The sequence below is a fragment of the Pipistrellus kuhlii genome, unplaced genomic scaffold (genome assembly GCF_014108245.1).
Source record: "Pipistrellus kuhlii isolate mPipKuh1 unplaced genomic scaffold, mPipKuh1.p scaffold_m20_p_7, whole genome shotgun sequence".
NCBI lineage: Eukaryota > Metazoa > Chordata > Mammalia > Chiroptera > Vespertilionidae > Pipistrellus > Pipistrellus kuhlii.
In genome coordinates this window covers 76388900-76460988 of record NW_023425573.1, presented here as the reverse complement: position 1 = coordinate 76460988, position 72089 = coordinate 76388900, and the positions used below count along the sequence as shown (strand labels likewise).

The following is a 72089-nucleotide window of genomic DNA, read 5'->3' as shown; positions in this document are numbered from 1 at the left end:
TGTGTTTTTTTCAAAGAAGACTTCTGAAGCCAGTCAATGCCCAACACTTCATTCTTCCCCTTTCTACAGCCCTCCACTATATCCTTTGCTATCCTGTCCAGACTTGCCATCTTCCTCCTTTTCCTTTCCCTTTTGTCTACTCTCTATCTCCTCCACTACAGCTCCCTATTATCCTAGAGAAAAGTGAAATAGAAATGTAAGCAAAAATAATCCAGGAATTCTAACAACTCCCTTCATAGAGAAGCCTGTCCCAGGCCTGGGGAACCAGCAACTGTATGTTTGTTCGGACTAGAACAGAATTAAGAAATTTAATTAAAGATGTTTCTGACCCTCTCCAAGATTCCAATGGGTTTGCAAAAAAATTTAATTTAACTGTTATAAGATATGATCCTTGTTGGGAGCCTGCAGAGTTGAGGCAAGCAACTCAGTCTTAAGGAAATAGAATTAAGTTCCTTCTAGCAGAAGTCATTCGGTGCCCTGAGGGCTTGGCCAGAAGATAAGATTAACCTGGGATTTAGCATCTCCTGTCTTCCTGCCTCTTACCCTTCCTGATCCTCCCCCCTAGATAGCCCAGCCTTGGAATATTGCACCTTGGAATGTCACACCGCCTCTGGCAATTAGTCAATCCTGTGTTGCCATACCAAAGACCCCCCTGCATAAGCGGCCCTGCCCCCCTTTGTCTCTGCTGTATAAATACAGCCATTTCAGAGAATAAAACTGAGGCTTGATCAGAACCTTGTCTTGCCTCCATTCTTTCGAGTTCCTTGTTTGATTCATTCTCTTAGGTGGTTCCTGCGTGCCCCCTGTTGTTGTCCCGCGGGTTGGGACAGATCCTCGCTATTCAGACCTATTCTAATTAAAACACCTACTGGCTTCTGAAAGCAAGGCAACAGAATGGCTGAATGAGGATCGCTGGCATATTCTTCTGGGGGTTTTAAAACAGAGAGAGACAGTCCGGGAAAATGCAGGTTTACCAAGCCATACCTGAGGATTTCCCCCAGAAAATGGACTGGATCAAAATCCAGCAACACAAAAGGAAGCATGACAAATTGGTGGTGCTTGATTTCTTAAAACGTTTTGAAAAACAACTTTTAAACAATACTCAGGTCTGTCTCCAGAGAGTTTTAAGGATCGTCAAAATGGTCCCATGCTAAATTTGGCATTTTTTGGAAGAACTAGATGAACTTTGATCAAACAATGTAAATTAAACTGGCAGACTATGCATACTGATAAACTAGGTATTCTGGCTGATCAACTATCTAAAATTATTCAAAGGAAAGAAAAAGATAAAGCTGCCAAAATTATGAAATTACAGCTCCAATAATTGAGCAATCAAGTCAGATACACCCAAAGCTTTCTTAGACGAAGGGAAAGAATTGTCTATTTTTACTGTAAAAAGCCAGGTCAACATAAGAAAACTAAAATGTGCCGAGGCCGGTTTTGCTCAGTGGATAGAGCGTTGGTCTGCGGACTGAAGGGTCCCAGGTTCGATTCCAGTCAAGGGCATGTACATTGGTTGCGGGCACTACCCCCGGTGGGGGGAGTGCAGGAGGCAGCTGGTCGATGTTTCTCTCATCAATGTTTCTAGCTCTCTAGCTCTCTCCTTTCCTCTCTGTAAAAATTCAATAAAATATTGTTTTTTAAAAAAACTAAAATGGGGTTTAGAAAGAAAAACAAAACAAAAGCAAGCATAGGGCTGCTCTGAGGACTGTAAGAGGGCATTTTCCCTTCTCCTTCTAATGCTTTAGAAGACATTGAAATTACAATAAAGGGGGAAATTAATAAGGCCCTTGTAGGTATTGTGGCTACTTTATGTGTTCATAACCCTACCCAATGTAGTTGCCCTCTCCCCAGAATAAAGGTTATCTAACCAATCAATAACTTTTAAAACCAGATCCTGCCCCCTTCAAAGTAGGGGGTATCATAGGACAACATATATTTTTACTAGTCAAATCAGCCCCAATTCACCTGATTTTCTTGAAATCCATGATACACATATCCTTTTCCAAGGAAGGTGAAATGTATTTAGAACAAAATGAATCAAATACTGAACCAATGGGGAAAATAATTATTTTAAAGGAACCTCCACAAAAGGACATGAATGATCTTGAAACTTAACGTTTTTTCAGGATGTTGCAATGCAGCTTTGGGACCTTTCTAGTACAGATATTGGCAAGATCAAGTCAGTCACTTCTATTAAAATAACTATGGATAATACTTTGTCTCTACCTAATACTTACCAATATCCTCTAAGACCTGATGCACTAGCTGGAATTAAGCCCATTATAGGAGATTACTTAAAAGGGAGACTTATCATGTTCTGTACACGGTCCTGTAATTTTCCTATCCATTCATAAAGAAACCCAATAGGAAAGGGTGGAGATTTGTATGGTATCTCAGAGCTATAAATAAGATGGTTATTCCTAGATATGTTGGGGTTCCAGACCCACATACCTTATTTTCAGCCATGTTTTTCAGTAATAGATTTATGCAGTGCCTTTTTCAGCATTCCAGTAGAAAAGACAGTCAATATCTCTTTGTCTTCACTTGGAAAGATTACCAATTTGTTTGGAATATAATACCCCAGGAATGTACAGAGAGTTCCACCTATTTCTCCCAGATGTTAAACCCTGATTTAAATAATGTTAAATCTAATCCAATATGTGGATGATTTGCTTTTCTACCCTAGGACATTACTAGAATCCCCCCCTTGAGCCGCCCCCCCCCCAAAAAAAAACACCTACAATTTACTTACTACAATAGCTAGCTATATAAGGACATAAAGTCTCAAAGGATAAGTATCAATTTTGCTTACCTCTAGTAAAACACCTTGGCCATTTCATATCTAAAGATTGGCTACTGATTAACTATGGAGGAACCCTATCTTCTCTTCTAAAAACAAGAAATCAGCTTAGAGGATTCCCAGGTTTGACTGGATATTGTCGCAGTTGGGTTCCAAATTTTTCATTGTCAGATCAGCCTAATCCAATTCAATGGAACACTGAATGGGAGCAAGCTTTAGAAGCTCTAAAGAAAGTATTATCTAAAGCTCTGGGTTATCCTAATTATAAAATTCCCTTCTTCCTTTTCTCACATGAAAGTAAAAGAAATGCTTTAGGAGTTCCAACTCAGAAATATGAAAATCTTCATAGACCTATAGGATACTATAGTCAGCAGCTACACTCGGTAACAAAAGGGCTCCCTCCCTGTATGAGGGCCATCTCTGTTGCACCCATGTTATGTAAACAAACAGAAGGGATAGTATGAGCTCTCCTTTAACTATCCATGTTCTTCATTATGTTGACTCTTTACTGAACTCTCATCACATTAAACATTTCTCTTTCAGTTGATGGGCTTCTTATGAAGAACCCTGCTCTCTGAACCTAATATTACTTTACCTCAGTGTAATCATCTTAACCAGCAACTTTGTTCTCCTCTTTACAGAATGAAGACACCCACAATTGTGTTTCACTTACTGACCATCTTCTTATTCCTAGGAATAATCACAGGAAGCTCCTATTGATAATGCTGATTATCTGGAAGATAAGCAGGGACTTTATTGCTGGATATGCAAAAGCTTCCATGAACATAATTTCAAGTTCTTATCTGCCTGAAATAAGATCTGCCCAGCTAAATAAGCTAAACTAATTGCTCTAACTTGGGTTTATCAAATGGCCAAAGATAAATATTTATACTGATAGTCAATATGCATTTGGTGTAATGATATGGAAGCAACAAGACTTCTTAACTTCCTCAGGAAAGCTCATAAAAAAAAAAAATAAATAAAAAAGGAAAACTTGTTGCGTAATGATTAGATGCCAAGCAGCAACCAAAACAATTGGCAATTACCAGATCTCTGAGACACACTAAAACTACCACCATGGAAACAAAAAGAAATCATCTCACCAGCACTGCAGCTATTCAGGCAGCATTAAACAGTCAAGTTATTGAGACCCAAGAATGTTCTTTGCTTCCTATAACTCAATAAGAGAATATCTTTTACAGTTCCAACAGACAACTGTGAAGGAAGTAAGGAGAAATGACAACAAAAAGAAAAAACCTTTGACACAGATATGGACCCAATCAGAAACTTATCTTACCTAAAGGGGCCCAACTCCCTATACTTCAACATGTACATGAGTTGACACAGTGAGGTCCTGAAAAAATGATTGCATGGCATAAAAAATATTACTGGAAACCTCCTACTGTAGCTCATAAAGTATACAGCTGATGTTCTATCTGTCCAAAAATAACCCAGAAAAACCACTTCATGAATCCCAAGGACATTTCCCTCTTTCTTTAGGCCCATTTGAGGTATGGCAATTGGATTTTATCCAATGACAACATTTCAAAGATATAAATATATACTAGTTATTATTTGTATGTTTTCTTACTAGTTTGAGACATTCCCTTGCAGGAGAGCAACAGCCATAATAGTGAGTAAATTGTTGATAGAAAATTTTAATTGCAATTGGGGAGATCCCTTTGAGTACATAGCGACCAAGGGGCCAATTTTACTGGGCAAACAATAAAATCCATCTGTAACATTTGTCCTATTCTACAGCATTTTCATTGTGCTTATCACCCCCCAGTCCTCTGGATTGGTGGCATGTATCAACTGTACAATCAAAATTCAACTAGCCAAGCCCTAGAGGGCTTGCTCAGTTGGTTGGAGCATCATCCTGTGTATCAAAGAGGCTAAGGTTTGATTCCTGATCGAACACATACCTAGATTGTGGGTTCAATCCCTGGTTGGGGTGCATAAGGGAAGCAACTGATCAATGTTTCTCTCTCACATCAATGTTTCTCTCTCACAACAATGTTTCTCTCTCTCTCTCTCTCTCTCTCTCCCTCTCTCTCTCTCTCTCTCTCTCTCTCTCTCTCTCTCTCTCTCTCTCTCTCTCCTCTCTCTCTTTCTCTCTCCCTATCTCCCCTGGACAAAAGCTCTTCTTAGAGTGACCCTCAACCTGAGATCTATTCTTTTTTATGAAATAGTCACTGGCTGCCCTATGCATCTGCATGAAGGGCCAAATGAACTGACTTTGTTAAAAGGAGACATTCTAAACTATTGTTAAGGGATTATTACCAGTTTAAAGAGATTAATAAAAATTAGTAGCGCCAAAACCGATTTGGCTCAATGGATAGAGCGGTGGCCTGCAGACTGAGGGGTCCCAGGTTCCATTCCAGTCAGGGAAATGTGCCTTGGTTGTGGGCACATCCCCAGTAGGGGGAGTGCAAGAGATAGCTGATCAATGATTCTCTCTCATCAATGTTTCTAACTCTCTATATTCCTCTCTGTAAAAATCAATAAAATATATTTTAAAAAATTAGTAGCTCATTCATTTCACAGCACAATTCCAGGAGATTAAGATTTCAAAGACTGTGGTTTACAACCAGGAGATTTGGTTTATTGGGAAAGACATTAATAAAATACTTTCTCCAACCTCATTGGAGGGGACCTTACAGGTATTATTAACTAACCCATGTGCAGCCAAACTCATGTATCCACATTTCTCATTTTTTAAAAAGGCACTTACCTGCAAATGGAAACTACTCCTATCTCTGACACTCACTTGCAAAAACATTTTGTTGACATCAAAGGCAGACAGCTATCTAAAGGCTTGTATGCTCACAAATTAATGTTGAAAAATGTTAAATTTGTTTTTTAAATTTTTCTTTTATATCATCTAATTGTTACTGGTTGTATGCACATAAGATAATTCTTACATTGTTATTATCCTCCTGTGAATCCCAAATGTAAACAATATCTGTCCCCATTATTAGATATGAAAAATTTAACTTAGGTACCTGCATATCTTTCCCATCTACTAGACAATAATATTCTGATTATTGGTTATGATAATGAAATTAATACTTTTGGCCACACATTGGTCCTCTCTTACTATTAATATAAGCTTCAGTAGATTTTTATCCTTTATATCTATTCGAAATGATCCATCTTGGGCAAATACCTCCCAAAGTAGCTCCCTGATAATTCCCCTGGTAGAATTTATATGGATCTAATCTAGATAAACACTATATAGCTATAGAAATCGATAATATAAAGCTAAGAAAAATGCCTGGATGAGATGGGAAGAGCCTTGCAGCAACCTGCCCTGTCTGTCATATCACATATTGTCCTTAGACTCACCAGTCATGCTCTTGTGGCTAGATGTTGATGAAACAATAAAAAAATCATGAGTCCCTTTTTCAGAAATTATCAGATTAGTTGGTAGGTAGATATATCTGTAACTACCCTGTTCTCCTTTCATTCTGATACCTGTGGGAAGGCATATGGAATACTCAAACTCTAGCTCATTTGGGTCACCTCTACTCATCTAAATATGCCATGGAAAATTCAACATTTTTTCATTCAGTATACCCCAATTATTCCCAAGCCATAGCTACCAAATGGCAACAACATTCCTGGTGAATCCAACAGCATTGCCCTCTGGAAAAAATAAAAGGAGACTACTTGGATTATTAGGAGCTGAACTTGGTATTCTGGGGCAAACTGAACTTGCAGCTAATAAAGAACATCATCATTAGAAAAAGACTCTTTATCTAAAATAGGTCACTCAAGAATTTGAAAATGTCAGTATAGATAAACACAGGTACTTGCCATCTTCCATAATCACATCAAAATTACAACTAGCCAAAACCGTTTGGCTCAGTGGTAGAGCATCGGTCTGTGGACTGAAAGGTCCCAGGTTCAATTCCAGTCAAAGGCATGTACCTTGGTTGCAGGCACATCCCCAGTAGGGGGTGTGCAAGAGGTAGCTAATCGATGATTCTCTCTCATCGATGTTTCTGACTCTCTATTCCTCTCTCTTCCTCTCTGTAAAAAATCAATAAAATATATTTAAGGGGGGGGAAATTAAACTAAAATATGGATCAACCATCATTCAGAACCACTTGAAATCTGGCTAAATGAAAATCCTAAAACTAGAGAGGTAAAAAGGAAAGCACATTGAGACTGGTAGAGGAGTGGAGGCTGGTTCAACAACCATGTGTAGCATTTTTTTTTAATCAGGAGGGATATCTTGGCTAATACACAAGGTCACTCTACCAATTCCAGGAGACATAGTAGCCCTACCTAATACATAAAATCAAACACAGGAAAGCAGCAAAAATGATGGACAAAGAAACATATCACAAATGAAAGAACAGAAGAAATCTCCAGAAAAAAAACTAAATGAAACAAACTACTAGATACAGAGTTCAAAACAATGGTTATAAGGTTGCTTTTATTAAAAAAATATTAATTTTTTTATTGATATGATATCACATAATTGTCCTCATCTCCCCTCAAAGATATTAATGATAGCTTCAAGGGACTTTGTGAGACTTTTAAGGATTTTTTTTTAAATATATTTTATTGATTTTTTACAGAGAGGAAGGGAAAGAGATAGAGAGCTAGAAACGTCGATAAGAGAGAAACATCGATCGGCTGCCTCTTGCACACCCCGCACCAGGGATGTGCCCACAACCAAGGTACATGCCCTTGACCAGAATCAAACCCAGGACCTTTCAGTCCACAGACCGACGCTCTACCACTGAGCCAAACTGGCTTCAGCAACTTTTAAGGATCTTAAATGAGAATGTCAAAAACATTAAAAAGAACCAGACAGAAATTAAGCATACACTAATTGAAATAAATAATTTATGAGGATTCAACAGTAAAGTAGAGGATTCCAAGAATCATATTAATGATTTAGAATATGAGGAAGGAAAAAACACCCCATCAGAAGAGCAAAATGAAAAAAGAATCCAAAAATATGAAGATAATTTAAGAAGCCTCTAGGACAACTTCAAGCCTACCAATATTTGCATCATGGGGATATCAGAAGAAGAAGAGAGAGAGCAAGGTATTGAAAACCTATTGAATAAAATAATGACAGAAAACTTCTCCTACTTGGTGAAAGAAATAGACTTACAAGTCCAAGAAGTGCAGAGAGTCCCAAACAAGAGGAACCCAAAAAGGCCCACACCAAGATACATCATAATTAAAATGCTAAGGAAGAATCTTAAAAGCAGCAAGAGAAAAGCAGTTAGCTAACTACAAAGGAGTACCCATACAACTGTCAGCTAATTTCTCAACAGAAACTTTGCAGGCCAGAAAGGATTGGCAAGAAATATTCAAAGTGATGAATAGCAAGGACTTATACCCAAGATTACTCTACCCAGCAAAGCTATCATATAGAATTGAAGGTCAGATAAAGAACTTCACAGACAAGAAAAAGCTACATCAACACCAAACCAATATTACAGAAAATTGAAGGGTATTCTTTAAGAAGAGGAAAAGGAGGAAGAATAAGAAGAAGGAGGAGGAAGAAGAGAAGTAGGAGGAGGAAGAACGAGGAGGGATAAAAAAATATGAACAAATGAATACATTTCTATCAACAACTGAATCTAAAAATCAAAATAAATGAACAAGGAATCTAATGAGCAAAATAAACTGATGAATAAAATAGAACCAAAGGCATGGAAACACAGAACAGACTGATGAATCCCAGAGGGAAGGAGGAAGGAGAGGAGGCAGGAAGAGATGATTAACCAAAGAGCTCATATGCATATATGCATTTCCAATGGACTCAGACAATAGGGTGGTGAAGACCTGAGGCCGGGCAGGAACTGGGTAGAGGGGGACATTAGGGGGAAGTAGAAGGGACATCTGTAATACTCTCAACAATAAAGATTTTTTTTGAGTTTTTTTTTAAATATATTTTATTGATTTTGTACAGAGAGGAAGGGAGAGAGAGAGTTAGAAACATCGATGAGAGAGAGTCATCGATCAACTGCCTCTTGCACACTCCCTACTGGGGATATGCCCACAACCAAGGTACATGCCCCTGACGGGAATCGAACCCGGGACCTTTCAGTCCCCAAGCCAACGCTCTATCCATTGAGCCAAACCGGTTTCGGCAACAATAAAGATTTTTTAAAAGAAATAAATAAAATAAGTCACACAGAGGGAATGTTGTTTCAAATGGAAGGAAAAGAGTGGGAAGCAGCATGGAAAGACAATAAGGCCTTAGCTCAATGGAGAGAACAGACTTGACAGACTATAAAAATCATACACAAACCCACCAATGGGAGTGTGCCTAAGAAAGCAACTATTTCAAACTCATTATTTGAGGCCAGCATTACCTTGATACCAAATCCAGACAAGGATACAGGGGGGGAAATTACAGGGCAGTATCCTTAATAAACATGGATGCAAAGTTCTCAACAAAATATTAGTAAACCTGATTCAACAATACATTAAAAGAACCATACATCATTATCAAGTGGGACTTGCGCTAGGGATGCAAAGATGATTCAACACCCACAAGTCCATTAATGTCATAAAACACATTAACAAAATGAAGTATTAATATAAAAGTCATATCATCTCACTAGATGCAAAAAACACATTTGACAAAATTTATAATCCATTAAAAAAAAAACTGTCAACAAACTGGGTATAGAGAAAATATATCTCAGCATAAGAAAGGCCATATTTTACAAGCCCACAGCTAACATCAGACTCAAAGGTGAAAAGCCGAAAGTGTTTTTTTCTTCTAAAATCAGAAATAAGAGGAAGTTTCTCACTCTTGCCATTTTTATTCAACATACTTTTGGAAGGCCTGGCAAAGCAACTTGGTAATAAAATAAAAAGGTATCAAAATGGGAAGGAAGAAGTAAAACTGTCACTATTTGTAGATGACATGATGTTATATATAGAAAACCCTAAAAACTGCACCAACAGACTGTTAGGGTTAATAAATAAGCAAATTCAGTAAATTTGAAGGGTAAAAAATCAATATACAAAATCTGTCCTGTTTCCATATACTAACAATAAAATATCAGAAAGAGAAATTAAAGAAACAATTCCATTTACAATTATATTTTTTTAAAATATAAAATACCTAGGAATAAATTTAACTGAGTAAATAAAATGGCTGTATACTATAAGACATTAATAAAAGAAATTGAAAAAGATATAAGTAAATGAAATAATATTCTATGCTTATGGATTAAAAGAATTAATATTAAAATGTCCATACTATCTAAAGCATCTACAGATTCAGTATACTACCAAAATATCAATGGAATTTTCCCTTAACTGGGGAAACATATACAAAAAAAAAACAAATATTACTAAAAGCAATGCTTTTGAATTTACTACCTATTTTTTTTCTACTTTTATGGTTTTGGGTCTTACCTTTAAGTCTTTTATTCATTTTGAGTTTATTCTTTTTTTTAATATATTTTACTGATGTTTCACAGAGAGAGATAGAGAGTTAGAAACATTGATGATAGAGAAACATAGATCAGCTGCCTCCTGCACACCCCCTACGGGGGATGTGCCCACAACCAAGGAGCATGCCCCAGACCGGAATTGAACCTGCGATCTTTTAGTCCACAGGCCGACACTCTATCCACTAAGCCAAACCGGTTTTGGCAGTTTATTCTTATATATAGTGTAAGAAAGTTCTCTGTTTTCATTGTTTGCGTATATCTGTTCAGTTTTCCCAAAATTATTTATTAAATAATTATATATTCTTACCTCCTTTGTCATAAATTAATTGACCATGTAGACTGGGTTTATCTCTATTCTGCCCCATTGATCTGTGTGTCTATAACTATAACCTTGTAGTATAGTTTGTTAATAAGTAGCATAATACCTCCAATTTTGTTCTTTCTCCAGATTGCTGTGGCTAGTTAAGGTCTTTTGTGGTTCTGTATAAATTTTAGGATTATTTGTCCTAGTTCTGTGAAAAAATGCCATTGGTATTTTGATAGGGATTGCATTGAATCTGTACATTGGGCATGTTAACAATGTTGATTCTTCCTATTCATGAGAATGTCATATGCTTCCATTTCTTTCTCTGGTGTCTTATAGTTTTCCAAATACAAATCTTTTACCTCCTTGGTGAAATTAATCCTAGGGGTTTTTTTGGTGAAAATATAAATGGATTTATAATCCATTATAAATTTCTCTTAATCGAAAATACTAATTCAAAAATATGTGTTTATTACTATGTTCATCACAGCATTACTTACAATATCCAAGATATGGAAGCAGCCTAAGTGTATGTGATGGGGAGCATAAGACATTTTTTGGGGGGCCAGCAATCTGAACTTGTTCCAGTAACCTGACTTCTACAGCACACTCTTGCTAGCCGATAATTAACTCCATTTGTGAAAGAATGTAGGAGACTAGCAGCTGGACTCTGTACCTAGTAAATCAGGGTCACATTCTTGATAGCCTATAATGAAGTCACTGTTCCTTCCTTAATGATCTGGTCTTGCAAAACCTATTTACCTAAATACTTCCGATTTACAAGGGCCATGTATCAGCTTAACTAGAGGGAGGTCACTGGTGCCATCGAGGATGGACATTAGCTACAATCTAGATTAACTATTCTAAATGGCCTTTGAGGTGGGGCTGGGAGAACCCACTGCAGAAACTTGGTTGTTAGGAAACAAAGAAACTCAGGAATATATAAGGAGAAAATCGCATTGTCTAAGTTGTTCAGGATCTGGATCTTAGGGTCTCCTGAACCAGCAGCACTGCTTTGAATAAAGGCTTACCTGAACCTCAGCTGTCTTCTTCCACACCAATTCCATAACACATGTCGATAGACAAATGGATAAAGAAGATGTGGTACATATATACACATATACAATGGAATGTTACTCATCCATTGGGGGCAACCTGGATGGAACTAGAGGGTATTATGCTAAATGAAATAAATTAGTAGATAAAGACAAATATCATATCCTTTCACTTACATGTGGAATCTAAAAAAAAAAATAGGTGAACAAACAAAACAGAAACAAACTTATAGACACAAATAACAAACTGATGGTTGCCATGTTGAAGGGAGATAGAGGGCTGGTGAAAAAGGTGAGAGGATTAAGAAATATAAACTGGCAGTTACAAAATAGTCACAGGGATGTAAAGTGGGGGAGGCACTCAGGCTTCTTCTTTGCTTTCTCGCTTGAACTGCTCCTTCTGGGGGAAGTCAGATGCCATCTCATAAGGGCATTCAAATGGGCTATGGAGATGCCCACCCATGGCCAAGTTCTCCTGTCCATTGACATGTGAGTGAGCCACCTTGGACAGATCCTCCATCTCCAGTCAAGCCCTCCAACTGCTGCAGCCCCTGCCAACACACAAATCGCCATTCATGAGATAATCTGAGCCTTAACTTCCCAGCTAAGCCTCTCCTAAATTTCTAATATACACAAACTATAAAAAATAGTAATAATAATAACTGCTAGTTAATCTAAGCTCTATATTTCAGGGTAATTAGTCTTTCAGCAATAGATAAGCCATGGCTGCGGACACTCATTTTCACTTGACTGGCTTATTTCACTCAGCACAATGTTCTCCAATTCCATCTGTTTCTAAATCCTAGCTATTGTAAATTGTGCTGCTATGAACATAGAGATGTATATATCCTTTTTAAAAATATATATTTTATTGATTTTTTTACAGAGAGGAAAAAAGAGGGATAGAGAGCTAGAAACGTCGATGAGAGAGAAACATCGACCAGCTGCCTCTTGTACACCCCCTACCAGGGATGTGCCTGCAGCCAAGGTACATGCCCTTGACCAGAATCGAACCTGGGACCCTTCAGTACACAGGCCAACGCTCTATCCACTGAGCTAAACCGGTTTCGGCGATATATTCCTAGGAGTGGGATTATTGGGTCAAATGGGAGTTCCATTTTCAGTTTTTTGAGGAAACTCATACAGTTCTCCACAGTGGTTGCACCAGTTTGCATTCCAACCAGCAGTGCACGAGGGTTCCTTTTTCTCCGCAACCTCACCAACACTTGTCGTTTGTTGATTTGTTGATGTTAGCCATTCTGACAGGTGTGAGATGGTACCGCATTGTTGTTTTGATTTGCATATCTCAGATAACTATGTTTGTCTTTTAAAGTTCCTTTTTCCTTTCATTTTTAGAGGATATTTTCACTGGATATAGAATTCTCCACTTTCAGTATCTTATTTCAACATTTTAAAGATGAGCTTTCACTGTCTTCTGCTTTTGTTTCTTTTGTTCCCATCAATATAATATTGCACGCACACACACCAACTGCTGTTAAGATTTTTTATCTTTGTTTTTTTATCACCTTGAGTATGATTTACATAGGCATTTTTTCTACTTGACATTTGATGAGCTTCTGGGATTTGTAGTTAATATCTTTCATCAATTTTGACATTTTCAGCCATCATCTGTTCAAATTTTTTTTCTCTCTTCTCTACTTCTGATACCCTAATTTCACGTGTTAGATTATTTGACAACTTTTGATAATTCTGTTTGGCACTGGTTGTTGTGGGGGATTTTTGCTTTGTTTTTTACTTTCTTTTTTTTTCTTATTTTTCCATTTATATCATTTATGTACTTTTTATTGGCTTGTTATTTAATTTACTATTTTTTTCAATTATGTCCAGTATAGTATTAAGTCAACCCAATGGATTTTTAATATCAAGGAAAACACTTTTTGGTTATAAAATTTCCATTTTAAATTTTTATTTTTTAATTCCTTTCCATCTTTCATCTATTTTGTTCACCTTTTCTGAACTTCTTTAAAGTATTCATAATAGTTATTTGATATCTTTATCTATTAATTTCAACATCTAGGTCATCTTTGAGTCAACTTCTATTGATATTTACTTTATTGTCATTATTATAGGTCATATTGTTCTGCTTATTTGTGTGTTTGGTTATTTTTCATTGTATGCTGAACATTTTCAATGATACTTGTGGAAATTCTGGATTCTATCATTTATCTCTATATAGTGTTTTATTTTGTCCTGTTAGGCAGTGGAATTCATGGCAATACTGGTCTATATCTAGCTTATTCTTAATCTTTTTCCTTCCAAGGATGTAGACTTTTTGTCATAGATGTGGTCTTCCTGGTTTATATTAAATGTCTAGTAAGTTCATCTGCCTGGACCAAAACTTCAGTTCTCCCCAGAAGACTACAAACTCGGAAAACTCAGTTCAGTTTTAATTCCACATCTGTTACTGCTGCAATGCAACAAATTGCCCTCAGCACTCAGCAACTTTAAAAACATTGCCTTGTGCTCTCTGATTCTGTATGTAAGGAATGCATGAAGGACACAGTGCAATTGACTATGTTAAAACATCTAGGCCTCCACTGGAAAGATTCAAACATTGAGTCGACCTTGACAACTTGAGCTGGAACCATCTGATAGATCCGGTGCCCGGTTTCTGAGGCCTGAATTCCAGGTCTAGATGTTACCTCTCCATATGGCCTGGGGTAGCCAGAATGCTCTGCCAGCCACTCAGGCCTCCAAGCACAAGGATTCTAGTGAACAAGGTTGAAGCTGAATTGTCTCTTGTTGCTCAGCCTCAGATGTACATAACATCTTTTCCCTGCACTTCACTGGTTGAAACAATCACAGCATGCCCAGGGCCAAGGGGAGAGACACGGATTCCATCTTTTGCCAAAACCACAGTTTGGAAGAGCATGTGTGATAGGACAGATTACTGTGACCATCCTGACAGACACAATGCTATTGGATTCTAAGTCTTTTACTAAGTGTGAGCAAATTGGAATAGGCCAAGTTCCTAGGGGATTTGGGGATTTTTTTTCTCTGTAGTTTCCTTCCCTCTGGTGCCCTGCTCCTCAAAGTACAGCAACATAGCAGCCTCAAATTCCAATCTGTGTTCACTGTGTTCAACAAGACTGCAACCTTCTACGTGGCTCTGTTTTTCCTGTACTGTGGCTGGGAAACTGCCCCAGGCAGGACACAGGGCAAATGCAGAGCTCAACTCCTGGACTTGCCTCTAGGCTCACAGCCCAATGTCGTCCTCCGTTCCATATGAAATAGTTGCTCCATTTATAGTTGTTTCCTGTGAAACTTGTGGCAGACAGACTTTAAAGTGGCCCCGGGGACCTCTGCCTCTTGATATTGACACCCTGTGGTCCCCTGCCCTGGAGTACGAGGAGGATCATAACCTGCTTCTGTCCATTCAGAATATGTCAGCGATGATGGACTCACCTGTTACAAGCTGCCTATAGAAAGGGCCATGTGGCAGCTGATTGGGGGTGGTCTCTGGCCAATAGCTGACAAGGCAAAACGGGGGCACTTGTTTCAATAGCAAAGAAACTGAGACCCCAGCCACACCCACCACCTTGACTGCAGCCTTTCAGGGGTCTCAGCTAATGTGTGCCTGGAATCCTGACCAACAAAAACTATGAGATAATAAATGTGTGTGGGTTTAAGCAAAAGAGTTTGTGGTAATATTGTTAATCAGCAAAATATATATATAACAAACAGCAAGTCTGATACATCAAGTTCTTTGTGACAGAACTAGACCCCTTCCTGTTAATCACAGTGAAGGAAACCCCGTGATCTGGGGTCCGGGGAAGGGCGGGAGACAAGCTGCCTTGTGCACATTGTCTGTCAGCCAGGAGAGCCCACCCGGCCTCAAAGCACCCCTTTCTATCTCAGTGCCCGGTCATCCACCCTTAGAGTTTTATTTTTTTAATTGAATATTCTTACATTCAACAGAGTTACATTAACTTTCCTATATCAAAGCCTCTGTGCTTGGCACTAAGGTAATGAAGATGAATTATACATTCTCACCGCTTTTGAGAAAGGCACAATGCTATTAATTTTATGTATGCTATCTCATTTAATATTCACAACAATCCATGAGGTGGGTGCTATTATTTTATGCATTTTTTCGTATTGGGAATTAACACTCAGAAACGTTGCAAACACAGGCATGCATCTTGTGAGTGATAGAGTCAGAATTTGGACCCAGGACTTCTTTTTATTCTGAAGACTTCCACTGCAATAGGCTGAATCACCACCTTGAGGGGGAGACGGACAGGTAAAAACTGCACTTGAACTCAGTGTGACAGACACCCCGATTGGACTCAGGGAATCGATTGGACTCAGGAAAGGCTTCCAGGAGCTGTGGCTTCCTGGGACCAAGAAGAGCAGGCTGAAGAGATGCACGCCCAGGTCAGAGAGGGCAGTGGGACAGCAGGACCAGGCGGCCTGGTACATGTGGGAGGCTATGATCTGCTCAGTGCGGGGGTGGAACTGTGGGAAGGTAGGCACAGAGCCCTATGTTAGAACACAGTGCTAGGATGGGGACTAGATGTGAGGGAATTCCCCTCAAGGCAGGAAGAGCACAGCACAATGCCTTGGACACTGGAGTCCCCTCGGGCCCTGAGGGGGGACAGGGACCCAATGCCTCCTTCTCACTGTGACATCTGGTGTCAGCCATCAGCCATGCCATGGTGGCCTCCCTGTCCCACTGAGAGAAACTGCTCCACCCTCAGCCCTAGTTCAAGAGGTGGTCTACGTAACCATGGCTCTACCCATTGACCTTAGGCCTCTGGCCACAGATGACTGACCCAGGAATGGACACATTCTTTTGTTTTCTCCAAGGTCATGTAATAAGTACACCACACCTACAGACAGATTGGCTGAGGTGCAAAACCATGTCGTTCAAGGCCACAGTGAGCACCACATCTGGTCAAAGCCATGGCAAGTGTAGGTGTGGGAGGGATCTAACAAGTCACACAGAAACAGAAGGATGGGAGTAGAGCTGAGGCCATTAGACCGCAGAAAGTGAGAGAAGGAAAGATTGTTAGGGGAGCTTCCTCATGACTTCCTGGTTCTCACAAGATCTAGTTGTACATCCTTCTCCTTGATTCCACTGTTTCCCTAAGTCCTCACAATACATTACCTTCATCCATGAGTTAGTTTGACTAGGTTTCCATTCGTTGCAACAAATGATCCCTCTTTGATCAGAACTCTGGTTGCCAGTGATGAAAACCCTGCACTAATTGGCTCCACCGTGTGCTCACTCATGTAACCGAGAGGGGCTGCGAGGGGATGACACAGTTGAGTCCAGGATGTGAGCTGTGTCCTTGGTGAGCTCTCTTGCTATCCCTATATTTTAAGCTTCCTCTCTTCCTGCAAATGGGGAGATGAAGTGGGGAGATGATTCTAGCATCCCAGAGTCACATTCTCCCAGTATTGTAGACGCCCTGAGGTAAAAGACAGTCTTTCCATCATTAAGAGAAAAATCCTGGAGAAAGACTCTCATTAGTTAGGTGGAACAGGTTAATATTCCTGCATGCATCACTCAGGCCAGGGAAACTGTGATGCTCTGACTTGCCAAGTATGGGCCATATTATTTCTGTGACCTGAAGGAGATCTGAGGAACAGGTAAATTAACCAAAGGAGTGGGGAAAGGGAAAGCCCTGCTGGGAATCCTACTATATGAAAACCCAGGGTCGTAATGTCCAAAACCACTGAAGGAAGTCAGGCCTATAATCAGTGCTGGATTCAGCACTGGCTACCAAGGGGGCGGATGATCAGGCCTGAAGAGAGGCCCAACGAGAGAGGCAGAGTCTGATCTGCAGCCCATGGTAGTTGTCTATCAGCCGTTGCCTCTCTCTTTCTCTCTCTTTGCCAGCAACCACACCTCTGTTTCTCTCTGGGCCTCCATGAGGGCTGCTGATCAGCCCCACCTCTCTGATCAGGCCTGGAGATAGGCTCGGAGACACTGACTGGCATAGAAACTGACCAATCAGAACCAAATCTGGATGAACTGTGAGGAGCCAATGGCCATCTAGGAGGCAGAGCTTTTCACACTGACTGGCAAAGAAACCAACCAATCAGAACCAAATTGGCCAGCAGGGAAGGACCATTAGGGGCAAGATCATGCCTTCAGACTGGCAGGGAAGGGCAGTTAGGGGCAATCAGGCAGGCAGTCAGAGGCAGTTAGGGGCAATCAGGCTGGCAGGGGAGAGCAGTTAGGGGCAAGATCAGGCCAGTAGGGAAGGGCCATTGGGGGTGAGATCAGGCCAGCAGGGGAGGGGAGTTGGGGGCAACCAGCCCAGCAGGGGAAGGCAGTTGGGGGCAAGATCAGGCCAGCAGGGTAGGGCAAGTTAGGGGTTATCAGGCAGGCAGGCAGAGGGGTTAAGGGCAATCAGGCAGGAGGGCAGAAGCAGTTAGGGGTGATCAGGCAGGCAAACAGGTGAGCAGTTAGAAGCAGCAGTCCCAGATTGTGAGAGAGTCTGCCTCTCCCCGGCTGCCGCTCCCCGGGCGCCTCTCCAGCGGGTGAATTCTGCAGACACTGAGGACTGCAGCTTCCTGATCTTCCCGATCTATTTGCAGCCTCGCGGGTTATGAAGGCTCCGAGGCCATGCGGTGCCCGGAGAGCTCCCCGGTTCCTCCCCCGCGCCCCGGGTCAGCCTGCCCTCCCTCCCAGCCCTGTGCGGGGGAGAGGTCTAGTAAAGGTGAAGCAGGGGCAGCTCCTGCCTCAGGGTACGGACCGGGGGAAACTGAGGCCCAGGGACAGCGAGCACGGTGCAGGAGAGGCGGCGTAAACTGCGCTTCTCTGCGTCCCCCGGAGCGGCGGCCCTGGGCGGCCAGACCGGAGGGGGAGGGGAGGGGTGGGGAGGAGGGAGGGGGGCAGGTACAAGGGAGGGGGCGGGGGCAGGGGGTAGGGGCAGGCCCACCGCCTCCGGGGCACGGCCCGGTGCCCACAGACACACACACACACACACAGACACACACACACACAGAGACACACACACACAGACACACACAGAGACACAGTCACACAGACACACACACACACAGACACACACACACAGACACACACATACACACACAGACACAGTCACACAGACACACACACACACAGTCACACACACACACACAGACACACACAGACACACACACACAGACACACACACACACACAGACACACACACACAGACACACACACACACACAGACACAGACACACACAGACACAGACACACACACACACACACACACACACACACACACACACACACACACGGGCACTGACCGCAGTCAGAGCGCCACTGCCCTCCCCGCACCAGGCCAGCCTCGGACCACGCGGCCCGGCCCCACCAGAGTCCCGGATCACAGGTCGCGGCCACAATAAATGCGGTTTTGAGTGTTGGCGTGTTTACGCAGCAAATAGGGGCAGGTGCCTGGAGTGGGTCACACGGCTCCGCTCCGGCCGGGCGGCGGCTGCCCTGGGGAGGGGCCACAGGTGCACCGGCTCCCGGACCCGCAGCCAAACGCGGGCTCTGCCGCCCTCTGGCGGCGTGGCGCGGCGCTGCACGCGCTCCCTGCCCGCATCCCGCCAGCATCCTGCCCGCCCAGCATCCCGCCAGCATCCTGCCCGCCGCCCGCCCTGCTGCCCGCCCAGCCTCCCGCCCGCATCCTGCCCGCCCTGCTGCCCGCCCAGCCTCCCGCCCGCATCCTGCCCGCCCTGCTGCCCGCCCAGCCTCCCGCCCGCATCCTGCCCGCCCTGCTGCCCGCCCAGCATCCCGCCAGCATCCTGCCCGCAGCCCGCCCTCCTGCCCGCCCAGCCTCCCGCCTGCTGCCAGCAAGGACTGTGTGTGAGGCCGGGGCCTGCGGCTGGATCAATATCAGAGCAGCCAGTCCTGTGCTCGTTAGGCCTGCCGACAGGACTTGAGGGAACAGCGGGAGGCGTTTTCCTCCTCAATTGGGGCTTCGGAGGGGAGCTGGAAAGCAGGCTGGCAGGGGAGGGTCAGCTGCCTGTGTGAGCCTGCCGGGCAGGGCTTGGCACGCGGAAAGCAGCCTTGCCCTCATGGGGGAGACCTCACGAGCCAGATGGGGACAGTCTGGGAACAGGAGTGGGGCTCAGAAGGCTGAGGGAATTTGCCAGTCCCTCCCCTCTACCCACAGGGAATGCCACCCCAAATAAACGCTGGAAAAATACACATAACATCCCCGACTGGTGTTTCTCCGTGGTTAGAGCATCATCCTGTGCACCAGAGTGGCAGGTTCGATTCCTGGTCCGGGCACATACCCAGGTTCCAGGCTCACTCCCCAGTCAGGGTGTGGATAGGAGGCAGCTGATTGATGTTTCTCTCCCTCTCTCCCTCCTTCCCTCTAAGATCAATTTTTTTTAATATATCATATTTTATTGATTTTTTTTTTTTTTTACAGAGAGGAAGAGAGAGGGATAAAGAGTTAGAAACATCGATGAGAGAGAATCATTGATCAGCCGCCTCCTGCACACCCCCCACTGGGGATGTGCCTGCAACCAATGTACATGCCCTTGACCGGAATCGAACCTGGGACCCTTCAGTCCACAGGACGACGCTCTATCCATTGAGCCAAACTGGTCTCAGCTAAGATCAATTTTTAAATAAATGAAACTTTACCATTTTTACCATTTTAGTGGTATTAAGTACAGTCATAATGTTGTAAAACCATCACTACCACCCACCTCCATAACTCTCCATCTTCCCAAGCTAAAGCTCTGTGCTCTTTAAACAGCTGCCCACCCTCACACCCCATCCCCTGGCAGCCCCCATTCTACTTTCTGTCTCTGGATGCGACCACTCTGGTGCCTCCTGTAAGTGGAATCACAGTGTTTGTCCTGTAGTGACCAGATGGAATATCCTCAAAGTTCGTCCATGCTGTACAGGTGTTAAAGTTTCCTCCTTTCAGACATTCTGCTCATCCGTCCTCCTGTCAGCAGGCGCTCCCCGCTGTGACCTCTGTGAAGTGCTGCGAGCAGGATACACAGATCTGTTTGAGTCCCTGTTTTCACTTCTTTCAGATTTTTTTTAAAAAGTACTTTTTCGCCGAAACCGGTTTGGCTCAGTGGATAGAGCGTCAGCCTGCGGACTGAAAGGTCCCAGGTTCGATTCCAGTCAAGGGCATGTACCTTGGTTGCGGGCACATCCTCAGTAGGGGGTGTGCAAGAGGCAGCTGGTCGATGTTTCTCTCATCGATGTTTCTAGCTCTCTATCCCTCTCCATTCCTCTCTGTAAAAAAATCAAAATATATTTTTTTAAAAGAAAATCATATACTTTATTTTTTTTAAAGTGCTTTTTCTCTCTGTTGACTACAAAATTTAGAGATTTAATCTTTCCCAGCTGCCCCTCCAGCTCTAGCCTACACCAAAGGCTGGCAGAAGCCTGAGGCCTCGCTTGTAAGCCTTTGGCCTGGACCCCTCAGGGTAGTGACAATGGCATCTATAGAGCCGTTTCTGCATGTCACTGCTTACAGATGCCTTAATGCCTATGACCCCACGAGGTGGGCACCACCGTCACTTTATAAACGAAGAAAGCGGGGATCGAAATGGGCCTGCGTCTTGCTCGAGTCACCAGCTAGTGAGCAGCTGAGTCAGGAGGCGAAGTCAGGGCTGTGTGGGCCCAACTCCCCGCCCTTCCAGCTGTCCCTTCCTGCTTGGTCCATTCCTAGGCTCGCCCTCGCCACCCTAACCTAACTTTTACGCTGACCTTTTCTCTTCCCTCCGTGAGCAACACTGCAGCATTCCTGGCCCCGGCACACACTGTCCTTCCCGGTAAGCGCCAGCCCCCACCGCAGCCCAGGAGTGCCCACCGCCCGGGGCCCTGCGGACAGCCCTCCCCGCAGAGCCAGCGGCCGAGAGGAGGTCATGACGCTGGCGGTGGCTTCCAGTTCATCTTGTGGAAAGAGCGGAGGCCTCTGCAGACCGGGTGCTGCTTATTCTCACCTCCTGAGAGTCACCTGTGCCAGGAGGCAGAGCCTGTGCGATGACCTGTGGCCCAGGGTCGGGAGGCTCCGGGTCCAGCTCAGGGAGGTGGAAGGGAGAGCCAGCACCGTCCTCCGGACCAGCTGCCAGCACTCCACTCCGCTCTGTCCAGCTTCCCCTGGCCAAACCTGGAGGGCAGGGCCCTCCGAGCCAGTGTTCCCGCTCGTGCGGCCCATCCTGGCCGTGGAGCCCCGCTGGGCCCTGAGGGGGCGCTGCCCAGGGAGTCCTGCAAGAGGCCCCGGTGGGGAGACTGAGACCAGGGCGGGAGGGGGACTCACATCTAGAGGAAGGGCAGCCGCCGCCTGACCGCCCTGCCCTCCCCCTCAGTGGCCGCATGTCACTGAGATTTAATTAGACTGTAATGTGAGCAAGAGCAAATGAGGGCTCTTAATTGAAAATTACACTTCCAGCTCCATCAAGCTCGCAGCCCGAAGCTAGCAGAGCTACACAGACACGGCCAGCGCCCTGCAGAGCGGCCCCCAGTGCCCTCCACCCCTCAGAGCCGCAGGCTGCAGTGGGGACAGGCCCCTCCAGGGGTCACCCCTCCCCAGGGGATGCCTTCGCTGAGACCCCCCAAGTTTTCTCTCCCCTCAGAGGCCCCCGCACACCGGGCCCCCCTCACATCAGTCCCACCTCACACCAGGCCCCCCTCACACCGGACCCCCCTCACACCAGGCCCCCTCATACCAGGCCCCCGCCTCACACCAGGCCCCCGCCTCACACCAGGGCCCCTCAAACTAGGCCCCGCCTCACACCAGGCCCCCGCCTCACACCAGGCCCTGCCTCACACCAGATCCCCTGCCTCACACTGGCCCTCACCTCACACCAGCCCCCCTCACACCAGGCCCCTGCCTCACACCAGGCCCCACCTCACACCAGGCCTCTACCTCACACCAGGGCCCCTCAAACTAGGCCCCGCCTCACACCAGGCCCTGCCTCACACCAGATCCCCTGCCTCACACTGGGACCCCTCACATCAGGGCCTCCCCCCTCACACCAGACCCCCGCCTCACACCAGGCCCCACCTCACACCAGGTACCACCTCACACCAGGCCCCCTCATACCTGGCCCCTTACACCAGGCCCCGCCTCACACCAGATCCCCTGCCTCACACCGGGACCCCTCACATCGGGCCCCCACCTCACACCGGGCCCGCCTCACACTAGGCCTTACTTCACACCAGGCCCCGCCTCACACCAGGCCTCCCTCACACCAGGCCCATCCTCACACCAGATACCACCTCACACCAGGCCCCCTCACACCTGGCTCCCCTCACACCAGGCCCCCCTAACACCAGGCCCCCCTCACACCTGGCCCCCTCACACCAGGCCCCACCTCACACCTGGCCCCTTCACACCAGGCCCCACCTCACACCTGGCCCCCTCACACCAGGTACCACCTCACACCAGGCCCCCCTCACACCAGGCCCCACCTCACACCAGGCCCCGCCTCATACTGGGCCCCCCTCACACCAGGCCCCGCCTCACACCAGCCCCCTGGGAGCAGGAGGACACACACCCCTGGGAACCTCCCCACTCGTCCTGCCGATTCCTCCTCTCGGATGTGAATCTGCCCTCGCCCCAATACCCCTGGTTCCTATTTTTATACCCGTTTCATAGGTGATAAAACAGGCTCAGAAGCTAGACAGCTCGCCTGCCTTAGCCCCGAGCCAGCCAGACCTGTGGAATGGACGTGCTACAGGGTTAATGACTGCATCAGCTCAGTGAATTCCGCCTGCGGTGTGAGGTGAAGCCCATCACCAGGAGCACCAGCATCACGCAGCCATACAGTGGCCTGCCCACAGTCCGGGGAGGGCAGGGCTGTCTCCCAGGGGAGATTGGACAGGGGGTACTGTAGCTGGGACAGCCCCTACAGCTCCCGGTGGCCGGTGAGGAGCCTGCCCACACCTGGCGGGTGGTGCAGAGAGCAAGGAATTGACGTGGGAAGGTCGCTGTTGAACTTTGTTGTCCTCCTTCAAGGATATTTGCACAGCCCTACCTTTGTCATGGTTTGGTGTCGCAAGATCCAGCTGCCTGGGGTGGGCCTCTCTCGTGCCCATGTCCATTGTGCTGATGGAGCTGTGCTAACCTCTGATTCTCTTGCAGATGTAAACGCAGCTGCCAGTAGTCTACGGCAGGCTTTGAACTCATGGGGATGGGCAGCTGACTGCAAGGCCAAGGATCTGGCTTCTCTGTCAAATTATTGGGAGCTTTCGGGTCGGGTAGGACAAGGTGAGCCCCGAAGCACTCATTGGCAAAGTGCAGGCTCACCTACAGCACGACACAGCTGCGGCCTGCTGGTCTTTGGGGCACTGGCCAGTGTCCATCCCCACCTGGCGCAGTTGTTACGGCCATTGTATCTGTGGTCCTGGAGGGGGTGGCCTAGGACTGGGCTCCGAAGTAAAGGAAGCCTTTCTAGCTGCCAAGAAGGCAGTCGCCCGCCCGAGTGGGCGGAGAAGGCACCCCTGGGGTTTTGGTGGCAGTTATGGGAAGAAACTGGGAGCGGATGTTCCTGTTGAGAGACAGTTGGCAGCCCTGTGTGCCGCCTTGCAGGCCTGTGAAGCTCCTATGGCACAAGGGAAAGTGCTTGTTTCTAACTCTCTATCTCTCTCCCTTTCTCTCTGTACAAAATCAATAAAATATATTAAAAAAAAAAAGAAAAAGAAGAAGAAGAAGAAGAAGAAGAAGAAGAAGCAGCAGCAGCAGCAGCAGCAGCCATCACTCACGGCAGCTGGCATACACGGCTCAGAGGGCAGAACCACACAGCGGGGCGGGGTTCCCTGCCCAGGGTCTCACAGGCTCCCTCACGTTGTTGGCTGGGCTGAGTTCTTACCTGGAGGGCCTGGAGAAAACCTCTTCCACCTTATTTTTCGCTGGCACAGTTCACTTTCTTGCTGCTGGAATCTAAAGTCCCTCTCCCACAGGCTATGGGCAGGGCCCATCTCAGCCCGTCTCCTTACAAGTAGTCAGCAGGGAGCCTGCCTCGGGTTGATGACCTCTCTGCTCTCAGTCTCTCTAACTCCTGCTTCTTCAACCTGCCAGAGGCCCACCCTGCTTTTAAAGGGCTCGTGTGATCTGGTCACACCCCTTGGATTGTCGCCCTCCTTGAGGTCAGCTGTGCCAGAATCACAGGAAACCCAATCACAGAAGTGCATTCCACATCTCACAACCTAAGATTATGTATTGTGGAAAGTCCAGTGGAGAGAAAGTCCTGGGATGCCCTGGTGGCTCCTGCCCACCACAGCATTTCCTCCAACCCCCACGTTCATTGCTACCACGCTGAGTATTCACACCATAGAAAGCAGCAGATGCTGAAAATCAGGGCTTTCCTGTCACCCTCCAGAGAGCAGGCTTATCAGCAAAGTGCTGAGTAAATCTAACAAGAGATGTACCGACTCTACCACGGAGAATGAGGACGGCCCACATACATGGGCCACACCTGGTCTGTGGATTGGGAGACTGAATTCTGGCAAAATGTCAGTTCTCCAGAAGTGATCTGTAGGTACAATCCAATCTCCATCAAAATCTCATTGGCCGTGTGTGTAAATCATGTGATTCTAAAATCAACACGGAGGCGGTTCTCTCTGGAGCACGGCCACACCCTGTTTGTGGAAGTTAAAGGAACTGACATACTAAATCCTGGAAGAACATGTGTAACTGTAACTCTCACTCCCTGCAGCTGGGAACACAGCTATGCCAGCCACTGATGCCCTCTGAACAGTAACTCCACCCTCGAGTGCAGTCACCAACAGTGACATAAGAGTCTCAATAGTGGCTTTATTTAGCAATGAAAGACAGCTCAATTATCTATGAGCAGATGACTAGATACATAACTTATGGCATATTCTTTTTTTTTAATTTTAAAATCTAATATTTTTTTTAATATATTTTATTGATTTTTTTTTGCCCCCCTCCCTCCCTCCCACACATCCCCTCCCTCCCCAGAGTTTTGTGTCCATTGGTTGTACTTATATGCATGTGTAAAAGTCCTTCGGTTGATCTATTATCTCCCCCAGATCTTCCTCCCCTCCCTGCTGTAATTTGACAGTCTACTTGTTGATATACTGTCTCTATATCTATCTTTTGGTTCATCAGTTTATAATGCTCTTTATTATCCACAAATGAGTGAGGTCATGTGGTGTTTCTCTTTCATTGATTGGCTTATTTCACTCAGCATGATGTTCTCCAATTCCATCCAGGTTGCTGCAAATGATGAGAATTCCTTCTTTTTTATGGCAGCATAGTATTCCATTGTGTAGATGTACCATAGTTTTTGGATCCAATCATCTGCTGACGGACACTTAGGCTGTTTCCAAATTCTGGCTATTGTAGATTGTGCTGCTATGAACATAGGGGTGCATATATCCTTTCTGATTGGTGTTTCTAGTTTCTTGGGATATATTCCTAGAAGTGGGATTTCTTGGTCAAATGGGAGTTCCATTTTCAGTTTTTTGAGGAAACTCCACACTTTTCTCCACAGTGGTTGCACCAGTCTGCATTCCCACCAGCAGTGCACGAGGGTTCCTTTTTCTCCGCAACCTCGCCAACACTTGTCGTTTGTTGATGTTGGCCATTCTGACAGGTGTGAGATGAAACCGCATTGTTGTTTTGATTTGCATCTCTCGGACAATTAGTGACTTTGAGCATGTTTTCATGTGTTATGGCATATTCTTAAGATGGAGTTCTACATAGCAGCGAACAAAAATTAACTGCAGCCACATACAGTGAGTCTCCCAGATATAATCATGAGTGAAAGAAACACAGAAGAGCACCTACATACACATTTAATGAAATTTGAGAAGAGGCAACTAAAACTTCTACATTCATCAAAGACATTGTGGGGATAATTAAGACAGTGTAAATAAGTACAGTGTTTGAGATTTGTTCATTTTCTTGGGTGTGATGATAGTATTGTTACCTTTCATCTGAAATAGCTAAGAGTGAAGTGTCGAAGTTAAAGATGGTGACGTGGGCAGTGAGGGCCGCTATGGCTCTGCAGGCCAGTACCAGCCGGCCCATGGCCTTTGTCAGGAAAATCCCTGGTCCGCCTCTTCAAGTGAGCTGAGAGAACACTTTGCACAGCGTGGCCGTGTACAAAAGTGCACTGTCCCTTCTGGCAGGGAGACTGGCTTTCACAGAGGTCTGGCTTGGGTTTACTTTTCTTCAGAAGAAGAACTTTAGAATGCACTAAAACAGACAGCCACGGGAGTGATGGAGTAAAACTCCATGTTCAAGCTAGAGACCAAAAGTTTTGCAAGGGGATCAAACATCTGATGAAGAGTAAGATTTTTAATACTACTACTACCTATTAAATAAAGGAACAAAACTGAAAGAGAAAAAAAAGAGTGAAGTTTCATGATATCTTTCAACCTACTTTTAAATAGTCCTTATAAGCGTGTGTGTGCAAAGTAAATACTAAGACCATTCTTTTTATTATTAAAAAATAAAGCTATTTTTATTTTGGGAAATTATGAGAAAGAACTTTAGTTTTCTTATAAAATATAAAATGCTTCATTTTGGAATAAATTTTTAACCAGGAATAAAGGGAACAATTGATATTATTGACTATATTAAAATTAAGAACTTCTTTCATCAAAAGGTTAGTAAGAAGAAGGGGAAGCCACAAGATGGGAGACGATATTAATGAGCATTCGCTTTACAGTAGTGCATCGGGCTGCATGTTTACCCCTATGTGCCTCTCTGTGTGTGTCTGCATCCACAAAAGCAAACAAAAGGCTGAAAAGACTCTGGGATGGAGAGGACCCGGTGGATTTGCTCCCAGGAGCCTCTGCGGAGGCCTTTGTCTCGCTTGTTAAATGGGTCGTTCCGTTGAAAGGAGGGTAGTTCTGCCGCCGGTGAATCCTTGAAAACAAACAAACACAAAAACTAACAACCAATCTTCTCCAAGTGCTGGGGAAGAGGAACCTGGGGCTGCGGAGAGGTGGGCCTCCGCCCAGGGAGCCGCCTGGAAAATATAAAACATGAAGCCAATTAATTTTCCCTGATTGGCATAAAAGTTAATTTGCCCAGAATTATTCATGCTGGAGGGTTCTAATTATTCTTCTCCATCAAGATGCAAATTGAGTTTTGTGCAATGAAAACAAGAGGGAGGCCAGAGGGAAATGGTGGGGTTTGGGGGGGACAGGCCTGTCGGGAGGAAGCAGCTGGGACCCAGGGGGTGACAAACACATAAGCATCCTGAGCTTCATGTTTGAGGGCAAGTGGGCAGCTCCTCCAGGCCAGCTGCCTGAAGCTGCTCTCCCCGAGAGGAACTGAGTCAGAGAAGCACACTGAGTGCCCACGCAGACAGCTCCGACCTAATATGTGCCAACGCTGGGGAGGCCCCAGAGCTGCTCTCTCAGCTGATGCCGGTGCTGGCGACAGCTACGAACCGGAATAAAAGGATGTGCTGCATGAGCACCTATGCTTGTGAAGGGTGTTCAATGAATGCCTGATGCACCACTCACTGATTTGAACTCATCTTTCAGCAGCCCACTCAAAAGTCATCTTCTGTGTGAATGATAAAATTCATCACATTATGCAAGAAACAGCTGTTACACACCTAGTCCGGGCCACCCCTGTGCTAAGTGCTGGGGGAGCAGAGGGGGAAGGTCAGCATTTACACCCCCTGGGGCCCGCTGTCTGTGCGTACACTGCAATAGACCTTTCGAGTGGCAGGAGGCGTTCTCAGGGAGGACAGAGGTGCGAGTCCTCTATCACAGAGAAGCACAGAGCGCTGTGGAGGAGAAATGAAGAAGACCTAAACATATGGACCTGCAAAGACGCCTATTATCAGGGCATGGGAGAGTGGATTGACTTGCTTTACTGCCTATCGAAGCATTTTAAGATGATGGTTGCTGGCCAGGGCTCTTCTGACAGAAGCAACAGGATGTGGACATGCACAGAGAGATTTACTTGAAGAAATCGGCTTACACAGTTATAGACTTGGTAAGTCCGAAATCTGCAGAGTAGGCCAGCGGGCTGCAAGCCAAGGAAGAGTCGCAGTTTGAGTCCAAAGACTGTCTGCTGGCAGAATTCCTTCTTGCTCAGAGAAAACCAGATTTGTTTTACTAAGACCTTCAACTGATTGGATGAGAATCACCCACATTGTGAAGATCAATTTGCTTTACTCAGAGACACATAAAAACATGCTCAAAGTCACTAATTTTCTGAGAGATGCAAATCAAAACGACAATGTGGAACCATCTCACACCTGTCAGAATGGCTCCAATAAACAAATCAACAAATGACAAGTGCTGGTGAGGATGTGGAGAAAAGGAACCCTCATGCACTGCTGGTGGGAATGCAGACTGGTGTAGCCACTGTGGAGAACAGAATGGAGTTTCCTCAAAAAAATAAAAATGGAACTGCCATTTGACCCAGTGATCCCACTTCTAGAAATATGTCCCAAGAAGCTAGAAACATCAATCAGAAAGGATATATGCACCCCTATGTTCATAGCAGCACAATTCACCATAGCTAAGATTTGAAAAGTACCCTTCAGTAAATGAGTGGATAAAAAAGCTGAAATACATTTACATGATGGAATACTATGCAGCAGTAAAAAAGAAGGGACTCTTACCATTTGCAACAGCATGGAGAGCATTATACTAAGCAAAATAAGCTAGTCAAAGAAAGATAATATCAAGAGAAACCAAGATGGCAGCATAAGGTAAACACCTAAATGCAGCCTACCACAACAATTTTAAACTTACAACTGGAAAACAGAGGAAACATCACCCTGAGACACCAGACGGCTGGCTGAGTGGAAGCTCTACCATCCAGAAAGGGAAGAGAAGGGACACTGAGCCTGAGGAACTATGGAGGTGTGGAGATCTGTGTGCTCAGAGAGGGCGGGCCAAGTTCGCTGCTGGCTTACTTCCAGGCATGCGGAGAGGGCAGGCAGCTAATGCACGGCTGGTTTTCTTGTTCGGGAGGAAAATAGGGTCACCCTATTGCTTTGATAGACAGCCCCAGTCAGGAAGAGGCCAGACTGTCAGGCAGTGGGCAAAGCTCTCTCAGACGTGCATGTAGCCAGTAGCCATTACTGTGGGACTCAGGAACTGGACCCTCTTAGGAGGAGCTGATGGGAAACCAAAGCTTGTCTACATCATCCTGAGACTCTGCCATATCCAAGCGGAGCACAGAAGCCCTCCCAGTGGCTAGCTTTCTCCCTTGGTAGAAAAAAAAAACTCCTAACTTCACTGAGAGACAACTCTGAGCTGGGAAAAAACTGGCTGTCAGGGAGCAAGCAAAACTAGAGAACATCCTGCAGCCAGTCTTACGGGATTCACCGCGAATAGGACTTTCCTAAGGCGGGACTGACAGGGAACCAAAGCTTGTCTGTGCCACCTGAGACTCTGCCCCATCCAAGTGAAGCACAGAAGCCCTCCTAGCTGAGACACTGCTGATCCTCACAGCCAGTTGGCTTGGAGATCAACGCATCCCAGTGATACCAACAAGCAAGGCTTAACAACAAGTCTGCACACACAGCGCACAAAGGGCTGCACCAAGACTGTCAACCTTAGGTAACTGGGAAGGCTGTGCTACTGGGCTCTGCCCGGACACCTAGCACACAAAACTATTCCATCAAATCAGGGAAGCAGCTAAAATGCAGAGAAGAAGCAGGACACAAAGGAAGGAAATGGAGGAAAGTAAAAGAATGGACATTGATTTCAAAACCACAATTATAAGGTTTTTCAAAAATTTCCTAGAAAAGGCCAATAAAATAAATGAGACCTTTGAGGATATGAAAAGGGATCAACTATAAATAAAGAATACATTGTCTGAAATGAAAAATATTATACAGAGTCCTAAAAACAGACTGGAAAATCGCAAGAATCAAGTCAAAGATTTGAAACTCAAAGAGCCAGAGGACACTCTTCCGCAGAAGCAAGAAGACAAGAGAATCCAGAAAGTTGAAGATAATGTAAGAAACCTCTGGGACAATTTCAAGCGAACCAACATCAGAATTATGGGGGTGCCAGAAGAAGAGAGAGAGCAAAATACCTAAAACCTATTGGAAGAAATAGTAAAAGAAAACTTCCCCCACCTGGTGAAAGAAATAGACTTACAAGTCCAGGAAGCACACAGAACCCCAAACAAAAGGAATCCAAAGAGGACCACACCAAGACACATCATAATTAAAATTCCAAGAGCAAAAGACAAAGAGAGAATATTAAAAGCAGCAAGAGCAAAGCAGGTAGTTACCTATAAAGGACCACCCATATGATTGTCAGCTGATTTCTCAGCAGAAACCATGCAGGCCAAAGGTTATGAATAGCAAGAACCTACAGCCAAAATTACTCTACCCAGCAAAGCTATCACTCAGGCCGAAACCAGTTTGGCTCAGTGGATAGAGCATCGGCCTGTGGACTGAAAGGTCCCAGGTTCAATTACTGTAAAGGGCATATATCTTGGTTGTGGGCACGTCCCCAGTAGGGGGTGTGCAGGAGGCAGCTAATCAGTATTTCTTTCTCATTGATGTTTCTAACTCTCTATCCCTCTCCCTTTCTCTCTATCCCTCTCTCTTCCTCTCTGTGAAAAAAATCAATAAAATATTTTTTTTTTAAAGCTATCACTCAGAATCGAAGGCCAAATAAAGAGCTTCACAAATAAAAAAAAAATAAAAAAAGCTAAAGGAGTTCATCACCGCCAAACCAGAATTATATGAATTGCTGAAGGGGGTTCTTTAGGAAGAGGAAGAAAATAAAGATAAAAATTATGAACAACAAATTCGTAACTATCAATAAGTGAATCTAGCGGAAACCGGTTTAGCTTAGTGGTAGAGTGTCGGTCTGTGGACTGAAAGGTCCCAGGTTCGATTCTGGTCAAGGGCATGTACCCTGGTTGCGGGCACATCCCCAGTAGGGGGTGTGCAAGAGACAACTGATCGATGATTCTCTCTCATCGATGTTTCTAACTCTCTATTCCTCTCTCTTCCTCTCTGTAAAAAATCAATAAAATATATTTTTTAAAAAACAACAAGTGAATCTAAAAACCAAGGGAATTAAAAAATCTGAATTAACTGGTAAATATAATATAATAGAATCAGAGGTATGGAAAGGGAGTGGACTGATGATTCTCAGGGGAAAGGTGAGGGGAGGTGCCGGAAGAGACTGAACAAAAACTGTGCACCTATGGATGAGGACAATGGGGGGTGGGGAAGGACAGAGGGTGGGGTGAGGACCTGGTGGAGGGGAGCAATGGAGGGGGGCGGGGAAAGAGGAACATTTGTAATAATCTGAATAAAGATTTATTTAAAAATAAAATAATTAAATTAAATTAAAAGTACAATATCTCCCTGGTTGGTTTGGCTCAGTGGATAGAGCATTGGCCTATGGACTAAAGGGTCCTAGGTTCAATTCCAGTCAAGGACATATGCCTGGATTGTGGCCTCGGTCCCCAGCAGGGGTGTGCAAGAGGCAGCCAGTCAATGATTCTCTATTATCATTGATGTTTCTACCTCTTCTTCTTCCTTCATCTCTGAAATCAATAAAAATATATTTAAAACAAACAAACAAAAAAGTACAATATCGCCGAAGCCGGTTTGGCTCAGTGGTAGAGTGTCAGTCTGCGGACTGAAAGGTCCCAGGTTCGATTCCGGGCAAGGGCAGGTACATTGGTTGCGGGCACATCCCCGATAGAGGGTGTGCAAGAGGCAGCTGGTCGATGTTTCTCTCTCATCGATGTTTCTAGCTCTCTATCTCTCTCTCTTCCTCTCTGTAAAAAAATCAATAAAATATATATATTTTTTAAAGTACAATATCATTTGTAATACCATCCAAAAAAGCATAAATTAATTTTATTTGAAAAAAAGCATTTTAAAATTTTTATAAATATCTGTCTTAATAGTGTGAAGAACTAAGCAAGGCTCAGTCACCTCTAACTCTCTTGTCTAGAGAGTTCAGAAAACTTTGTGGCATCATGTGTTATAATAAAAGCTGTCAATCAACAATTATCATTGCCTCATTATAGCCTCAATATCTATATTCCCCAAACCAAAAGTCATTGTGCATTACTAAAAGTATCTTCAGACTCACAGGTGTATTATATAAAGTTCCAGGTTAATCTTATTATTGCCTCATTACAGCCTCAATGTCTATATTCTCCAAACCAAAAGTCAGTGTGCATTACTAAAAGTATCTTCAGACTCACAGGTGTATTATATAAAGTTCCAGGCTAATCATACTTAATTTTATATTTTTAAGAAAGAAGACAAGAGAAGAAGAGAAAGGAAGGAGATACGGGGTAGCAATTAAATAATACTGAGTATTACCTCTTACTCAAAGCTGACATTTATGAACTTGTGGTTACAGAAGGCCTAAGTCACATCCTCAAACAATGTAACTAACAAATCCCAGATTATTCTTCTGATGGCTATAAACTTACTTGTGTGTGTGGGGGGGGGGGGTGTTTACTAAGATATATGCACATAATGTAATATTTACCATTTTAGCAATTTTTAAGTGTACAATTCAATAGCATTAAGCAACTATCATTACCATTCATCCCAAAAACTCTTGAAATATTTCAAAACTGAAACTTTATACCCATTAAACAATAACTCCTCCTTCTCCCCTGCCCACAATCCATGGCAACCATCGTTTTACTTTCTGTCCATCAGTTTGACTACTCTAGGTACCTCATAGAATTATACAGTATTTGTCTTTTTAGGACTGGCTCACTTCACTTAGGATAATGTCCTCAAGGTTCATCGATAATGTGGCACATGTCAAAATTTCCTTCCTTCTTAAAGCTGAATAATAGTCCATATAATCATCTAAATTCTTTCATACTTCACCAGAGTAGCTTTCTTCTAAAACCTTCTCACTACACTAACTGTTGGGAACTTAGTCCAAGTTCCTCCTTTATCTTCTCCTAACTACCCTGTTTCCCTGAAAATAAGACAGTGTCTTATATTAATTTTTGCTCCCAAAGATGCGCTAGGCTTATTTTCAAGGGATGTCTTATTTTTCCATGAAGAAAAATACAGTACACATTTATTGTTAAATAAAAATAAAGGAAATTTATTACCTGTATACGGTACGGTAGTACGGTAGTTGTCAACACAAACCAGACAAATTGTGAATCCTACAGTATCAAGAATTTACTCATTTATGACATCACCATAACAATCCAATTCCTAAATTTCCTGGTGAATTTCTTGTGACTCCATTTCTTTCAGAATCAGTGGACCAAATCTCTCATGTTTAGCAATAGCACTGTCTTTAAATGAATACTTCTTGTCAAGGTAGCCTGCTCACAGTGCATTTGCAATGCAACTGTCAGTTTTTTTCTCCCATGAATTCTTCACCCAAGTCACAACTTCTTGTAGTTTATGTTTCACAAAGTTTCCATGCTGATTTCTCTCCATTCTATTTTCAATGTAGTCATCAATTTCCATGCGCAAATTGTCTTTGAATGGCTTGTTTATTGCAATATCAAGAGTCTGGAGATAGGCCATCATTCCTGAGGGAATCATTATCTGATCTATTTTTCTTTCGTGAAGAAATGTCTTCATGTCTTTAGCGCAGTGAGTGCTGGCTGCATCCCAGACTAGCAGACCTCTTTGGTTCCCTCACATAACAAGCGGCAGCATTAAATCGACCCACTTCCTTATAACTGCTTGTGTGGCCCAGGCTTTTTCAGTTTCAAGAATAAAAATGCCCAAAACACGTTCAATCTTTTCCTTCTTGCCCTTAGAAATGATTAAAGGTGGAATTTTAGTGCCATCCAGACGAATTGCCAAAATACAGGAAACACGTGCACTTTTGTAAGCAGTGGAGGGAATGTACACTAAGGAGGCACCCCACTGTTCAATTGTTATTTGAGATGATTGGCCCATAAACACTGCAGTTTCATCCATAGCAATCATGTTGGAAAGATTGTATTTAGAGAAGTCAGCATCATCAATAAAGGACTTGAATGCAAGTGCTCGCTTAATAACTTGAGTATCTTCCAACCTAAACAATGTTGTAGATCTTCTTAAAGACAGTTCACTTTGCTGAAGGAAATTATCCAGCCAGTGTAGTGATGTTTTGAAGTCTTCGGTGGCTATGTCAAACTGTGGTGCCATTGCAAGGGCAAATTCTTGAATCTGAGCCGTATTCACAACCAAAGCCTCTGCTCTCCTGTCAACAACCCATTCACAGATCAGGTCTTCCAGCTCGGAAAATAATGGTTGCCGACCTGATCCACACTTGCGCTTTTTAGCATTTCCCTTGTCCACTTGTTCAATGAGGTTACCATACTCTGCTCGCCATTTTCAAACCAATCGGATACTCAGCATCTTCTCTTTGCAGAAAGCAGTAAGATTTTGGCCCCAAGAGTCTTCCACGATTCCTTTCTTGTATTCCACGGAGTAGCTTTTTCTTTTTGCGCTCATTTCTAGGGGTAAAAAAAGGAATTGGGGTATCAAGGTGGGGGAAGGGGGATCACTTAAAATGACACGGAGATCAGAGGGGGGAATCAAAATGGCACAGGATAATCAGAGGGGGCATTACCATTTTAGTAACCCCTTTTGATCCTCCTGTGTCATTTTAAGTGATCCCCCTCCCCCCACCCCTGTGCCACTGAACACCTTCAGCAGACATCCCCCTACTCCTTTATCAGACATTTACCCCCTGGGGCCTGCCTGAGGACTGTCACTGGGCTTGCTGGGGCCTGGATCTGGGCTGGAGCAGGGTCTGCCACTGACTGAGAACCTTCAGTCATCATGAGGGCAGCCGCAAGCATCAGGTAGTGTCACCAGAGACATACCAGCACTCACCATCTTTGCCGTGTCCCGTCCGCTCTAATCCTTCTGTTCTTCTGCATGCATCTGCGAAGGTCTCCTCCTCTCTCCCACCCCGCGCTCACCCCTCACTCTGACCTCTGCTCCACCTCCACACAGCAGTGATGTCAGGACTCTGCATAACATCACTGGTTGCTAGATGCCAGTTGGGGTGGCCCTAGCAACCTGTTTACGGTAAATTAATTTTCATTCTGAGACAGAGCCTGGGGGGGCCTTATTTTCAGGGGGATGCCTTATATTTCACTCAGAAGGAAACCTGTAAGTAGGTCTTATTTTCGGAGGATTTTTTTTTGCGGGGGAAACACGTGTCGGGTCTGAGCCCCTCTGCCTGGAGCTGTATGTACCTCCTAGGATGCAGGGTCTTAGACAGAGAAGCCATGAGATGTTGTGGGTGTATAAGCATGAGTCTTTACTGCAGAAGCCAGTGGCCATATCGCCATTAGACATGACAATCCTTTATAGCAGTGTCCCAATAAGGCATCTGTACACCGGCTGGAAAACATCTTTCCCACATAGTCACACCCCTAATAGTCTCTGAACCCACAGTCATTATCTGAGCAGCCGCACGCTGCCCCCTAGACTCACCACCTCACCTAGTAGTGGCACCTGAGCTCTCCCTTAGAGCTCCAGCCTCAGTGGCTGCTCCAGCCTCTCTGGCTCAGCAGCTTCTCCTGTCTCCCTGCCCAGCACACCGGCTGGTCTCTGTAGCCTCACATCGTAACTCCCTTCGTGCTTCTCCTCAGCACAGTAGCTGGGTAACATGGTAGCTAAAGCTGAGCTCTTTATGAACTCTGAGCCTTACATCTTAGAAGTACCAGCTCTCAGCCCCGTCTGAGCTCTCTAGCCTTTCCCTCCTCCAGCAGCCTTCTTCACACTCCAAAACACTGGCTGGTTAGGAACTTGTATAATATTCCAGAGACAAAGAAGGTTTTGTGCCAATAGTCACATCCATCAAGTTTTGGCTACAGAAGGGCATGCATGCACAGTGTGCCATGGGGTTGTTGTGCCTGTGGCCTTGCACCTGCTTATGGCATCTTATGGCACCTGCTATGGCATCTTAGCCTCGGCTCAGAGTGGCCTTGGACATTCAGTATATTAACAATAGGCTTTTGTGCTTTAATTGGCCTTGACTACCAGGTGTTTCTGGTGTGGTTCCCACAGATATTGAAAAAAAGGAACTGGCTCATGGCTGCTTAGCTTCCCATGTCCAGCTCAAATCGGGACCCAGTTAACAGACAGAGACTTGGCCGACAGCAGCTGCCCTTTCACTACAACAAGACTTATTTGAGTTGCCTTGTACCCATAGTGTGGGGAAGTGGGTTTTTGATACCTAAATCCAACCTAGTACCAGGATGCTCAGGACCTACTCAAGAAGGCAAATAATCCTTTCCACTAATATACAATATAAAGGGTAAAATGAGATCATTGTTAGAGTATTAAATTTGACAGTAAAATAGTAGTCAAGTTTTCAGGCTAATTTAAATTGGCTAATTGAAATAAGCAAATATTCTAGAAAAATTAATTGTACTGGACAAAAAGCTTTTCCTAAAGTGTTAACTAAATTTTTATTGGTAGCTCATCTCATGGTAAAATTGCATAACACGTAATTAACTTAAAGCAGTCATATTTTAGTGCAAAAAATTAAAATTTAAAAGCTATCAAGACTACATTATAAAATTTCCAAAAGCCTCCTAATATTTAAATTAAAAAGGGGGGGATAGTAAAAGAATATCATGTAAGGAAAAATAGCCTGTAAGTAAATTACATCTAGAAACTCTTTACTTTATAAAATTAACTTTCATTTGTAATGTTAACAACAAGACACCCATGTAAAACATATATGGTGTCAAAGCAAGCCAAAGGAAAATCATTTGGGCAAAAAATGAAAAAGGATCGCAAGCCAAATTTATAGAAAAGATTCCTTTATTAACTTTTGGTTAAGAATATGTTTGTAACCGAAACTGGTTTGGCTCAATGGATAGAGCGTCAGTCTGCAGACTGTAAGGTCCCGGGTTCAATTCTGGTCAAGGGCATGTATAGTACCTTGGTTGCGGGCACATCCCCAGTGGGGGCTGTGCAAGAGGCAGCTGATCGGTGATTCTCTCTCATTGATGTTTCTAACTCTCTATCCCTCTCTCTTCCTCTCTGTAAAAAATCAATAAAATAAAAAAAAAAATATATATATATATATATATATATATATATATATTTTTTTTTTTTTTTTTTATATTTTTTGTATATTTTCAGAAAACAACTCCAAGACCATGTGGATTCCTGCAACAGAGAGGAATTGACAGGACTACTCCAGCCATGAAGACAGAAGAGAAACAGTCCAGAGATGAAAGGTGCTGATAACGCCTTGCCATATGAGCAGTCAGCAGCTGTGCATCATACAGCTCGCCCAGGACCAAACCAGAGCGGGTTGGAACTGCATTACCACCATTTGTCCACCATCCAGAACTGAAATATCATTGCTGACATGTACACATAAGGAACTGTTTGACATTGAAATTGGGACTCAAAAGAACTGTTGGCCCAGAAAGAAACTCACTACAGACTAATTCATTTGCCTCTCAGCATAACCATTATTGCTTCTCTCATTTTCAGTTCTTATAAGTGTATTTCTAGTAGCACATGATCTCACTCATCTAGGGGAAATTATGTACAACATAGACTGATGAACAAGAATAGACCTGGAAACAAAGAAGAATAGATCAGACAGTTGGACCTTAGAGGGAAGGTAGAGGAGGGTGGGGATAAGGGGGAGAGATCAACCAAAGGACTTGTGTGCATGCATATGAGCTTAACTAGTGGTCATGTACAATAGGAGGGGCGGAGGCATGCGTGGGGAGGGCTTTGGGTTGGGAATGGGGGGATGAAGACAAATATGTGATACTTTAATCAATAAAGAAAAATTGTTTTAAAAGAACTGGGGCTCAGAAAAAAATAAAATCCTAAAAGTCAGATTTCTTAGAGACCCGTTCAGAATGTTCCACGCCAGCCTCCAGAACCCAGTCCATTCTCAGCCTTATGCTTTTCGTTCTGGCTCTTTGAAATGTGAGTCCATTCCCCTGAGTAAAGGGAAGCACCTCCAGTTATGCAGACTGGACAGCTGACTTGGGAAGAAAGCACTTTTCTTCACACCTCTGTCCTCCCTGCACTGGGCTCACTCCTGCCTCAGCATGGCCAGAGCCGCCTTCTACCCCAGTGCAGCCTCACACTGCAGTCTTCCCTTCTCTCCTCCAAACATAACCTCTGTGGCCAGGTGGGGGCTCCGCTTCAGGGACTGACCAATCCAATGAAGTTACCAGGTTAAGACCCTAATGAGCCATAACAGCTTAATGGACTCTGCTTTCCATAAAGCACTTGAATTTTAATTCAGTCTGAGTGCATTGAACCAAAGCAGGAAATTGAGTTTCATGTGTCATGGCAGTCAGTGGAGGAGGGATTTGGGGTGTGGAAAAGAACTCTTTAGGAAGAGCCTGGTACAGGGCAACGGCTGGAAGCACTGGAGGGTCTGAGGAATGTCAGCATCCAGCAGGGTCTGGATGGGAAATGGGAGGGAAAAGTGATGGCAGGAGCAAAACTTGGGAGCAGCCTAGGGCATATCACAAAACATTTCCAAAACTTTGGCATCCACCTTTTCCTCTCTTTCCAAAGATTTCACAAGCGGTCTCAACGCGCATCATGCTGGGTATCCTGGCCCCCCTGGGAGTCACTCTGACTTGGAGTGTGACCAGCCTTCTCTGTTTGTTTGGGTTTTCCTTTTCTTTTTTTTTTTTCTTAAATATATTTTATTGATTTTTTACAAAGAGGAAGGGAGAGGGATAGAGAGCTAGAAACATCGATGAGAGAGAAACATTGACCAGCTGTCTCTTGCACACGCCCTACTGGGGATGTACCAGCACCAATGCACATGCCCTTGACCGGAATCGAACCTGGGACCTTTCAGCCCGCAGGACGATGCTCTATTAACTTAGCCAAACTGGTTTCGGCTGTTTGGGTTTTTCTTAATTTTATTATAGAAAGTCTCATTTCCCAGGAAACCACTCAGTTCCAGGAAAACTGGGGTGGCTGATCACCCTAGATCTGAGAAGCACCTTTGGGATGCACACTAAGCCCACCCTTGTCTTTCTGGAGGTCGACCCGTCTCCCTCCCCACTCCAATCTTCTTAGGTGGCACTCCAGTACTGGCTTTTCTACAGCAAACTGGACAAATTATACCAAATATACTGCCTGACACAAGCTGAGCCAATCAGAATCCAATTCCCAGAAACTGACATTGGAATTCAGGAATAGCAGCCACAAGGACAATGGCAAAAAGAAGAGGGAGAAGTACCTTGTTCAGGTACTTGCCACATGCCAGGCTCTGTTGTAAATGTCTGCATGTAGTAATTTATTTAATCCTCACACTACCCTGGGAAGTAAGTGCTATTTTTCTCATCACGTTGTTGGTAAAGTTAGGTAACATGCTCAAGGGAATCCCTCTAGAAAATGGCAGACCTGCAGTGGAAATCCAAGCATGTTTCCAGAATTTTCTCACTCTTAAATATTTAGCCCATCCAACTTGACTCTTCTACTGGATTTCTACTCGGGACATACCTGAGAAATGATCAATGTCTTTCCTTATCTCTGGAGGAGCAGAGAAGGAGAGTGTGTGTAGGAGACCAAGACAGACTCAGAGAGGACCTAGAGAGGAGGGGTCTCGTACCCCCAGGGCTGGGAGTCTCCTGGCCATATCCAGGCTTGGGCATGGCTAGGTTGGGCACACCTTCTGCCCCATGGCTCTGGGAGACCCCCCTGAATCCTTAGATCTATGTGGACGCTCGCTGGACTGGGTTTCTGGTTCTGCAAGCCAAGCAGTCCAAGTCTAAGGGGATGAGTTGGAAAGCATGGTGATGATGTTGAGGCTGAAAATAAAACTGGCTGAACTCAAACCTGGGCTCTCCACTGCCTAGTGGAACATCCCTGAACATGCTTTGTGACTGCTTAGAGTTTCAGTTTTTAAGATCTGTCTTCTCACTCTAGCCAGTTTGGCTCAGTGGATAGAGCGTTAGCCTACAGACTGAAAGGTCCTGGGTTCAATTCCAGTCAAGGGCACAAACCTGGGTTGCAGATTCTCCTGCCCTCATCAGGAGGCAACCAATCAATGTGGCTCTCCCTCTCCCTTCCACTCTCTCTAAAAGTCAATGGAAAAATATCCTCGGCTGAGGATTAACAATAATAAAAAGAGGTGTCCTCTCTCTAAGACAGAAACACAGTCTGGCCCGCTTCCTGGTCCTGGGAGCCTGGGCGAGATGAAGTCTGAGGGAGAGGTTTGTTTCCTCGTGAGCCATGACAGGAACTCTGGTGTGTCCCTCTGACACCTCCTGCATCTCCAGTCCTCTGATTCTTCGACACCAACTGTGAGTCCAACAATTTCATTAAGTTCTGACACTACCCAGAATTAGGGACAGACCCTACAAGTTAAAGGGCGCAGTCCTACAAGATGGCCCACGTTACAGATGGCACTGCAAATGGGGGACACAGCCACCCACACTCTGCCTAGCTGACTAAAAATTGAGGGTTTCCACATCCCCTTATTAGGTTCAGTAAGGTGCTAGAATGGCTCACAGGACTTGGGGAAACACATCACTATGTGCAACGGTTTATCAGAACCGCCTCGGGAACAGCCCCTGGAGGGCGTCAAGGGGGGGATGTTCGCCACCAGCAGCTCTCAGTCTCACTTCTGAGCACTTTCATGGCGCGCATCCTCCAGACCCCTCCCTTCCCGCCTGAGCACTCCCACCCTCTAACCAGCTGGTCTTTCTGGTGACCAGTCCCCTCCTAAGCTCTTCTGCAGCTTCACCCTCGTCACCTCCCCAGCACAAACCCCAGAGCATCCCAGGGGCCCTTTGTGAATAACAAGTCACTCCTGTCACTGAGGAATTCCAAGGGTTTTAGGGGCTCCCATGCAGAGGACAAAGACCAGACCTGTTTGTAGGACTCCAGGATGTGCAGTAGCACATCATTATATCAAGAGTCCATATGCAAGAGTAATATCCTTGAGAGATAGGCATGGCAAAAATTCAAAACAAAAATTAGGAAGTAGTAGGTTTTAAAGATGTATTGCCTTTATTTTAAATATCGTTTATCTAGTTGTCAGTTTTGTAATGTGCTTGTAATGGATAGGTTTAACGGCCAGCTCACAAAATTCCTAATGTACTTGTAATGGATAGGTTTAACGGCCCCAGGCTCCAGCAGGGGGAGACGGGGCTGTGAGGCGGAATCACAGGGAAGCGGCGAAAAGCAGGGCCCCGGAGTCGCGCACATTGCGTGCAGAGGACAAAATGTTGACTATGATGCTGGATTGCCCTAGCGGGAAGAACCAAAGCCTCTGGTGGTGCTGAGCCCCACTCCCAACCGCCCCGAACTCCAGTTCTGGGCCAATCCCTGGGGACCCAAGCTCAAGCAGAGGGAGACGGGGCTGTGAGGTGGATTCGTGGGAGAGTGGAGAAAGGCCGAGCCCCCGGAGTCGCGCACATTGCTCACAAGGGAAGAAATGTTGACTCTGATGCGGGATTGCACTGGAGGGAAGGAAACAGGAGCCTTGGCCAGCCGGCTCAGGCAAGGGGAGACGGGGCTGTGAGGCGGAATCCCAGGGGAGCAGCGAAAAGCGGAGTCCCCGGAGTCGCGCACACTGCACGCAGAGGACAGTCTATTGACTCTGATGCTAGACTCCCCTAGTGGGAAGGAGAAAAAAAGCTCCAGACTGGTGGAACGCGACGAGGAGCAGGAGCCCCTGCCGGACACCGGCCAGCCAGGCGCCAGCAAGGAACTGGGCGACGGGGCCCCCGGGGGGGGTGGGGGGGGGCGGTGCCCCTGAGCCTTCTACCGCTGAGTGCGAGCAATGAAGCCGAGGCGGGGGGCTGCTTCCTGGGCGGCGGTGCCGACCCCGGCAACAGGCTGAAGCAGCGCAGGAGCCCGCAGAGAACAAAGGGGTGCCACAGGCCAACCTGCTGAGCTTCCAGGACAAGGAGGAAGAAACCGAAGAAGTTCTCAATGTGAAGAAATCAAGGGAGAGCAAAAGATAGTAAAATTACTTAAGAAAGAACACAAAGAAGATCTTGAAAAATCAAAGACTAAGTCAGAACTCAACTCAGCAGCCAACATTGCAACATAAATGCGTTTTTAAAATAAAAAAATAAATAAAAATAAAAAAGGACAGAATGTTGGAATGGCAGCGGCCAGGCCTAGAGTGGCCAGGCACAAGGCAGTGGCAGCCGGGCCTGGAACAGCAACAGCCAGGCCCCAGAGCAGCAGCAGCCAGAACCAGAGCAGCAACAGTCAGGCCTGGAGCAGCCAGACCGGGGGCAGTGGCAGCCAGGCCTGAGGCGGAGGCAGCCAAGCCCAGGGTGCCAGTCCAGGAACACCCAGACCAGGAGTGGCCGGGCCCGGAGAGGCCGGGCCCAGAGCAGCCGGGTCGGGAGCAGCCAGGCCCAGAACAGCAGTAGCCAAGCCCTGAGCACCCAGGCCAGGAACGGCCAGGCTCGGAGCGGCTGGGCCCAGGGCAGCCGGGCCCAGAGCAGCCGGGTCAGGTGCGGCCAGGCCCAGAGTAGCAGCTGCCAGGCTGGGAGCAGCCAGGCCCGGAGCAGCAGCTGCCAGGCTAGGAGCAGCCAGGCATGGAGTAGCAACTGCCAGGCTGGGAGCGGCCAGGCCCGGAGCAACCGGGCCCGGAACAGCCAGGCCCAGAGCAGCAGGGTCGGGTGCGGGCCGGCTGCCAGGCTGGGAGCGGCCAGGCCCAGAGCAGCGGCTGCCAGGCTGGGAGCGGCCAAGCCCAGAGCAGCTGCCAGGCTTGGAGCAGCCAGGCATGGAGCAGCAGGTGCCAGGCTGGGAGCAGCCAGGCCTGGAGCAGCAGCTGCCAGGCTGGGAGCGGCCAGGCCCGGAGCAGCAGCTGCCAGGCTGGGAGTGGCCAGGCCCGGAGCAGCTGGGTCTGGTGCGGCCAGGCCCGGAGCAGCAGCTGCCAGGCTGGGAGCGGCCAGGCCCAGAGTGGCCGGGCCCGGAGCAGCTGGGCCCAGAGCAGCCGGGTCAGGTGCAGCCAGGCCCGGAGCAGCAGCTGCCAGGCTGGGAGCGGCCAGGCCCGGAGCAGTAGCTGCCAGGATGGGAGCGGCCAGGCCTGGAGCAGTAGCTGCCAGGCTGGGAGCAGCCAGGCCCAGAGCAGCAGCTGCCAGGCTGGGAGCGGCCAGGCCCGGAGCTGCCGGGTTGGGTGTGGCCAGGCCTGGAGCAGCAGCAGCCAAGTTTGGAGCAACCAGGTCGGGAGCGGCAATGGCCAGACACGGAGCAGCTGGTTGTGGAACGAACCAGAGCAACAGAGGCCAGGCCCGGAACAGCTCACTCCTCACCTGCCCCCGCCCTAAGGCTGCCTCTCAGACATGGCTGGAAACTTTTGCGGGAACTTGAGGGTCTGCTGAATCAAGTGATGAAGGCTTAGATCTGGATGTGTTGAGTTAGTATAGAGCTGGGGTGTTGATCTGTGAGTGCCTTGTGTGCGGCCTGGATGAGGTTGGTTGACCTATTTGGAAATGTCTTTTGTGTGAAGTGTATCTTTGGGCATGTGGAGGTATTATTGATATGAGAAAATGCTAAGTAACTGATTTACTATCTGAAAAGGGATTTACTATTGGGGAAAGGGAAGGAGGAAGAGACTGAACATAAACTGTGCACCTATGGATGAGGACAGTGGGGGAGGGGGAGGGGGCGGAGGGTGGGGTGGGAACCTGGTGGAGGGGGGAAGAAATGAGGAACCTTTGTAATAATATAAACAATAAAGATTGATTTAAATAAATAAATAAATAAATAAATAAATAAAAATAAAAATTGGGCCCTAACTGCTTTGGCTCAGTGGATAGAGAGAGCATTGGCCTGCGGACTCAAGGGTCCCAGGTTCAATTCTGGTCAAAGGCATGTTTCTAACTCTATCCCTCTCTCTTCCTCTCTGTAAAAAAATCAATAAAATATATTTAAAGAAGAAGGAGGAGGAGGAGGAGGAGGAGGAGGAGGAGGAGGAGTCCCTGCATCCTGCACATCCAGCCGGCACCCCTTTCGCAGGGGGATGACACCAGAGGCAAGGCCTCCCAGTGCAGGTCTGTCTGAACTCATGGTGTCTCCTCACTGGCAACGTGTGCGTTTTCAAAATGGAGCATGACTTTTGCTAATTCAGACTCATCAGAGTTTTAATACAATCAAATTAGGTCCTATCATATTACATTAGTTGACGTCAAATAAAATTAAACCGTTTTTGAAAATCTGAGTTAACAAGGAAGGCTGCTCCTACCAGTGAGCTTTGCAGAACATGAGCATGACTGCCGAAACCGGTTTGGTTCAATGGATAGAGCGTCGGTTTGGGGACTGAAGGGTCCCGGGTTCGATTCCGGTCAAGGGCATGTACCTTGGTTGCAGGCACATCCCCAGTAGGAGGTGTGCAAGAGGCAGCTGATAGATGACTCTCTCTCATCGATGTTTCTAACTCTCTATCTCTCCCTTCCTCTCTGTACAAAATCAATAAAATATATTTTAAAAAAAAAAAAAAAAAAAACATGAGCATGACTTCTGGAGCAGCTACTCAAAGCCCAGCGACTCTGCTTGCAGCCAGGGCTCTCCTGTAAACTCCCCTCTAACTCACGTCACGGCTCCTCCTCCCAGGGTGGCCTCCCATCCATGGCATGTACTTCACCTCAGCACAGCCAGGTTGGCTGCTGCCATGGAGGCTGGACTCAAATTAACATCTGAACCATGTGACTTCTAAGGGGATCAGGGTGCAGAGCAGATCAACCTTGGTGTGTGGTCCTGATTCAAGGGGATGTCCATGGTGCTGAAATGAAATATTTTCACATTACATATCTGATAATCTGTTATCCAGAATATAGAAAGTACTTTTATGACTTATCAACAAAATGTCCATTTTATATTTTAGTTGTATTTTATTGAAATTGTTGTGTGCGGCTGCAGCTAGGTGTTTACCTGTGCAGCCATCTTGGATTTTCCTTATTTTCTGTTTTCATCATTACAGCCATTCTACTTTTTGTGTGAAAGGGTATTCCATTGTGGAATTTGTACTTTCACCCTGACTAAAAGAGTTTAACATCTCTTCAGATTCTTTTGGAGTATTTGTAAGTCTTCTCTGAAGAAGGGTCTACTGTGGCACATTTACATAATGGAATACCACTCTGCCATAATAAAAGGAAACTTATCCTTTGTGAGAGCATGGAAGGACCTGAACAACATTATGCAAGTAAAATAAGGCAGTCAGAGAAAGACAAGTACCATATGATTACACTTATATGTGGAATCTAATGAATAAAATAAACTAACAAAATAGAAACAGACTCATAGAGAACAGACTGACAACTGTCAGAGGGGAAAGAGGTTGGGGACTGGGTGAAAAAGGTAAAGGGATAAAAAAAAAATTTTTTTTTAATTTAAAAAAATTTAAAAACCCACAAACCTCATAGATACAGACAGCAGCATGAGAATTGCTAGAGGAAAAGGTAATGGGAGAAGGTAGAAGAGAGTAAAGAGGGGATAAATGGTGCAGATGGAAGGAGACTAGAATTGGGTGGTGAACATACAATGCAATATAGAGATGGTGTATTATAGAATTGCACACCTGAAACCTATATAATTCATATATAATAAAGAACTGATATGATAATTAGACTGAACAGCAGAATGACCGTCTGGACAACCTTCCAGGTGAAGCCGGGGCTGCAAGGGCCAAACCCATTGCACAAATTTTGTGCATCAGGCCTCTAGTTTTATTAATAAATGTTACCCCAACAAATTCAATTTTTAAAAGTGTGAAGAAATAGGGTGTCTATATTTTGTTGATAAGTCATAAAAGTACTTTCTATATTCTGGATAACAGATTATCAGATATGTAATGTGAAAATATGTTTTTTCCATTTTGTGTGCTGTCTTTCCACTTTCTGGGTAACTTTTGATGAACAAAGTTTTCTATTTTTGAGGAATTTAGTCTATTTTTTCTTGCCTTGGTTGTGCTTTGGCATGAGAAATAAGAAATCACTGCTTTTAATATTCTTTGCCTTTTGCTTTTGGCATCTTAATTATGATGTGTCTTGGTGGGGTCCTCTTTGGATTCCTTTGTTTGGGGTTCTGTGTGCTTCCTAGACTTATATCGGTAAGTCTATTTCTTTCACCAGATGGGGGAAGTTTCCGTCATTATTTCTTCAAATAGGTTTTCAGTATCTTGCTCTCTCTTCTTCTGGCACCCCCATAATTCTGATGTTGGTATGCTTGAAGTTGTCCCAGAGGCTCCTAACACTATCTTCATATTTTTTATTTTTTTGTTTGTTTGTTTGCTTGCTTTTCCAGTTAGGTGGGTTTTTGCTTCTTTGTATTTCAAATCTTTGACTTGATTCTTGTGATCCTCTAGTCTGTTGTTAGATCTCTGTATAATATTTTTTATTTCAGTCAGTGTATGCTTAATTTCAAATTAGTCTTTTTTCATGTCCTCAAGGTTCTCGTTAAATTTATCAGCCTCTTTTAGAAAATTCTTGAAAAACCTTATAACTGTGGTTTTGAACTATATATCTAGTTGTTTGCTTTCCTCCATTTCTTTCATTTTGTGACCTGTTTCTTTGTCTCCACATTTTGGCTGCTTCATTGAGTTGATAGAGTTGCTTTGTGTGCTAGCGTCCTATAGGGCCAGTGGTTCAGCCAGTTACCTGAGATGGACACTCTTGGTGCACCATTTGTGGGCTGTGTAAATGGTCTTGTTGTAGTTAAGCCTTGATTGTTGTTGGTGTCACTGGGAGGAATTACCTCCAGGCCAACTGCCTCAGCCTGAGGCCACCCAGCAGGAGCTACAGGAGATCTGCAGATTCCTCCTTTGTTTGGGTTTGGAGGTGCCCAGATGAGGCCCAGCTGTGAAGCAATGCAAGTTGCTGTGGGGCATTGGGCTTTTTTTTTGGATGTTCTGGGTTTCTCTGACCCAGCTGCAGTTTGTCAGGTAAGTTTAGATTTCAAAGGACCAGGCCATTCATATGCAAAAGCCTCTCTGCACACAGCTTGGATGGGGCAGGGTCTCAGGGTGGAGCAAACAGCAATGACTTCCCATCAGCCCTTCCCTAAGAGGCCTCCGGATCTCCTTGGTAATCGCTGCAAGCACCTCTGAGACAAAGCCACCCTCAAGTTTCGCCCACTGCCAGACAGTCCAGTTCCTCCCCATATGAGTCTGGGTGCTCAGAGTCTCGCCCGGAACAGGAGTTCAGAGCAGTCAGGAGTTTGTGTATCCCTGAGGACTGAAAAGTATAGCCGCGTACTCGGTTGCCCACCTCTCCGTGTATATGCATTTAAGATCTATCCACTGAGCCAGACCGGTCTCGGCCAGAGAGTTTGGTTTTAATCCTCATATATTTTATACATAGTGGGAGAAGGGAATAGATATATTTTTATTTGACATGTTTCTTTTGTGATTATAAAAGAAATAGGTAAGCATGGGAGAAAATTGGGAAATTACAAAAAAGATCTTAAATGCATACACACTGAGTGGCCAGATTATTATGATCTCTGAATGCATAATAATCTGGCCACTCAGTGTATATCCTATATAATAAAAGGCTAATATGCAAATTATCCCCTCAACCAGGAGTTTGACCAGCAAGCATGCCAGCCAACCGCCCATGTCCCCTCCCCCTGCCCAGCCTGGTCAGACCCCACCAATGCACCGGGCTTCTAATATAAATCTATATCTACATATTTATATCTATATTTATATCTGTCTATCTATTATAAATCTATATCTATATAGCTATATCTCTATATCTATCTATCATCTATCTATCCATCCATCCACACACACATACACACACACAATGAGTGGCCAGATTATTATGCAATCAGCTGAGCAGATGGCATTGGGTAAATGTTCATATTAAATGACACCAGATGATCATGAGTAACTAACATAAGAGAAAGGGTAAATAAGAAAAAAGGGGGAGGGGGAACAAGCCTAACTTTCTAGCCTAAAGATTTTACATATTTTCATAGATTTTCCTTCAGCCAAAACCTCTGAGGTCTGAATAGTAAGTAAAGTATTTATGGTGATAGGACGGAGCAGTGTACATGCCACATTTCTGTCCCAGCTCCTGCATGAACACACATATGAGCTAGAGAATGACACAGGCCTCTGCTCCTCCGCCATCTTCCCCTCAATGTCTTCAACCCCTTCCACAGGCCCCCTAGGTTGCTTACTATTACAGACCACTGCTCTTCTCTCCTGGACCTCTACTGCCTGCCAAGAGCTCCTCCTTAGTCGTCGATTCAAATATATACCCTACCCACTCTATCTACAGGGCTCATCTCAAGAATTCTAGTCCAAAAAGGACAGCCCTTTGTGCAGTATCTCATATCAGAATAAACTCAACACTAGCAAACTGATTTTATCTTCCCCTCAAAACAGCTCCAACTTCCTCTTGTTTATGCTTTCAGAAGCTCAGGAACCTGTCTCCTCTCAACTCATCTCCCCTTGTCTTATTCTGTTCAGGCCACTATAATAAAATACCATAAACAGAGTGGTTTGAACAACAGAACTTTATTTCTCACAGTCCTGGAAGTTAGAAAGTCCAAGAACAAGGTGCCGGCAGATATTGGTGTCTGGTGAGGGCCCACTTCCCAATTCACAGACACCCCTCTTCTAGCTGTGTCCTCACAAGACCGGGGGGGGGGGGGGGGCGCCAGGGGGGGAGCTCTCTGAATCCCTTTTATGAGGGTACTAATCCCACTCATGAGGACTCCACCCTCATGACCTAATCATCTCCCACTCCCCTCCTCCCAATACCATCCAATTGGGAATTAGGCTTCAATATGTAAGAATTAGGAGGGATATAAACATTCAGTCCATAGTATTTCTCTACCCCCAGCTCTAGTCAGCGCATTTACTCAATTTTTTTCTTTGCAGTACATTTCATCTGCATCTTACCCATGTCCAACCCCAGCTCTCCAAGCTGACCCTTATAACCTCAAAGATGGTCTCCCTACCTCTGCTCTCTCCCCTTGGTAACATGACAGAGCTGGGATTCTCTTGTAACCTCCTAAAACAAAAACAAAAACAAAACAAAACAAAACAAAACACTGCAGTCTTCCCATGCCTACTGTTAAAGTCCAAACTCCTTAACATCTCAGTCCTAGTTCCACGCTATCTAAATCCCACCTCTTTCATGGACTAGTTCAAATCATACCTCCTAAATTCCTATAACAATTGTTCACAAGTTAGTTAGCAGTTAAGTACTACTTATTATGACAACTTGTCTATTAGCATCTTGAATTTTAACTTACATCAGGGAACCCTCATCGTTGGTTGAGAAAACAAATTGGCAGTTTCTTAAAAAGCTAAATATAAAATTACCATTTTTATCAGAGACTCCTACATATCTATCCAAATGAAATGGAAACAGACTCGCACAATAATGTCCACAGCAGCATTATTCATAACCAAAACATTGAAACTTACATCTTCCCCATCTGATGAATGGGTAAAATGTGGAGTATCATACAAGGGAACCAAAAGAAACCTGGATGAACATACTAATATGGATGAACCTTAAAACACTATGCAAAGTGGAAAGACATGCTGGTGATTCCTGTTTTTATGAGACATGCAGAAAGGCAAATTTATAGAGACAGAAAGTTGATTAGTGGTTGCCTGGGGGTGAGAGTGGGAACAGGGATCATGGGAGAAGATAAAAATGTTCTAAAACTGATTTGTTGGGATTGTTGCACTGCTTGATAAATTAAATCACTGAATCAAGTACTTGATGAGTCAATTTTATATGAAAATGCACTTCAAAAAAGTTAACATTTTTTTAATTACAGTAGATGTTCAAATATTACTTGAATATTTAATGTCTTACCTGTTTTTATTTTTCTCACCATCCTTTTCCCTGCAATTAGAATCTAAACATCTTGAGGGCTCAGATCAAGTCTCCCACTATTTTTATGCTAATTTTAATATGAATTGCTATTCCAAAGCTGTACATATTATTCTGTTGAAAACAATTTGCAATTTGTGGACTTGACTTTTGCTTTGCCAGGTTATGGAGTGACGCATTCAAAAGCATCAAGGAAGAAATGGCGTATGTGATAGTTGAATCGCAACTCCTCAGCTTCAGAGCTAAAACTCAGGGCAAGTTAACTGCGAAAGCCTATTGCCCAGGTCTCTAATGAAAGAAGGAAACAAAGAGTGGTAAGTACCTTACAGAGTTGCTATGAGGATGAAGTGAGGCGGTCTGGATAAAATGGTTAGCCCCGTGTTTGAAACACACACAGCTCACTGGATGCTGGCTGAAACGTGCACACACAAACCCAGCCCTAAAGGCACATGCCCTAGAGAAGCATCTTTCGAACAGGTCACACCTTCAACTCCAGAGTGGACACCGACAGACTGAGCTACCCTCTTCCTGTCATCCACCAGGCAAGAGTGCTCCTGTGTCAAATGGAATTGAAAAATAAACATTAAAATTATAAAATTAAGAAATAGTGGCCAGGAACATCTTTTCTCCCTCCCAAGCCCACTGAAGTTTATGTAGGACAGAAACACTACTAATCATTTAACAAAAAGAACTAACAACTTTCAACACAGTTTATCTCCCAAGGCGGGCTTGAACTTCCTAGCCCCCTTGGTGTTTAGCAGGGCCAACGTCCAGCTCTAGCCAACGAGGAAAAGTGACATGTCACTCCCAGACCAGAGCATGCTGTCAAGACCCTTCCAGTCCTTTCCCTCTCCCTCAGCAAGGTCCAGCCGCTGACTGCTCCTGAGGACGGCGTGGATCCCAGCCACCTGCAATGGACAGGGAGTGAGAATAAACCTTGTTCTAGGCCTGAGTTTGGGGGTTGTTTCCACAGCACAATCTAGACTTGCCTGACAGTCACAAGGCTCTCAGGCTGTGAAATCATATGCTTTAAATATCTCACCCAAAAAAGCCTTCTAAAACTCTTTATTCTCTGGCTCCGTGACAAGCCACTGTTTTCTGGCAACCTCTGTAACCATTTCTTCACTCCCTCACGGACATACTTCCTCTGCCTAACTCACTAACCCTGCGGTTCGCCAGGGTTTTGTCCTCGGCTCATTACTGTTCTCCACACGCTCTCCAGGGAGACCTTACCAACACTCCTGATTTATCCACCACGTGTGAAGCCGTCCAAAGCTATTTCCCTTACACCCGAATTCTTGCTGGGCCTCGCTGACCCATAGCATCATAAACCAAACATATCCAAAGCAAACACATCAGATACTAGGCCACTCCAGACATGTAGCTCCACCTACAACCTCTCCCTCGTTAACTGCGCCTAAATCTACTGTCACCCAAGTCAGAAACCAGACAGTAAACTAGACCAGTGTTTCCCAACCTTCTCTCATGATGAGAATCACCTGGTGGAGTTGTTAAAACACAGATTCCCGGATCCCAACTAAGAAGTGCTAAACTAGAATTTTTGAGAACATATAGGTAAAATTGCTTACCTAACTTAGTGCTCTGTATATAAAATCTGTCTTAGAGCACTAGTTAGGTATACAATTTTACCTATATGTTCCCAAAAATTCTAGTTTAGCACTTCTTAGTTGGGATCCGGGAATCTGTGTTTTAACAACTCCACCAGGTGATTCTCATCATGAGAGAAGGTTGGGAAACACTGAACTAGACCATTCCTTCTCTCCCTCCCTCACCCTCCCTCAACCAACCAGTCCAGTCCAGTTCACCTCCCTTAAATGTTTGTTATGGTTTGAGGGAAGGGGAGATAGTTTTTTGTTTTTGTTTTTATTTTTTTTAACTCTTACTACAGTATATACTGAGAAAAACATGTCAAGTTCAGAAAACAACTTATTTTGGTATCAGCTATGACAGTAATGTTCTACTCTGAAGAGACAAGTAGTTTAGTCCAGACCAGGAAACAAGAGCGCTGTAATTTCATAATTATGCCAGAAACAACCTACACCTTCATCTCATCTTTAGCCACTGGCTTCAGTAAATGGCTCAGAACACTGCCAAAGAAGCTGGCGTTTTTTTATTAAAGTCTCTTAAGCAGTAATTCATATTATTGTTCAAGTTGAAACAGGGCAAATCTTATGGTTCTTTTCATGGAGTTCTCTTCTTCTTATAAGTCTACTAGTGCCTGATGCATGGGTTCATGCACACTGACAGAAAATTAGAAGGTGGCCGGCAGGGCAGCACTGGACAAGGGCTAGACACGCTCTGGAGCCAACCTCCTGTGGTCCCTCTCCGGCTGACTGCGTCTGAGACAGCACCATGGCTCCAACGGTGTCCACAGACTGAGCGGGGTCCCTCCAACAGGTGGGGTCCCGTATTGTGAAAGGGCAGTTCTCAGGGAAACGCATCCCAGAATCGGGCTCCTTCCTGTCTGGTTCCAGGGTGTGTCACCTGAGAACCCCACTGCCAAGTCACTGCAGCTCAGCAGCTCCTGTGTTGAGCATCTGCCCCCTGATGGTCAGTGCATGTCATAGCCACCAGTCAGAGCATCTGCCCCCTGGTGGTCACTGCACGTCATAGCTACCAGTCAGATGGTCAGACTGTCGCTTAGCCTTTTATATATAGATAAAGCAAGCATCCAGTAATTCATGCTGTTCTCTAACCTGGTTGGTTTTCTGAAAAGGAACAAAACAATGCTGGTATCTAAAACCAGAGCCAATGCTTCTCAACTATCCAGCAGAACACTTGCAGTTTCCCAAGCAAGGCGGACCATGCGAATGGTGCCTGCTCACTGGGGTGCCGTGCCCGCTGCCCTCTGGTTACGGTAACTGCCGCACAGCGTCTGTGCCAACTGCTCTGGTCTTCTGCAGCCTCCAGCAGCACGAGCTGTTCTCCACACTCATGGCAGCACAATGAATCACGAAGGACCGAAAACAAATACCCTTCTTATTGCTTTATAGTAAGCCAGCAACAAACACAAATGGATTATAAACCTGACACTCCTAAACTCTCAAATGGAGCTACAAGACCAGAATGTGCTCCTATACTTAAATGCTTTTAAAACTAAAATCCACAACTTCTGCCAAGAACTTAATATTCTCAAGCAAAATCGATTAATTTTAAGAGGCAGAGAACTACTGTCAAATGTACTGCCTATGTCTGACTATGTAATTAAAAACCTATCATATTCAATCTAGACAGTGCTTGTCACACTTTAAGGATCCTAACACCTTTTTATTTTCTGCAAAGAGCAATTATGCCTCATTTCTACTTCTTTCCTCACGATGGCACATTTGTCAAACTGATAAAAGCTCAGATTTCCAGGCCAAATATCCACTGTACAAACAAAAAGCCCAAAATGCAATCAGGCATGGGAGGGTGGTACACCTGAAATCCTCAGATTATTCTGGAAACACCGGCACCTTCCTTTCAGTGAGCTCCAAAAACTGTGGATGTCACCATTTTAATAGCTTCAATTCAAGCACTACCCCTCCACCTGGTAAATAGTCAATGACATGGCAAGTATTCTCAGTACTGCCTGAAATGAGGAGGGGAGGAGGGTGCAACAAGATGTATGTGACTTGCCCAAAACTGTCGCTCTAAAACCTATTGGGAGAGTCATCAACAACCTGAAACGCCTTACTCTGGAAACTGTGCCAAATCTGCTGGTTCATTTTTTCTGCTGCTTTGTTTTTTAATCCGTTTTCTCTTCCTTCCAGGCAAAGCACAGCACTTTTCTCTCAGAACACATCGGTCAGGGTATTGCTAACTAACTTGACTGGGTGACTTTATACTCCCACACCCAAGAGTGTAGCTGGCTGCTAGGAAAAAGGTTTCATATCTTAGAAATATATATCATATGAAGTGTTAAAGATGTGTGTGAAAACGATTTTTAATTGCTTGTAACAGCACAATGTGAAGGCAACATCAGGAAACCAAGGTGTTTAAACACTAAGCGCTACCCCCACATCTGATAAACAGCCAAACGATAGCATGTACTCAATTCTTTAATACAAAAACTTCCCAAAAGTATCTGTTTGCAGTTTAATTCTAAGTGTTGAAGGCAGTGAGGGAACACTGGAGCTATTAACTCCCTTGTAAAGAATCTCAACACGTGAATTACTCACCTGGCTTATGAGAGAGGAAAATGTAAAGTAAGTGGCCTTTGGTTGGCAACCATCTTTTTAATAACCTGTTTACAAATCTGTGTATGGGGCTACTTTGGATATAGAAAATAACAAGGATCACAAGACAATAAACTTCTCAATCAGGACATCAACAGCATCAGGGTAAGCAGGAAGTAAACTTTACCAAGAGACTGACATTTGCGCTTTTGACAGAACTAAATTACAGAGCAAATTCACTAAAACAACAACAACAAAAAACCTGTCTTGTAAAGGCTGATCTTTAACCCCAAACAAGTGTTCCAATTCTGATACACACACCACACACTGGCTAAGAAAATAAAGCGCGGTGCTTAGCAACAGGGCACCGTAACTACCGTGAGCGGCCCTGCGCTCAGGCTCACTGGCAGCCACCGAGGTCAGCAAGGCCAGGCCTGCAGAGTCTCCTACTTCTCCCCACAGGCTGCTGCCGTCTCCTTGTTGAAGCCTCGGATGGAGAGGTCATAGACCACCTCCTCCACTTTCTTCACATCGTACTTCAGGCCGTCGTAGCGCTTCCTCAGGGAGTCGTTTTTCAGGTTGAGGAGGCGGAACCCGGAATCCAGCTCGTTGATGAAGGTGGAGATGTGCAGGGGCCGGGAGTAGTCTCCAGCAGTCACACTGTTGACAGAGAGCCTCGACTGTACAAGGAAAGAGAGATGGGGATGTGTTTCAGCGTGGCTCCACCTTAGCATGCCCTCCAAATCACAACTGCAAGACCCGCAGGCCACAACACTTTCACATATTACCTTTAGGTTGTTCTCCAAAACAATTTTATGAGCTAACACCGTTACCAGGAACTTTGAAACAAAGAGGTATAGTCATCTTTTAAAAATTCACACATTAGCCGAAGCAGGTTTGGCTCAGTGGTAGAGTGTCGGTCTGCGGACTGAAAAGTCCCAGGTTCGATTCTGGGCAAGGGCATGTACATTGGTTGCGGGCACATCCCCAGCTGCTTGATGTTTCTCTCTCATTGACGTTTCTAGCGCGCGCGCGCGCTCGCTCGCGCTCTCTCTCTCTCTCTCTCTCTCTCTCTCTCTCTCTCCCTTCCTCTCTGTAAAAAATCAATAAAATATATTAAAAAAAAAAAAATTCACATATTAGCAAATATGCACCTCGTCAGAACTGGCATTTCCCTGATGACTAACAAAACTCATACCAACTATCGGGTGACAACAGATGGCTTCTGAATGAATCAGACTCCCGGGAACTTGGTGCCCATTTAAAAAATGACAGTGAAGTGGCAAGGTGAAAAAAACAAACGGCTCCCGGACCAGACAACTTCACAGCTGAATTCTACCAACATTCAAAGAATGTAATACCTTTCCATCTCCAACTCTTCCAAAATATTGAAGAGGAAAGAATGAATGTTTCCTAACTCAGACATCATTATTTGGAAAGCAAAACCAGGCAGGAACACACACACACACACACACACACACACACACACGGATTACAGGCCAATATTTCTAATAAAGAGATGCAAAAGTCCTCAACAAAATACTAGCAAATCAAATACAATAATACGCCGGGACCGGTTTGGCTCAATGGATGGAGCGTTGGCTTGGGGACTGAAGGGTCCCGGGTTCGAATCCGGTCAAGGGAATGTGCCTTGGTTGCGGGCATATCCCCAGTAGGGGGTGTGCAAGAGGCGGCTGATCTCTCTCATCGATGTTTCTAACTCTCTATCTCTCTCCCTTCCTCTCTGTACAAAATCAATAAAATATATTTAAAAAAAAAAAATACAATAATACATTTAAAGAATCATACACCACAATCAAATGCATTTCACTGTAGAGATACAGGGATGGGTCTACATTTGCAAATCAATCAATGTAGTATATACATTAACAAAATGAAAGTAAAAATCGTATGATCATCTCGCCAGCTGCAGAAAAAGAATGTGACAGGATACAACATCCATTTATGGTTTTTTAAATATATATGTATTTTTTTATTTCAGAGAGGAAGGGAGAGAGAGAAACATCAATTATGAGAGAAAATAATAAATCAGCTGCTTCCTGAACATCCCCCTACTGGGGATCAAACCTGCAACCTGGGCATATGCCCTGACAGGGAATGGAACTGTGATCGCCTGGTTCATAGGTGTGCTCAACCCCTGAGCCACACCAGCCAGGAAGCCATTTATGATTTTTAAAGAAACCTCTCAATAAAATGGGTATAGAAGGAAAAGTGCCTCAACATAACAAAGGCCATATAAGACAAACCCACAGCTAGCTAACTTCATACTCAACAGTGAAAACCAAAGCTTTTCCTCTAAAATAGAACAGAAACAAGACAAGGACACCCACTCTTGCCAGTTTTACTCAACATTACTAGAAGTCCTAGTCAGAGAAATTAGGCAAGAAATAAAAGGCATCCAAATTGGAATGAAAAGAGTAAAACTATTATACCACTATTTGCAGATGGCATGACTTTATATATAGAAATCCCTAAAGATCCCACAAAAAAACTATTAGAAATAAACTTTCAGAACACAAAATCAACATACAGAAATCTGTTGTAGTTCTATATGCTAACAATGAACTATCAGAAAGATTAATAAAGAAAAACAATCCCATTTACAACTGCAATAGAAAAAATAAAATACCCAGAAATAAGCAAAGGAAAGGAAACACTGTACACTGGAAGGGATAAGACATTCTTTCTTGAAAGAAATTAAAGACAAAAAAAAATGAAAAAAACATTGTGTCCATAGACTAGAAGAATTAATATTGTTACAATGTCCGTATTATCTAGAGCACTCCACTATTCAAAATCCTAATGGCATAACAAAACAAATCCTCAAATTTTGAAACCACAAAAGATCCCAAATAGAAATCCTGAGGAAAAAAGGTCACAGCCAGAGGTATCACACTGCCTGATTTCAAACTATTCTACAAAGCTACAATAATTAACAATATGGTAATGGCAGAAAACACACAGAGACCAATGGAACAGAACTGAGCCCAGAAACAATCCCAGACATATATGGACAAGTAACTTACAACAAAGGAGACAAGAATATACTCTGGAGGAAGTTTCTTTAAAAAAAGTTGGGAAAACTGGACACCCTATGCAAGAGAATGAAACTAAACTGCTATTGTACACCGTACATAAAAAATAACTCAAAATGGACTAAAGACCTGAGTATTATCTCTGAAACAATAAAACACACAGACAATAATATAGGCACTAAGCTTCTGGTCATCAGTCTGAGTAGTGCTTTTGTGAATTTGACTGCAAGGCAAGATAAACAAAAATAAACAAATGAGACAGCCATCAAACCAAGCTTTTGCACAGCAAGGGAAGCCATCAACAGCCAAGGCAACCAACCAAATGGGACAAGATATTTGCAAATGGTACTCACAATAAGATACTAATATAAAAAACATATAAAGAACTCATACAACTCAACAACAAAAACAACCTAATTAAGATTGGGCAGGCCCTGGCCAGTGTAGCTAAGTGGTTAAAGTGGCAGCCTATGCACCAGAGGGTCTCATGTTCAGTTTCCAGTCAATGGGCACGCACCTCAGTTGCGAGTTCACTCTTCATCCCTGGTTGGGGTGCCTGCAGAAGCAACCAGTCGGTGTGTGTTTCTCACATCGATGTCTCCCCTTTCTCCTCCCCTCTCTACTTTTCTTCCTCCCTCCCTTCCTCCCTCTCTCCCTCCTGTCTCCTTACCTCCCTCCTACTCTCTCTGAAAAGCAAAGGAAAAAATATCCTCAGGTGAAGAATAACAAAGACACACAAAAATGGGCAGAGGACCTGAATAGCCATGTTTCCAAGAAAGACATACAGATGGCTAACAGACACATGAAAAAATGCTCATTATCACTAATCACCAGGAAAATGCAAATCAAAATCACAATGATTTTATCACTTCACACCTCTTCACACCTGTTAGAATGGCTATTATCCAAGAAATAGGAGATAGCCGGGACCGGTATGGCTCAGTGGATAGAGCGTCGGCCTGCGGACTGAAAGGTCCCAGGTTCGATTCCAGTCAAGGGCATGTGCCTTGGTTGCAGGCGCATCCCCAGTGGGGGGTGTGCAGGAGGCAGCTGATCGATGGTTCTCTCTCATCGATGTTTCTGACTCTCTATCCCTCTCTTTTCCTCCCTGTGAAAAATCAATAAAATATATTTTAAAAAAAGAAAAAAAAGAAATAGGAGATAACAAATGCTGGGGAGGATGTGAAGGAAAGGGAAACCTCATACACTATTAATGGGAAAGTAAATTGGTACAGCCACCATGAAAAACAGTATGGAGATTCCTCAAAAGACTAAGAAGAGAACTATTATGGTCCACCTATTCTACTTCTGGGTATTTATCCAAAGAATATAAAACATTAATTTGAAACTTTATTTTTAACAGCCAAGATATATAAAAAAATTAAGTGTCCACAGATGGATGAATAAATAAAGAAGTGGTATATATACAATGGAATACCATGCAGCCATTAGAAAGAATGAAATCTTGCCGAAACCGGTTTGGCTCAATGGATAGAGCGTCGGCTTGGGGACTGAAAGGTCCCAGGTTCGATTCCGGTCAAGGGCATGTACCTTGGTTGCGGGCATATCCCCAGTAGGGGGTGTAGAAGAGGCAGCTGATAGATGACTCTCTCTCATCAATGTTCCTTACTCCCTATCTCTCTCTCCCTTCCTCTCTGTACAAAATCAATAAAATATATTTAAAAAAAAAAAAAAAAGAATGAAATCTTGCCATTTATGTCAACATGGGTGGACCTTGAGGATATTATGGCAAGAGAAATAAGATGGAGAAAAATAAATGCTCTTCCTTATACGTGAAAACGTAAAAAAAAAAAAAAAAAAAAGGCAAAACAAACTCACAGATACACACAACAGACTGGTGTTTAACGGAGGGGAAATTGGGAAGGGGGAGTAACAGGGGTCAAATACATGGTGACAGATGGAAACCAGACTTTGGTGGTGAGCATACGATCGAGTATATAGATATCAAGCTATAATATCGTACACCTGAAATTTATGTTAGTATTAACCAATTAACAGTAAAAAAAGAAAAAGAATGAAAATGGCAAATTACTAAGTATATTACCAGTTCACTAGCAAGAATTAGAACTCCTGAGAGATAATCTTCTACATCCAGATGAAATCCTTTCTCCCGATCTGGCTCAACTAAAAAAAAAAAAAGTCAAAATAAAAATGAGGTCATAATATGAATATAATTTAAGCCTTAGCATTTTTTTTAAATGTGTGAAAAAGGATGAATCATTTAGTACAATCTTTTGTTTCCTAGTCATTCTTATTTTTCAATTATAGTTGACATATGATATTAACCTTGGCAACTAGACCTCATTGAGAATTTTTCTATCTCTCAAGCAAAATTCAATTTTCCTGTCGACTTTTCTCTTAAAAAGTAATAGCACAAAAAACGTCAGAGAATATTTGTTTTCAGAAGAGGCAGGAAGAAACCACAATATCTGCAACTGACTTCAAATGCTTGACAAGAGCACACAAATGCACACATGCACACACAGACACACCAAGTGAGGAGACTACGCAGATGTGGCAAAACGTTAAAAGCAGTGAGCCTAAGTGAGCTGAAAACATGCATTCACTGTATTATTCTTCTAACTTTTCTGCAGCCTGGACATTTTAAAAAACTGAATTTTACAAATACAACACCCAAGTACAAAGAGCAGCCACTACATATTTTTAGGTTTTATGTTTCCAAGTAACTGGTTTTCTATCTTGTTTTCATTTGTTATAATAGAAAATATAAACCAACAAAAATTAACCTATCCATCAGTACTGGTTCTGTAGGTGAATACTAATGAAGACACTTACTGCCAAGAATCTCTGTCACTGCTTCTCGAGTCACTAGTGTTTCTGACTCCAAGTACACAACGAAGGCTGCCAAGAAGACCAGCCGCTGCAGCACAAACCGCCAGTGCTCGTGAAATCTACAGAAAGACAAGCACCGAGGGTCAGCGGCCAGGGGCCTTAAAAAAGACAGGCTTCACACAGTCAAGTTCAAACATGTTTTTAAAATGTAGGTTACTGATTTTCTTATAGAGAGGGAGAGGGAGAGGGAGTCAGAAACACCGATGAGCGAGAAACATCAATCAGCTGCCTCCTGCACACCCCCTACTGGGGATGTGCCCTCAACCAAGGTACATGCCCTTGACTGGAATGGAACCTGGGACCCGCTGCTCCATCCACTGAGCCAAACCGGTTAGGGCAAGTTCAAACATTTTAGAATTGGAATTCTTTTTCAAATAAAATTTTACATGAAACCCCAACATATGAAGCATGTAAGAGCAATATGACATTTAAATATATTAGATAGATTTAGTGTAAATTTTGCAAGTTCAAATTTATAATATTATACATTAAAAGTTTAATAAATAAGCATGGCCCAAACCGGTTTGGTTCAGTGGATAGAGCGTCGGCCTGTGAGCTGAATGGTCCCAGGTTCAATTCCGGTCAGGGGCATGTACTTTGGCTGCAGGCACATCCCCAGTAGGCTGGTATGTAGGGGGCAGCTGATCAATGTTTCTCTCTCATTGATGTTTCTAACTCTCTATCCCTTTCACTGCCTCTCTGTAAAAAAGTCAATAAAATATATTTTAATAAATAAATAAATAAGCATGATTCAATTTTATGAATACAAAAATTTACAGCTGAAGATTATGGAAGATTATCTACACTAATAAAAGAGTAACTTGCTAACTGACTGTACCTTCACGACGCCCACCAGCCAATCAAGATTGAATATGCAAATTAACCCAACAAAGATGGTGAGTTAGTTTGCATGCACAGGCGTAGAGCAGCCATGGGCAGGGCAGGATGCAGGCGTTCTGCACCACCCCAGCTGCTCCAGGCCTCTGGGCAGTATGGGAAGTGGAAAGGCAGCTCCAGCCAGAGCAAAGGCGGTGCCGGCAGACGGGAAGTAGGCCCATTCTTGCCCAAATCTTCGTGCATCTCTGGTGTTCTTAATAAATAAGAACAATGATAGTGCTCTGAGAGAAATAAATATTGGCAACTGAAGACTGAGGAGAAACACAATTGTACATCAGCTTCAACACCTAACTCATTCCTACATTTTGAGTGTAGAATATCAAGAAAATCCTGATTCACACATATAAGTAATAACTATCATTTGCCATCACTACATAGACTTAAAACCTCAGGGATACTGGGTTAAACTGAGCCAGAAACCTGGAAAAGAAATAGGACAACTTCTGGATATTTATTCTATGCCTACCATGGCAACAATTCAAAAAAAAATTTCAACAATGCAGACCAAACAGAACCTTCTGAGGGCCAAATCAGCCACAGGGCAGCTTGTGTATGACTCCAAATTACATGGTCTCGAAAGACCCTGACAATTCTATCCTCCTACTTTGATAAGCTTCCGTTACTATCTTTGCAAGGTTCGTCAAACTCTCTGTGAAGGGCCAGATAAATATTTAGGCTTTCTTATTTGGCTGTTTTTCTTTTAACAGCTTTAAAATAAGGAAGCAATTCTTAGCTTTTAGAGGCAGCAGGCCACAAGTGGTTTGCCAATTCCTGCCTTAAAAAATCTTGTGAGCCGAAACCGGTTTGGCTCAGTGGTAGAGCATCGGTCTGCAGACTGAAAGGTCCCAGGTTCGATTCCGGTCAAGGGCATGTACATTGATTGCGGGCACATCCCTGGTAGGGGGTGTGCAAGAGGCAGCTGGTCAATGTTTCTCTCTCATCGACGTTTCTAGCTCTCTATCCCTCTCTCCTCCTCTCTGTAAAAAATCAATAAAATATATTAAAAAAAAAAAAAATCTTGTGAGGTTGTGCTATCCACTCCCCACATACATGTCCTATTTATTGCCCATAAACACATCTTAAGTGAATATCTTTTTCAGTAAGAGAATAAACATAAGTAGGTATTTTAGGTTCTTACTTACCATATTTCATCTACATCCGTTTAATATCTGTGAAATCGGGATGTATTTTATAATCTATATGTTTCACAGTTATGATTGGCAACAATTTTTCTTTCATAAAAAAATATATACTTTAAAATAACTGGTGGTATAAATCCAGCAATATACAACATAAAATATTGGGTAAATATTTTACTTGGCAGTGAAAGTCAAGCTTTAAGGTAAAGCTCAACTCCATAAACTAAATAGCAGATATGGTTCATCTAACTTCACAAGCAACTTGAATATACTAAAAAGATATTCTTTATTTTGACCTCATACAACGAATATTTTGTTTTTTCATTGCAAAAATTATACATGATCTTTTAAGAAAATCTTGAAAATGAAAGGGAAGAAAATATCACCAATTTTGTCACCGTTCAAATACTGCCATTAATAGTTTGATTATTTTCTTTTTGTTACTTCTTCTAAATAGAGGGATTTTTTACCTAGTGCTAAGCAATTATTCAGCACATATCACTTTTCTGCCTTTTTTTAACTTAACGTTATAAAATAATGCTACTTTCTTACAAACCTGTAATACTGTTCAGCAGGGAACTTGGTCTTCAAAGACATTAGATGTGTTTTCACAGTACCAAAATGTTCTCGAGCTTTCAAACACCTCTTTGGAACTGATCACACCAAAAACAAAACAAAAAACAAATGATAATCAAACATCATAATGAAAGACCAAATTTCAAATACTTAATATTGCTTAGTACTTACTATCACTTAATCTATGCAGTCTACCTGGAAATAAATCAAGTTTTTAAAAAAGCACATGACAAAATATAGGGTATGTATCTCTGCTTTTCAACCTGGCTTTCAAATTTTCACCTCTAGTTTCCCTACAGATGAACCAATACTGAAAAATAAACAAAAACTTGCTGAAAGGGAATGTTAGGAAGCACATCGTAAGCGATCGGAAGTGACTTCATCTCTAAGGGGCTGCACACCAGATGCATTCCTAGGCGGTCCTCAAAAAAGGCTTAAAATTGATCTGCTTTCTAGCTCTCTTATTTGGTCAAATAAAAGTTTTACCAATTATTCTCAATCAAGCTGACCAACTACATATCATGGAGAAAAATGACTTGCCTCTGACACCTATAAAATACTTTATTATATCATTCTCCATCTGAAAATGTATTTCAGCTTTTTCAATTGTGCTTACAATGAAGGCTCCATGTCTAAATTTACAATAGTTGATTTTCATCCATTCAAGGGACTAACTACACACACATTCAGGACATTTTACAGCTCTGGTGGACTTGGCTCAGTGGTTAGTGTCAGCTTATAGACTGAGGGGTCCCAGGTTCAATTCCAGCCTTGATCCCCAGTGGGGGGTGTGCAGGAGGCAGTCGGTCAATGATTCTCTCTCCTTCTCCCTTCCTCTCTGAAATCAATAAAGTAATATATATATATATATATATATATATATATATATATATATATTTTAAAGAACATTTTACACTGGCTATTTCATATCTACAAATGCATATTAAACCATATTCAATATATGAAAGGTTTGGTGTTTTTGAAGCACTAAATAAAAGTTGCTGAATACACACGTGAACTATGATATACTACTATCATCAGCAGCAGAACTTCATCAAATAGAAAACATTCCATATTACATGAAAGTGGAAAATCAATCAAAACACAGAATTCTGTAAACCTGTAAGAATGATAAACTCACCTACTCCAATTTTTAATCAAACATAAAGTATGAGGAACATCTCATAATGAAATGACACAGAGCTGAAATGTTGTTTGGAAGGTAAAACCCTTTAAATGAGATCGATGAACTGGATTAAAACCTCAAAAGTCAAAACAAAATACTTACTGTCCTGAAACCCAGAACCCTGATGGACCCCTTGCAGTAGAGTTAAAATCTCCCGAGCTGTTTGTTCTAAACTCTGCACTACTTTTCGGATTTCCTAGAAGAATTAAAAACCAAAATATTACGTAAATTCAACATCATTATTATCATAGCCTCAAATCAAATATGCTAAGTAGCATGTTTGATTTATGACACCTTCACATACATTGGAAACACTAACTATCTTTACAAGGACTGAACTGGAACAGAAAATAGCCAGGTTTGAATCTTGACTCTTCCACTTACTTCCTCTCTGAGACCTTCAGGAAGTCATCAAAAAGCCTTAGGTTTCTCATTTAACCTTCAAAGGATAATAGCCACCTCCCCCATCTCCACTATCCTGCAGGAACACTGAAAGATAGTGGAGGCATCTGAATGCAGTTTGACAAGACAAGAATAAGATGCAATACAGGGGGTGCGTATTTTTCATTCATTCGTTTTACAAATATTCACTGAGCACATTTATGTGCTGGCATTGTGTAAATGCTGGGGAACCAAGCACAGTCCCATCCTTTCTGGCAGCTCAACTGACATTCAAAAGACAGAAATTGCACAAATTCCTTAAGATGTTAATGCGTTACTAGAAACCATAACAGGCAAAAGATCGTTTGGCCTGTGAAATCCAGGAGATGAATGGGGGAGAAGAGGGGCGGTGGAAAGAAGCATATTTCAGGAAGAGCAGAAGGCATGCAAAACTTCTGAGGCAGGAACTACGGGGGAACTAGAGAAATTAAAGGGAAGTAAAGCGATCATAATAGAACAGAAGGTGGGGTAAAATGACATCCAACACACACACACACACACACACACACACACTCTTGGGTTTTTACCCTACGTGTAATGAGAAGCCATAGGAGCTTTACAGAGAGGCCCAGAGGCGCCTTAAAAGACACCGACAACACATAAACCGCAGCCGTCTGAGTCCCAGGAGCTGGCTGAGGCTTTGAGGTCCGCGGGTGCGGGAAGGGGGGAACTGGCGCTCAGATGAGGCAGGAGAAGCCGAGGGGAGACCGGAACCCGGGGCGGGACGAGGGACTCGCCCCAAGCACAACCCAGAGGGAAGCACCGGCCCTGGGAGGCTAAGCGACGGGAAGGACGGGCGATGGGCCCACCGGAGCGGAGAAAGGGGTCGGGGCAACAGGCTCACCTCCCGGATGTCCTGCTCGGCAGCCAGAAAGCCCTGCAGCTCCACGAAGATCTCGCTCACAGACATGGCGCCGGCTGCACCGGGATCAGCCAGCGGCGAGGGCGAGGGCGAGGGCGAGGGCGGCGGGCTGAGAGGGCTCCACAGACCAGCGCGCTATCAGTCCAGGGGCCGCTTCCACCAAAGCCGCCGCGTCGCCGGGCCTTGTGCTGCCTCCGTCGCTGGGGTCCTCCCGGGTCCTCGGCGCGCAGAGCGCAGGGCTGTCCGCCGCGATGCCTGCGGCGCCGCCCGCCTCCCCCGGAGCCAGGCGGGCTCCGAGAGCGGGCTCTTACCACAGGCGTCGCCGGAAACAGCCCGGGAAGGGCGCCTCGAGGCGGTGGGACTGGCGGAAGTGGGGGTGTGGCCTGGAGGTGGCGCGGCGCTCCCGTTAACTTACACAAAGTATTTTATACCACAGCGTTGGGGGTTGGCTCAGTACTGAGAGGTACGTATAGACCAGGTTGCAGTCGTTCTCTAAGGAGAAGAAAACAATGCGTTAGTATTTCCAGAAAATGCAAGGGAACATAGAAGTATGTGGGACCAAGTGTGCAAAATCTTATCCCTGTGCTCTTTTAACGCATTCAATGTTATTACCTATTTTTTAAATTACATGACTTTATGTGGGTTTAAACCAATTCAACACTCACAAGAATGCCCAGTTTGGAGTGTGGTGAAGAAGGAAACTTCATTCAGTGCCAAACGGCCCACAAAGACTGTAGCACCATAAGGCTCAGCTGCGAAGCAGCCTTGGCCAGGTCCTCTCTGGCTGCATAGCGCGGCTCTGCTCCATGCCTGTCTGTTTGCCCTGCGCTGGGTGCCCAGGGAAACACAATCTTCCCTGGAAAAAGAAAAGGGACTATTAGAGAATATTTTATAGGCTTGCCCGGCTGGCCTGGCTCGACCTATGAACCAGGAGGTCACAGTTCCATTCCCAGTCAGGGCACACGCCTGGGTTCTGGGCTTGATCCCCAATGTGGGTGTGCAGGAGGCAACTTATTAAGGATTCTCTCTTATCATTGATGTTTCTATTTCTCACTTCCTCTCTGAAATCAGTTATATATATATATATATAAGGAACCTGTGGTTTAAAAAAAAAAAAAAGGAATGTTTTACAGGCTTGTGAAGATGCAGATGCTGATAAAGACACCTCCCTAGGACACCTTCTGGACTAAAAACAATAAACAAACTTTTCCGATTTGGGGCTGAAGTTGAGCAGACATTGGGAGGGTAGTTTGTTAGTTCCTTAGGAGACAATCCTGGCAGATGTCTTATTTTCCCAAAGCCCGTGAAACATTATTAAAGCAAAAGTTATTGTTAGGTTTGGTTGAGCAATTTAATTAATACCTCTCCCCTGGAAACTTTTCAGGTCATTTCACTATGGACATTCCCTTTGACCACATTTCACTTGTGGTGACCACATTCCAGTCTCTCCCCTCCAGGTATGCATAAAGAAGTCTCCGCCCTGCCCTAACCAATTTGCTCAGTGGATAGAGCATCCACCTGTGGACAGAAGGGTCCCCTGTTCAATTCCGGTCAAGGGCATGTACCTTGGTTTTGGGCACATCCCGAGTAGGGGGTGTGCAGGAGGCAGCTGATTGATGTTTCTCTCTCATCGATGTTTCTAACTCTCTCTCTATCCCTCTCCCTTCCTCTCCGTAAAAAATATATTTTTTTAAAAAAAAGTCTCCTCCCAGAAAAAGCCCGCCAGAAGTCCTTTATTTGCCTCTTTTTTTTTTTTTTTGAATATTTTATTGATTTTGTACAGAGAGGAAGGGAGAGAGATAGAGAGCTAGAAACATCGATGAGAGAGAGTCATCGATCAGCCGCCTCCTGCACACCCCCTACCGGGGATATGCCCGCAACCAAGGTACATGCCCCCGACCGGAATCGAACCCGGGATCCCTCAGTCCCCAAGCCGACACTCTATCCATTGAGCCAAACCGGTCCCGGCCAGAAGTCCTTTAAAAGCCACTGAAGCCCCTCACTGGGTGCTGGAGCCATCCCAGGCTCAGCCACCTGGTGTGCAGATGATCCCTCACCACTCTGGCCTCCTGTTATGAAGAGTTCAAAAGAAGCTTGTTTGAAGGGGAGTAGGAGAGGGAACTTTCTACTAATGATCCTTGAGTTGTAGAAAAGAGCAGGGAGGAAGGATATATATGCCAGAATGCACCCTTGAGAGTAACATCATGTCTTGCAGTTTGAACCAGAGGAGCTAACAACCTTGGAGTTTAATTACTAGGTGCTTCTCACAAATTGAGAAGGCTACAGCAAAGGAAAAGGCCTTTTTATTTTCTTGTTCTCACCCTCACAATTACTTATATCAACTGAACTATAGCTTCATGCCAGACTTATTCTAAAACTTTACATGAAGAATCATATTTTATCTTCTAATGCTTTGATGAAGTTGATACTGTTGTTATAAGTTAAATAACCATTGGTAACAAATTAATTGACTTTCCAAGGATCACAGGAAGCTAGCATATGCTGAAACTGGGAGCCAAATAGTTCATCTTAATCATTATGCTATTATCATCTACCTATCATTTAACAATATTTGCAAGAGGCCTTAAATACCTTATCTAACTTGACCTCTCATAGCCCTATGATGTAACAGTTCTGAAAATTTTAGCAACTTGCTCAATCAAACACAAGATTTTTATTTTTTTTTATTTTTTTTTTTTTGCCTGTGTACTTCTGATATCCTGTGCCTTTTGTAGACCAAAAATATAGGCAGAAAATTCTCAAAATTCACAACAAAAGGATGAAAGTAGCAATAGGAGCTGAATTTTATTGATTTACTACAAGTCAAACATATTCTTAGAACCATCTTTTGTGTATTAACTGACTATACAAATCCAAATTCATTTTTTAAATCCTGCAACATTTTTCTCCATGTCACTCAAAGATTGTGACTTTTGGCCTGATCAGCATAACTCAGTGGTTGAGCATCAACCTATGAACCAGGAGGTCACGGTTTGATTCCCAGCTGGGCAATATGCCCAGATTGTGGACTCAATCCCCAGTAGGGGGTGTGCAGGGGGCAGCCAATCAATTATTCTCTCTCATCATTGATATTTCTAGCTCTCTCCCCTTCTCTTCCTCTCTGAAATCAATAAAAATATTTTTTTAAAAGAAAAGATTGTGACTTTTAAAATTCTGAGAGGAAAAACCGCCAAATCCCAAGCAAAGAGGAGAAAACTGTAGTTCTTGCGGTAGCTCCTGCTGGGTAGCTGAACTGCACCCCATTGGAGATCCAGAAACCAGTGTATCTAGTGGTTGGTGTGAGACGACACCAGATTTCAACTACTCTCATAACGGACACATTCAAGAGACAGACTCAGTGAGCACCAAAGCCCTACGGGAACAAGTCCTCCCCCATAAACGAGTCTCCAGCACAGCAATTCTTCTGTTATAGACACAGTGGGTCCTCACAGCCAACTGGCCTGGAGGTCAATTCCTCCCAATGACAACAACAACAATCAAGACTTAACTACAACAAGGGTGCACACACAGTCCACAAAGGGGTGCACCAAAAGTATCCACATCAGGCAACTGGGAGGCTGACCCATTGAACCATATAGGACACCCAGGCCCACAAAGCTACCCTACCAACTCAGGGAAACAATGAAAATGCCGAGAAAAGGAAAGAGATCTCAAACAAAAGAAATGGAGGAGAACAAAAGACTGGATCTAGAGTTCAAAACCATGGTTATAAGGTTTTTCAAGAATTTCCTAGAAAAGGCTGATAAGGATATGAAAAAGAAATTAAACCAACTAGAAATTAAACATACACTGACTGAAGTAAAAAATATGATACCGAGACCCAACAGCAGCGTAGAGGAATGCAATAATCAAGTCAAAGATTTGGAATACAAAAAGGCAAAGGACACTCCTCCGGAGAAGCAAGAAGAGAAGAGAATCCAAAAAGTTGAAGATAGTGTAAGAAGCCTCTGGGACAACTTCAAGTGTACCAGCATCCAAATTATGGGGGTGCCAGAAAAAGAGAGAGAGCAAGACACTGAAAACCTATTTGAAAAAATAATAACAGAAAACTTCCCCCACCTGGTGAAAGAAATAGACTTACAAATCCAGAAAGCACACAGAACCCCAAACAAGAGGAATCCAAAGAGGACCACACCAAGACACATCATAATTAAAATGCCAAGAGCAAAATACAAAGAATCTTACAAGCAGCAAGAGAAAAACAGTTACCTACAAGGGAGCACCCATATGACAATCTGAGTTCTCAACAGAAACTATTCAGGCCAGATGGGAGTAGCAAAAAATATTCAAAGTGATGAATAGCAAGAACCTACAACCAAGATTATTCTATCCAGCAAAGTTATTCAGAATTAAAAGGCAGATAAAAAGCTTCACAGATCAGAAAAAGTTAAAGGAGTACATCACCACCAGTATTATATGAAATACTAAAAGGCGTTCTTTAAAAAGAGGAAAAAGAAGAAAAAAGTAAAGATAAAAATTATGAACAACAAATACATATCTATCAACAAGTGAACCTAAAAGACAAGTGAATTAAAAATCTGAGGAACAGAATAAACTGGTGAATATAATAGAATCAGGGAAAAAGGGGAGTCTGTGTGTGTATGGGAAGGGGGTACAGGAAGAGACTGGAAAAAAATCATATACCTTTGGGGGGCGGGGGAGGTAAGGGCAGAGGGTGGAGTGGGGACCAGGTGGAGGGGAGCTATGGGGGGAGGGGAGAGAAACAATTGTAATAATCTGAACAATAAAGATTTATTTTTTAAAAAGATTGATAAAAATTAAAATAAAATTCTGAGAGGATTTAGCTTGACATGCAGGCAGACAGGCAAGGGTCCAATGGAAAAAAAAAAAGGGGGGGGAGGTGAAATGTAGTCAGGGCCAGACATGGCATTTTGAGCAGGCCTTATCACAGAAACCAACCATGCAGGAATTTTTTTTAAAAAAATGTTTTAGGCTCAGAGCAGGAGGTATGTGAAAATAGGAAGTGTCTGCAACAATAAGGTGAACTGACACATAGGGACAGAATAGTTCAGGCCTTGTAGCTGAGCAAGAACAATTGAGGGAATCAGGTGTTAACAGATATGGAGCAGGCACATATATACCTCTAGACTGATTAGCTTCACTGGAAACCCATTATTGAGGGCCCTCCCCATGAGGGAGTTGAACCTACTTATAACAAATCTTCCATGCTTTTGCTTAAATCTGCTGGTCTGTTATTTTATTTTTCAGCTTCCTGAGACACAACCCCGGACAAAAACCTCAGTTCGCTGTTTTGGTTATCAATTCTAGCTGAAACAGTTTGCCAAATCACTTTATTTCTGAAAAATCTAAGGTGATTTTCAAGCATAACATAAGGGAGTCTTTTCTCATTTGTCAAGTTAGAATTAGTCTACTTATCTCTAAAAGTTATGAGGATTAGCAATAATGTGTGTAAAGACTACTTTCTCTGAATACGACTAGTCAGGTGCCTCATAGAAGTGGAATTCATACAGTATTTGTCTTTCTGTGACTGGCTTACCTCACTTAGCATAATGACCTCAAGATTCATGCATGTTGTACTTGGTGTCAGAATTTCATTTCATTTTAACACTGAATTGCAGGGGCCTGATGTGGCTGGGATCTCCCTTTTCCGTGTCCCGAATGGGAAGAGAGATGAACGAATCAGTTCAAAGTGGAGGTGGCCAGGGATTGAGAAATAATAGAAATAAAGAGAGAAGACACAGAGATAAATTTCAAGCTGGGAGCTGGGAGGGCCACCGACCTCCTCTGCTGGAGAGGCAGACCAGGACCTCCTGAGCCATGCAGCACATCTATTTATACTCCAATCCACCAAAGGGGTTTCACAGGAAAACAAGAAGCCTGGGAGGGCCCAGGTCCCACCCACTCCTTCCTCCTGGACAAACACAAGCCAGGAACTAAGAACATCTCTGCACTCCCACCCAGTGCAACTGACATGACCACCAATATCCTGGGCCCAGTCAGCAACAATCTAAAGAATATCCAGGTGTCTTCCCATTTGGCCCTCTACACTGAATATTCCAGTTTATGTATATTCTATAATACATTTTATTTATCTATTCATATGTCAATAGACATTTCGTCCACCTTTTGGCTAATGTGAATAATACTGCTATGAACATAGATGCAAAATTATCTGCTCGAGTCCCTGCTTTCAATTCTTTTGGGTATATAACCCAAAGTGGAATTGTTGGATCATGTGGTAATACTATGCTTAATTTTTTGTAGAACCTTACTGTTTTATATGCCCCTTTTTATTTTTTATTTTATTTATTTATTTATTTATTTATTTTAATCAATCTTTATTGTTCATATTGTTACAAAGGTTCCTCATTTCTTCCCCCCTCCACCAGGTTCCCACCCCACCCTCCGTCCCCTCCCCATCCCCCATTGTCCTCATTTATAGGGTCAGTTTATGTTCAGTCTCTTCCTCCCTCCCTTTCCCCGATAGTAAATCCCTTTTCAGATAGTAAATCAGTTACTTAGCATTTTCTCATATCAATAATACCACCACATGCCCAATGATACA

General features: G+C 44.0%; 1 protein-coding gene across 4 annotated transcripts; it reads right to left on the bottom strand.

The window, feature by feature from the left end:
- Positions 1 to 54656: 54656 nt before the first annotated feature.
- On the bottom strand, positions 54657 to 65787 carry TSN (translin). 4 transcript variants are annotated; one of them, XM_036422304.2, is made up of 6 exons: positions 65504 to 65782; positions 64321 to 64414; positions 63013 to 63109; positions 60364 to 60479; positions 59612 to 59691; positions 54657 to 55189 (listed from the first exon to the last, which is right to left on the bottom strand). In XM_036422304.2, exons 1-6 carry the CDS (start codon positions 65567 to 65569, stop codon positions 54992 to 54994), a joined length of 651 nt encoding a protein of 216 aa, XP_036278197.1. In that variant the 5' UTR covers positions 65570 to 65782; the 3' UTR covers positions 54657 to 54991. The 4 variants fall into 4 exon arrangements, with proteins under 4 accessions (XP_036278197.1, XP_036278196.1, XP_036278198.1 ...); XM_036422303.2 differs by having other exon boundaries at positions 54657 to 55170; positions 65504 to 65762; XM_036422305.2 differs by lacking the exon at positions 65504 to 65782 and adding an exon at positions 64810 to 64833 and having other exon boundaries at positions 54657 to 55170.
- Between the last annotated feature and the right edge of the window lie 6302 nt (positions 65788 to 72089).

What these genes read in the sequence shown, in the direction of transcription:
- TSN (XM_036422303.2), bottom strand. Translation starts at nt 65,569, where the DNA reads ATGTCTGTGAGCGAGATCTTCGTGGAGCTGCAGGGCTTTCTGGCTGCC. An exon ending in CCGAGCAGGACATCCGGGAG is followed by an intron (nt 64,415 to 65,503) that starts GTGAGCCTGTTG and finishes TAATTCTTCTAG; the next exon opens with GAAATCCGAAAAGTAGTGCA. An exon ending in GGGTTCTGGGTTTCAGGACA is followed by an intron (nt 63,110 to 64,320) that starts GTAAGTATTTTG and finishes TGGTGTGATCAG; the next exon opens with TTCCAAAGAGGTGTTTGAAA.